Source organism: Cryptomeria japonica, chromosome 3, assembly GCF_030272615.1.
Source record: "Cryptomeria japonica chromosome 3, Sugi_1.0, whole genome shotgun sequence".
Classification (NCBI taxonomy): domain Eukaryota; kingdom Viridiplantae; phylum Streptophyta; class Pinopsida; order Cupressales; family Cupressaceae; genus Cryptomeria; species Cryptomeria japonica.
The window spans coordinates 745,066,641-745,138,729 of NC_081407.1; the positions used below are offsets into that span (position 1 = coordinate 745,066,641).

The 72,089-nt window shown below is 37.4% G+C and overlaps 1 protein-coding gene across 1 annotated transcript; it reads left to right on the top strand.

The window, feature by feature from the left end:
* Positions 1-9,987: 9,987 nt before the first annotated feature.
* LOC131042304 (uncharacterized) lies at positions 9,988-48,122 on the top strand. The gene is made up of 7 exons (XM_057975644.2): positions 9,988-11,685; positions 14,843-15,260; positions 17,069-17,213; positions 31,749-31,864; positions 31,964-32,042; positions 46,810-47,043; positions 47,133-48,122. The coding sequence occupies exons 1-7, from the start codon at positions 10,365-10,367 to the stop codon at positions 47,481-47,483; spliced, it is 2,664 nt and encodes an 887-aa protein (XP_057831627.2). The 5' UTR covers positions 9,988-10,364; the 3' UTR covers positions 47,484-48,122.
* The last annotated feature ends 23,967 nt before the right edge of the window (positions 48,123-72,089 follow it).

Consider the following 72,089-nt stretch of genomic DNA (forward strand, 5'->3'; position numbering starts at 1 on the left):
GAGATGGGGATAGGCGCACTAGCTCTAAGATAGATATTAGTGCGGGCGTTTTATCTAACTGTTCCATAAGGTTATACTGCTTTTGGAAGGAAGGTGTGCCTTGTGGAGATGCTTTAATGGTGATCTTGTCGCGATGTGTAATAACATTGCAGGTGGAGCTAGGATTTTTGATGGTAATAGTTGCAATTTATTCACTGGCATCATATAGGTGATTCACAATGTAATTATAGGCGGCTCACGTATAATCAGTAGTATCTGTGTTTTGCCCTGAAGTGGAAGGAACCCTTTGATCTTGTGATGGAAGTGGATTTTTAAACATAAGATGATCATTATTTGTTGTTTTCGGGTCGTGTCTTTCTATTTCAATCTCACCTTGGTCAATAAGATCCCGAATAAGATCTTTCAATCTATGACAATTGCTTGTTTTATGTCCTTTCCCTTGATGGAAATCACAATGTTCAGTATCCCTCCACCATGAAGGTTTGACCTGAGGCTCGTAATTTGATGTCTTTGGTAAGGTCACCAGATTTTGAGAAACCAACTGACATAACACCATTTCAATAGGTTCCCCTAAGGGAGTGTATGTTCGTTTTGGTTTAAAATTTTGTTGGCGCTGTCTGGGTTCCTCTCGAGGTACATTGCGTCCTTGATTTGGGGGAGCAACTGTATTATTCTTGAGTGGGGGATTTTGTCCCGCAAAGTGGACCACAGGTTGTGCACTTTCGATAGTCCTTGCATCCACAACCTCGTCATTGACGACATTTTTGTTTTTGTTCCAAAAATTAGGCTTATCACTATTGAAGCGCGAGTGAGGGCCATCCTTTGGCTTATTGTATATCTTGATAAGCCCTTTTTTGATGAGATCCTGCTCACATTTTAAACCTTTTGTGATCATGTCATCGAAGGATTTTGTGCCTTTCATGTCTAAGTGAAATTCCATTTCTTTGTTTAAGTTGGAAATAAATATTTCCACGAGTTCTTGTTCAGGTAACTGAAGAGAACGTATGCTAGACATTTGACGCCATCGTTGCAGGAAAACTAAAAATAGCTCTCCTGGTTTTTGCTTAGTGTTACATAGATCAGCCATGGTGATATCACGTTCAATGTTGTGTGAGTAATGTGCCAGAATTTTCTGGACTAGTTCTTTGAATGTCCTGATGCCACCTGGTAGTCAGGAAAACCATGATGTGGTTGTTCCTCCCAAACTTTGGGGAAAGAGTCGCATTAGGTATGTGTCCTCGTATGCTACTTCTAGGCAAGCTGAATGGAATTCTCTAACATGATCATGAGGGTCTCCTTTTCCTCGATACTTTTCAAACTTAGGTGTTTCAAACCCTCATGGAAAAGGTGGCATGTGTAGATTCCTATCAAAGGGATGGGGACAAATATCATTAAGTGAAAACTGGTTAGTTTTCATACCACTATGAAGTTGTTGGGCAAGATTCTCGACTTGTTGCCGCAACATGTCAATGTCATTTGGAGGAGAAGGAGGTGGGGGATTTCCTTGATGAAGGTTGTATCTATTGTGATCTTGATCTCTTTCATCCTCATTACGACTTTGGTGTTCTGATGTTTGCCTTAGTTGTGCAATGTCAAAATCAGAGGGTAGTTTGGCTCACTCTTGAGCAAGTCTTAAAAAGTGAGCATCAACATTGCTCCTGAGTATTTCGTCAAAAAGATGATTAAAGAGAGATTTGTGTTGTGCCCTTTCTATTTCTGTAGGAGTAGGAGTACTTGGATTTTCATCATTTGGGTTTCCTCCAAGGGTTTCTTGGAATTCATTGATATTTTCCTCCTCTTCTTCCTCAATTTCCATTTGTCTAGATCTTGATCTGGTTTGAGCCATTTTGTTTACAAGTTACTTTTGAAGTTTGGTGAAAATGATGATGAGTTGTTATGAAATGAGAGATTAATGTTTGGTGGAGTGTTTTGCATATGGATCTCTAGCACTAGAGGTAGATGTGACCAAATCCCTTTCTTGAATTGCTTGTTGTGTTTGATTGACAATGTTTGATGTGACAAGGTTTAGAGAGATCTGAGATGTGTTATAGACCCAACTACCTAGTAATGAGAGGATTCACTCATAGACTAGTTTTAACCTAAGTAGAAATGCCTCTTAGGATGAGTTTATCCTAGATGTAGAGACACTCTAAAAAGTGATGTGTTGTGTTTGATTCAAGCAATATCGAAAGAGAACTTAGGACAAAAACCTCTTAATGTTTTGAGAGTTGGAATGGATTGATGATATGTGAATGTGAGAATGGATGAAATGTTAACTTCAATAGAAACTTTGTGTTACAAAAGGAACAAACTCTTCCTCTTCTTGTTCAGGGGTTGGTGGTTCTTCCCTAGCTAAGTTATATGTGATGCAAATGTTTGGAAAGAAGGCATGATTGATTTTGCCTCCTTTGTTCTTATGATAACTCGAAGCTCTATATTGAGTAAAATCTTTGCGGTTTAATGACTCTTGATCAAACTCGTTTATTTTTGTTGGTGTAAATAATTATTCATCTTGGATATTATTACACCTTACTTAAGTTTACTTAGGTACATGCATTTCATAGTAGTTTGGGTATGAGACACTTGGGTGTTTGTGCCACATTGGGATAGTGTGTGTAGGAGAATTTCCACCTTTTATGGTGTGATCTTGTTGTTACACTCCACATTCAGTGGGTGATCCACCTCATGTGGAATATTATATTATTTCTCCTACCTACCCACCTACCCACACCTATTTCCTACCTACCTTTGTTTCCTATTGAGCCACATGTCATGTTTGTGTGCTCACATATCCATATAGCCTTGCCTATATAAGCAGGCTCATATTCATCGTATAAATAACATCGATTGATGATCCAGTTGATCAGTATTTTCATCTTGATAGAATACAGTTTATTTCTATCATCTATTTTGTTCTCTCTTATTTGTGCTTTCCATTACCTCTTGATCTTGGCAAAATCTCACAATTTTTCCTTGAAGATATAGACGCATGTGACGTAAGAAGGTTCCATGTGAGACAAAGATTTGTCTATTAAGATAGAAGAATTTCCTTATTTTGATGAAAGCCTTTGAGCTCAATGGTCTTTTCTTCAAATTGACATGTTGATGAAAATTCTTCTTTCTCAAAATGTGAAGAATGGTCATATAGTTTGATCCTTTGTTTTTTGCACTTTGTTTTTTATCTTTGTTGGTTTTTGAAAATGTTTGTGAAAATTTTGTGTTGGATGAATACTTGTTTTGGAATTGGATTTTTGATTTTTCTTTGATAAGAAAACAAAGCAAGCACACAAACATGAGAATATTGCCTTAAAAGGCACAAGTAAGTGTCGGTCTAGATCAACCCAATCTTTGGACTTTTATGACCCTTTCTTTCCAAATGTTTTTGAGTATGTTTCTCCAAAAATCCTGAAGTCGGCTTAGTTTATTACTGGTCTTGACACAAAACGAAGACACTTCAAATACACTTTATCCCCAAGGTCAAATGGCTAGTTACGATAATTTCAGCCCACATCTTGATATTTCTTCAACTTTGGTACTACATACCTTATGAATCCCACAGTGGCAGGTAAGGATGTGATATACTAAGTCTTGCATGAGCATAACAAATAGATGATCCCTATGATGGGGGAGTCACCACTTTTATCAGGCTACAAGTAACCTTTCAAAAAGCTATGTTTCTACTCAAGGAAATATGTATGGTGAGTATCTTGGGAGCAAAACCATCTATGCTCTTGCACTGAACTTCTCACAAATATCCTCAATCAATAGAACAAGTGGGCTTCTACATAAAGGTGTTTAGTAATTTTTTATGTTTTTGGACATAAGTTCATTCTGCAGTGACTCACTTAAGAGCCTCGTAACTTGTGGTGGGGCCCATTTGTCCTTTCAACAAGTTACACTGTAGGAACAACTGTACCCAAGGCTACAACTTTTGTTCACACCTGATTTCTATAGCGGCTTGAAAGATTTACTGCGCGAGGTCGTTCCCAAGAGTGATGTGTCTCTCGACAGACCTCTCTTAAAAATATAAACTTTGAATGCTACTAACTCTTTTCTCTTGCACCTAGGACCACGAAAGCCAATGGAGAGGATAGTGTGTGTTAGAAGTAGGACCACTCTACAAATTTTGCACAAGCGTGCCAAACACAAATGACACTTGTTCTTTTTAACCCATCATCGCAATGTGATCTATTTGCTACTTGGAGATGTTGCTCCAACAACCATGGTGTTCTTTTTAGCCAAGATAGCAAAATGAAGTGTTCGTTTTATCCAAGATTGCAAAATGATTGTTCTCTTTTAAACTCTAAAAATAACAAGTCGATCATTTTTTTTAGCCCATATTGCAAGATGTGAATGTTCGTTTTAGCCAAGATTTCAAGATGTGAATGTTCGTTTTAGACCAAGATAGCAAAGTGTGAATGTTCATTTTAGCCAAGATTGCAAGATGTGAATGTTCGTTTTAGACCAAGATAGCAAAATTTGTTTGTTCGTTTTAGTCCAAGATAGCAATGTGTATTTGTTCATTTTAACCAAGATAGCAAAGTGTGAATGACTATCCTAGGATTGATCAATTTTTCCAATTTAGAACATGTTAAGGAAAAATTTGCAAATTTGACACTTTCAACACCTGCAACAATATGTTAGAAAGACGCTCCTTATGTCCTGCACAAGATGTAAACCCAAAATTAAATTAATCATATTAACACAAATCACACTAACAAACAAATTAGATTCTAAATTAATAAAACCAATTTAAATATAATCGAAAAACTAAATTAAAAACTAATTTAAAATCTAAATTAGAACTAAATGAAAGACTAATTTAGAAAAATCTTGTCCAAGGGGTTGAGCTTAACTGGTTAAAACACTGGGTTCTCATTGTGGAGACCCAAGTTTAATTCCCAATAAGGACATCTGAAGTGGAATTCTAAGTTGTGACTCTTGGCCTTCCATAAGATGGGGAAGGTCTTGGGGTCAATCTAATCAAACATAATAATAATAATAATTCAAAGATATGTAATGGGGATGGGGGCCACTACTGTGTCCCCACTGGTTCATAGCTCCAGTCAAAAGCTATTCAGGCTTCGACCAATTACTGATCAATTTTTTTTTTTAGAAAAATCTTAATTTAAAGACTACTTAAAAATAATAATAATAAAAAAAAATCTAATTTTAAATAAAAACTATTTTAAGAAACGTCGGGTTCACCAAATGATGCTCTGCAAAAAAGATTAGAAAATCTGTTCGATGACATCACACACAAGAGCACAAGAAACAAAACGTTAGTGTTAGCAACAAAATATTATCCTAAACAGGCATATCAAAAGAGATATTAAGCATGAAATAGAAAACATATAAACATAGAATAGATAAACTATACTCCTCCAAATGCTAATCAAGATGCTCATAGTTGCTCCTCCCTTGTTCCTCTCCTCTCCAAGTTCCACATGAGTGTAGCTCTCAGATTTTAGCACTAGCCATGGATGCCATATGGAGATTCAAGATGGTTGAATATGATAAACAAATGCTATGCAAGTGTAGATAGTGATGCTATGAAAAAGCTCTATGCTAATACCAGTATAACAATGATACTCTAATGCTTCCTTCTTTGTTTGAGGAGAAGGGTTCTATTTATAGAAGAAATGGGGAATGAAGGGTTATGATTGAGCAATCTTAACAAGAGTTAGGATTGAAAGATATTCAATCCATGTGAGACTTTCAACCCAATCTCATGTTGACAAGTGTCACCACGAGGAGGCTTGAGAGGAGAGACAAGGAGCATTAAATACTTGAGGGGACATGATGGTTACCCTAGGGGGTCGGGTTAGGGTTAGGTTAGGTTAATGGATATTCCTTTTATCCAAAGGATAAATGAATGTGCAAGGGTTAAATGGTTACCTTAGTCAAAGAAATAAATGCTTTAAAGAGACCCATGAGTCAAAAGGATGGTTAAGTTAGACGAAAGTCTCTAACCAAAGGTAAAAGGTGAGTTAACCATAAATGGTTATGTAAGAGCCTTTAATGGTTTGGAAGACTTTAGAGGTTAACCATTTGAAGACATAAAGCCTTTAATGGTAATTGAAGACTTTGGAGGTTTTTGAGAAGTGACTTCCTTTTATTTAGGAATGTGACAATGATCAGGATAGGATTAGGTCAATTAGAAGGAGTTAGAAGAATCTAGAAGGGATTTAGGCATGCAAGTGAATTTTGTAGGAGAATGCAAGTGGGAGGAATTTTGGGATTTTCAATTAAAATAAAATCATTTATTTCAATTAAATGGTGTAATTTGCATTTGGATAGATATTTAAATAAATATTTATTTATTTAAATGTGAATGTGAATTTTGGATTTTATTTAAATAAATATTTATTTTTTTACATGAGAAATAGGAAGATAAAGCATTAAATGCTTGAAGACTTTGAGAGAAACCATTAAAGGTTTAAGAAGACTTTAGAAAGAAGCCATTAAGTTTGAAGACTTTAAGGGAAACCATTAAAGGCTTAAGAAGACTCTAGAAGGAAGCCATTAAGTTTGAAGACTTTAAGGGAAGCCATTAAAGGCTTGAGAAGACTTTAGAAGGAAGCCATTAAGTTTGAAGACTTTAAGGGAAACCATTAAAGATGTCAAGTGGGTGAGGATAAATAGGATTTTATAATAAATAGTTGTGCAACTTGCATTTGTAGGAAAATACAAGTGGGTGGAGGATAAAGGTGATACAAGCATCATGGCATAATTGAACCATAACGACCTGAGTATAACTTACATGGATTTTGATATTGCAAGACGACATAAGCTTCGAGGTATAATTGAACCAAGATGACTTGAGTGTTGCTTGCGTAAAACAAACAAGAGTTAACCTTTGTCTTATACAAATCCGAAATGTCTTCAATGATATGTTGCTTGTTCATGTTGTAAGATAAATTGGTATAGTGGAAGGTTCCACTCCCAAAGAATAGACAAACAAAACATCACATTCCTTCCTTGCTTCTCCAGTTGTAAGACATCATTGAGTCGCTTAGGAGATATGATAAGCAAAAAATGTGTGCTGGAAATGTGGGATCAACCTGCATTGCAAGGAAAACAACTCAAACACACACATGGAACATTGCATTAGAGGTAAGAAATCAACAAAACAAGTTGGTGAATCTAAACTCTTTAAAATCGTTCCATGCTCCTCTATCTCTAAAGATCCTCAAGATTCAAGGTGACCCTCACTTGGAAGAGCACTTGATCTCTTGGATGACAACCTAGAGAACAAGATTTAAATGATTCTAGGATAAAAATGGATGCAACTAAGATCCTAATGAATTCTAAGATGATGGATGAGATCTAGGATGCAAGATGCAAGACTAAATGCTCAAGATGATGAGGATAATGAAACTAGATTGATTCCAAATTAAAGATTAAATGATACTAGATGAGTTAATTAAGCTATGAAAAGATATGCATTTAAAGTAGACAATGTCCTAAAACATGATGCAAATGCTATAACGCTAATGCTAATGCTTGAAGATGACTCGAATGAGCTCCTTAACCTGCAAAATGACTATAATTTAGATGCACAAAGAGATTGAATTATTTTGAAGAAGGAATGGGCTCTATTTATAGGGAAAACAGAGAAATGGATGGTTGAGATTGAGTAATCTCAACAAGGGCTAGGATTGAAAGTTATCAATCCAAGTGTGGGATTCAATCCAATCCCAAGTTGACAAATGTCATCTTGAGAGGGCTTGAGAGGAGATGTAAGAGGCATTAAATGTCCGATGAGACGTGGTAGTTACCTTAGGAGGTAAGATTGTGGTTGGGTTAATGGATAACCAATGGATAAAGCCTTTACCCAAAGGGTAAACTCTTGTGCAAGGGTTAATAGGGTAACTAGGGTCAAAGCCATGAGTGCTTGATGAGACCCTTGAGTTAGATGAGGGTTAAGTTAGAGAGAAAGTCTCTAACCACGAGGGGAGGTTGAATTAACCATTAATGGTTAATAGGACTTTGGGGGATAAATTTGTAAGATTCCTTCCAAATTTGGGGAACTCAACAAGTTAATTTGTTGAAGAAATGAAGCCTTTAATGCATTTAGAAGACTTTCTTCCAAACTCGAGAAGTGACCTCCTCAAATTTAGGGAAAGGACATGATTAGAAGTTCAAACACGATTAGGATAGGATTTGGAGGTTTCTAGAAGGATAATTAGGTGGCAAGTGGGAGATGTAGGATTTTACAAGTGGGTGAAAAAAAGATTTAATTAAAATAAAATTGATTTATTTCAATTGTTAGTTGCAACTTGTATTTGATAGATTTAAATAAATATTGATTTATTTAAATGTGAATTTTGAATTTTGAATTTTGCAAGTGGGGGGGGGGGATTTATAAATAAATTTTGATTTATTTATTTGCAAAGGGGGTTTTAATTAAATGTGGATTTAATTAAAAGGGTAAAGAGGATAAATGGAGTTTTTTAATTAAATGTGAATTTAATTAAAATGACTAGAGGGGGATAGATGAAGAGAAATATTAAACAAATCTTTAATTTGATTAATAGGCTAATTAGAAGAATACAGATATCAAATAAATCTTAATTTAATTAACTGAAAGAATTAAGAATAATTAAATGAATAAAATTCAATTAAATCAAACAAATAAAAAACTCAATCCAAACACAATCCACACAAACAAAAAAATTAAGAATCATTTTCAAATTAAAATTGAAATTATTACAGAACATTAGATACCTATACACAAAAGATAAAATTCTAATACACCATATACAAATTGATAAATAAAAATAACATATCTTTTAACACATTAACTAAATTGTACTAACACATTTACTTAGACATATAATCATGACACCTGCTTCCCATAAGTGCTAACATATCAACGTTTATCCACAAATAAACAATACGGATGTAATAATTGAGTATAAAATAATCTCTAAAAAATGAGCCCTCCATCCGATGTATTGCACGCCGCTATAATTATTACCACATCTAACTCATCTCCCTTGAATTGATTAAAAAACTGTAAAGCTTATCGCTTCTCTTAGAAATAAAATTTAAATAAATAAAACAAAATCAGCAAGTGTGTGATCAAAGCATATCAGTAACAACGATACATTCTTTATATTATTTCATTATCTGCGTCTTATTATCTCCTTTTTTGCCCTTCAGGCGGTGAAATGTTTTCTGTTTGTGGGAGTTGAACCCTCGACAATGGATTTTACTCTGCAACGAGAGAATCATTGGCAGATATTGTTAAATTTGGCGGCACTGTAGCAAGCATTTGCTTTTTATGAGGCATGTATTTTTAGATTTTATTTGTTTTCAGTAGAATCGAAGAAAATTTGAAATTTCATGCCAAATTTGTGCTTAAAGATTTTGAAATTTGTACATTTTATTTAGCTTATCCATGCTGTAATCTCATAGGGGGATATTATAAAACAATCATTTTGATCTTCGTAGTGTTTTTCGTTTTTCCAATCCTTTTGAAATTTAATCTGTTTGTCAGCGTGATCAATCCTCTTTATTTTGTAGATTTCTAAGGATTTGAAGTCTGATTACAGTGTTTAGTTTATCCAGGCTGTATTCTCATTTTGATGTTCTCAGTGTTTTTCTTTTTCAAATGCCTTTTGAAATTTATCTGTTTGTCAGCGTGACCAGTCCTCTTTATTTTGTAAATTTATGAGGATGTGAAGTTTGATTACAGTGTTTCCTTGAAGTATGATTCAAAAATGAAATCGCATGAGAATAATCTCGAGAAACTGTTTATTTTATCAGTTTGATTTAAGTTACGCCGTAATATAGGACGTTCGTTATTGATTGTTTTTACACCGAATGTGCTTCTTGTTTTTAACTTTTGATTTTGTTAATGCGGTTAGCTGTTTCGATTCTCCTGGGCTCGTTTGGAAGGCTTGTTTATGTTAATATGAATTTTTTCATTAGGGTTGTGTAATAAGTTTTTTAATTTTTTTTTATTTGATGGGCAGAAGATCGCCAAGCACAGATGGGGTTGTTCAAGTGTTAGTCCTTCAGGATTTTGGGACTTGATGAAAGATGGGTGTTTTTGGACGATGCTTTTGGTTAGACATTGGTTGTTCGATTTGTGTCTAAGAGAGGAGATTTCCCGAAACAGGGGTTTCGTTAGACTTTGGTTCTGAGTAACTTGCATTTAATAAGGGAGATTTCCGTCACAGGCTGTGTTTGATTTTGGTTATTTGGAGCGATTTGTTTATTTAAGGGAAATTGTAGATGTTTGATTAAAGTTTAGTTCTAGGAGACTTTTGCTGAAGATTTCAGGAGGACACAAGACAAATTGTGGCTAAATTTAAATTGGAAACTTTGTCTGAGTACCGATTCTTGTTTCTGACATGGGATTGACACCAGCTTCGTCTCACCAGCAGAACCATTCGGGGTTGCAGTCAAGTATGGAATCATCAAATTCACCTTTAGAATCAATCATATCTTCAGCCTGTGCGGTTAGGGAGGCTTTTTCGCCAATGGCACTGGAATCCATGGTTCAAGGAGCAGCGAAAGATTTAGAGTCAGGCTTTCTTATGGTGAAGCAAAAGGCTCATCGCAAGAAGCAGAAAATGGAGATAACAGACGGTGTGCAGGCAAACAAGCAGAATTTGGATCCCTCAATGAACAATTTCTTGTTTTTAGAGGAGCCGAAGAAGGATTCCGCCATTAAATTTCCATTAAAGGCAGTTTGGGGCAACATCTTTCAGAATGCGAGCAATAAGTCTCGCAAAACAGAATCAACAAAGAAGAACTTGTCCCAAACAAATGTTGTAGCTTCCAAAATGCAGATCTCTAACGAAGAGACATTCTGTGGAAACTGTTTTCTTGTTGCTGTTACACGGACTTTTCTAGGGAGCTTCCTTCAAGCAATCCCAAACCATTTCAAAACTGTAAAGAAGTGCTTTGGAAAGCATACCGCTCATGCAACTGGTGAAATGAAAACTAAGGAAATAAATGTTGAATTTGTCGAAAAAACAGGGCCATTTTTATCCATTCAGTTATTGGCAAACAAATCTCTGCTCAAGAACACAGAGTTGCATCCGGATGGTAGTTTCTCAGTTAATGTGGAAAAATCTGACTCTGTTAAGGAGAAAGATCTCTCTTTTGAAGTATTTTTCAACTATCTTTTGGAGTATTGCCTTCAGACCGGCCTTAAATTGCAGCAAGACAAGAAACAGGAACAGAAGGAATGTATCAATGAGAAGAATGCTAGAAAAGAACCAGAAGTTTCTTCTATCATGGATATTGGTCGAAAGCCTTCTTTTCTACCAGATTTCAAAGGTATGGATATTTTTCATAGAATTTTGAAAGGAAATAAAGTGGACAAAGATGGATTGGTAGCTAAACTGAGGTTTGCAAGGATTGGAGGAGCATCAGAAATTTTAGTTGATTCCACTACCAAAGAAGAGATTGGAGGGCAGGCAAATCGAACAATTGACGCTGAAAGCAATCATATCAAAAAAGCTGAAGCAAATCCTGCCCAGAAGCTTACAACTGAGATTTTTAATGCATCTTTAACAAATGTTGAGAGGTTGAAGACCACTTTGTCTGCAATACCATTGGCAGAAGTGAAGGAACGTCTGCATCAAATTGGAAAATCACAGGACTATCCAGACCTGAAGCAGCTCTTTTCTTTCCAGCATGTCTTTGATTATGCGCAAACTGAAGGTTGTTGACCCAGAATTTGCTTATTTTGAAAATGTTTCTATCTTTCAGAAATGTTTTTATTTTCATTTTTTATTGAATAATGTTCAAGTATTATTCATTGCTGCAACTGAAATAACTCACAAGTAGAAGATGGATGATATTTGGTAATTTAATGTGGTCAACATTATAGGTGCCTAATAGTGTGCCATAATTCAGATTAAAGTGGAAAAGTATTAGCAAATTCAATCCTTTTCGAAAGTTAAAGGTAGTGCAAATCATAAGCTTAAGATGGATGACCCTTTAGTAATGTATTCCTGCCAATATTGTATGCAAATCACAAGCTTAAAATGGATTATCTTTGGTAATTAGTTCAGACTAAAAGGGAAGAAGTAAGCCACAAATCTAAGCCTTGCTCTAAATCTAAAGTGTGCTAACAATAATCTAGAAGCTTGGATGTGTGGTTGCACGTTCTAATTGTTTACTAAATTATTGACTTGTAAGCCATTATGTGCATAGTCATTATATCTGATATTTTATCAAACATTTCCTAATATGTTTAATAAAGCAATGGTTTTAATGTGAAAGACATCTACCTTTCCTGGAAGCCTTCAATAGCAGTGTTTGAATTTGTATCTCTATATTGTCTTTTAGGGATTATATGGGTTATTATAAATGTATAAGGTCACTGTAATGATTCAGTGACTGCTTCCAGTTTTATTTATTATTTGTGTGTCTCTGTAGTATCTCCATTTATTATTGTTAAGCTCTTGAATGTACATTTGGTCAACCCTCTTGAATTATGTGAAGGCTATAATTCCTAAGTGGCTTTGTCAGTCTCAAAATAAGAGATATGCCTTTGTTTACTTCTTTTGCCGAAAAAGTGATATTTGCAAGTTTTTATTTCAAAGAAGACAAAATACCAAAGTTTACTGAACTGTCAATGTAGCCACATAAACATGTCTAGTATTTAGCTGGTTAGCATATTTATAAAATGAGTCCTGGCGATCAGAATTGTAAGCATCCCAAATACCATGTTTAAAAAGGTTGAAAATAAAGATGAAAGGTTTTGCATTGAAAATAGGATCCAGAGTCATAGGCCAGGGTAAGATGTAAGATCTAGCTTGAATGCAGTATCTTAAACTTTCTTAGTGATGGTTTACCAGCCATACAGACAAGGTGCAATCTTGTAGTAAGGTCTCATGGGTCTTTCCTTCTGCAGATGAAGGCGCACTTCATCAACAATCTTGTATTGCATTGTTTTACAATTCCCCCAAGTGATATAGTAGTTCATCTTGCAAGTAGTTATCTGGGTTTGTCTTGCCATCTTTTACCATTTAATGGATTTCTCCAATGTCTTGATCTGTTTGATACGATTTTGGCCATGTTTGGTTCCATGTCCACATGTGCCAAGCATAGTGAGGACTCAGGTTTCCTTAGGAAGGAGACCCACTCAAATGATCTAGTTCTGGGCTGGCACTCCCTTTCTTATGCCTGATGTTATAGTGGAATTATTGAAGGTACTGGGAGTATTTGTTGTGACACTTTTACTCCAATTTGTTTCGAATCTGCAACTGCAATGGCTTATTGTTGGTATGAGTGATGGTTTCTTTTATTAAATTTGTACGGCTGCCAATGCTTACTTGCCTGGACAATGGCTTGCAGCTCTATCATATGTTGGATATGTTCTTATTGTAGCAGTGAAACATGATAGAATATTGGTTACCTGAATTAAAGATTGTTTTGAGTGCATTATTAGATGCATCACTCCATCTCAAATGGTTGCTGTGAGTTGGGCAATGCAAGTTACAGACGCGGCTGACCAGTTAAATAATGCCTGTGCACTACGTATGGTAATTTGAATGAAAGGCTAAGAGGTGTGAGAGAAACCAAGTACAATTCTCTTACAGAATTTTCAAACCCAAGAAACTGAAATTGTCTAAGGGTCTTTGGGATAGGTTAATCTTGGATCTCATGGATCTTGGTTGGCTCAAAATGTACTCCATGTTTGTCACTGATGCCCCAAGTATTGTATCTACTTCATGGCAAATGAACACATATCCAACTTGCATGCAACTCAGTTGGCTTGCTGAAGATTGTTTAGATGTTTTTTTCATGTCTTACTGAAGATATGTTATCCATGTAAATAACAAAAAATAATCTTGTGAAGCAGTCCGAGGGTATCACCCACCATCCTCATGAAATGTTGTTAGAGTGTTGGTTAATCCAAAGCATATTGTCAACCATTTAGAGAAGGCTTCTATGGTTTGTATTAGATTTTCTAGATGTAATAGTGTTGACAATGGCTTGATTTGAGATCTGTATTGTTAAAGATCTTAGGGAAGACATGAAGATGGTAAAACAATTGAAAAAATTGAATAGGTATTATGGTTGGAAGCTTGAAAGACTTTAAGTTGTAGAATTAGTCAAAACTTAAGTCAGACTTGGTGTTTAATTAATTGCTTAATTAATTAGTATTGATTAGCCTCCCAAGTATTTAAATAACCATAATTAACTAATCAATTGACCTATTATGTAATTAATCAGTCAGTCAATCAATTAATTAATTACTAAGTAAACTAATTATTTAACTAATCAATCCTTTTCCCCCCTTACCATCCCTTTTTTGTTTCCCCTTATCTCAGTAATGGTTCTAGCTGACATGCTACACTTCCTAGTGTTGCATAACCATTCACGAGAGATTCTGTCCATCGCCCTTAATTAAGCAAGCATTCTTGTCAATCTACTAGATAATGATGGCATTCTAATGGGACTTGAAACATTGGGTTTAGGTTTTTTGATGCTTGTTGATCCAGCATACTTACATACAATCCCGTGCATTTGTAAAACTCATCACGACTCCCAAGTACTCCCAAAGTGACCCTCGGCCTTCTACTCCCCCCAGTTTGTACAATGTGATGTATTGGGGTGCATTGTCTTGAGGTGGGATTCTTTGCACTTAAGTCATTTGAAATTTTTGTTCCATTCTCTTCTAATTATGTATTTTGATTTGATATTTTCATAAATGTTACAAACATTCTTCTCTAATATGAAATATAAATATATATGAATGTTATCTCTTTTGTTTGTATGCTGGGCTTCATTTATTTATGATTGAATGAGCAAGATGGTTTTAGTTATTATAGAATACTTCTATAAGTGATTTACTTTTTTGCCCCAGGTAGGAAGTTCTTTGAGGAGTTGGACAGAGATGGTGATGGTCGAGTAACGCTTGAGGATCTTGAAGTTGCAATGCGAAAGAGAAGGTTACCACGACATTATGCCCATGAGTTATTACGGCGGACTCGAACCCATATGTTTGCAAAGTCATTTGGGTGGGAACAGTTTCTGTCTTTGATGAAACAAAAGGAGCCAACGATTGTTTCAGCATATGTTTCCTTGAGTTTGAGCAAGTATGGTACTCTTAAGAAAAGTCAGGTATTAACAACACTGAAAAGTCAAGGTCTTCCAGCAACAGAAGAAAATGTTGTTGCAATGATGCGTATTTTAAATGCTGATACAGAAGGAGTTATTTCATATGGCCATTTCCACAACTTTATGCTGCTGCTTCCACCGGAGCATCTTCAAGATGATCCATGGTATTATTGCTCTACCCATATTTTTTTCTTTAAGTTAATAATGTAGAAATGCTGAAGATTTTTGTTGCATAAAATGATGCAGCCTATATCTTGATATAAGCTTTATGCCATTTCTTTATTCTTTTAGCTTTTACTTTTAGAATGGACCATGGTATTTTTTTTTGCTATAAGAAAACCTGGTTATAGGCTTCAGGAACCAAAAAGAGAACACGGCCATTGGCCACCCGTACATAAGAAATACAAAGAACCAAAGCCCAATCAACATGAGCACAACCATGGGATTTTGAATCATGCACTACGAGGTTTTTTTTGTGTGTGATTTTTGCAATCTGATGTTCCCACATTTTGCCTGCTGATATTCCTTTAAATTTCATCACATGTGGAAATCATTTGTCTGTCCTAGTTTTATTAATGAATGGGCACTATGAGTTGTCTTTAGAGATCCAGAGAAAATTTTTAATTGAATTGATAATCACAATTAATGTGTTAAGTTTCCAAATTCTAGGTTTTGAATTATGAGCTATCTTAAGCAGACTTGATGGCAGGGGATTGAATGAGATGACTGGTTTCTGTTAGAATTGGCACATTTCAAAAACTGAGGAACCTGTTGGATCTGCTATATTTGACTCAACTTTGGCAAAAACCTAATTCACTCTCTTCATGTCCATGTTTTTCAGCCGTGGATGGAAGCATCTCAAAGCCATGGTTTGCTGGTATTGTTGGGGATTTAGGCTTGTCGTAGTTATTTTGACCAAGTGAGGCATACGGTATAGGGCTTTGGTTCTTTTTGAGTCTTTTGATCAAATTTGACCTTGTATTGTTAAACTAATCTTTTGGCAATTGAACTTTGACTTTTATTAGGAGCATCCATCTTTGTGGTGGCTAACTAAAAAAGTATTAAAAGAGCTGATTTTGATTTAGTTGGAAATTTTTTAAACTTTCATTTATTATTGTTCTATTTGATGGCTAGTTGTTTGCCATGACATTATGTTTTGATGCTGGCTGGATTTAGACTATCGTTATGTTTTATGTAAAAGCCTTAGGTTGTTCAGATACTTTTGGACATTGAAATGTAACCTGTTATATAAAGATTCCATCAATATCATAGAATTTGTATGTAATCAACCTGTTCTGATAAATTGACAAAGGGATTAAAAATGAATGCTTTTAATTAGGAGAAATAGGTGTTGTTTGAATTCTCTTTTCTGTTGGATCAACATTCTCAACTTTAGCAGGCATCACATGTGCAGTATGATGCTAAATAATGAGTAGCTTGAATACTAGATGCTGTGGATCCATAGGATACATTTCCTCAGAGCTTTTAAGGTTCACAGGGATGCAATAAATCACTGTAGAATCCTGATTGTAAGACATCCATGGCATGCCATGTGTACCACGTTCCTTACCAAATTTTCTTCTGTATTGCTTTATGGTGTTGCTGTGATGGTTCCAGGATATAGTAGTTACTGTCACCGTTTCTGAGTCTCAATGATCAACTAGCAGTTGTTGCCCTTATGATTCTTATACACGAGAGGACCTAGGACGTATCAGTAGGAAATACATTGCCATTTCTTTATTTATTTGTTGTTTTGGATTCCAGTTCCTGCCTTGCAAATATTTCTTCTCTTATTTGTTTCGTGATCTGAAAATCTTCTAAATACCATTGGTACAAATCTTTATTTTTCTTGCACATCTGTATTATGATTTGCTAAAATCTACAAGCTAGATGGTACAAAGAAACATATGGTGATTTTTGTTAAGGGGGACGTGATAGTTTGTCTTAATTGAAATGTTTATTTTTGGTGTAGGAGCCTTTGGTTTAAGGCTGCAACTGTGGTAGCTGGTGCTCCACCTATTGTTATACCTGCAGGAAATGTTCTTAGGGCTGCACTGGTTGGAGGCTTGACCTGTGCAATGTCAACCTCTTTAATGCATCCCATTGACACGATAAAGGCAAGTTTTCTATTTGAATTTTTGCTAATATGTGGGATGGATTTTAATTTGTGTTCGACAACCATTTTTTTAAAAACTGTTTTGCTTGCCCTTTTTCGGAGTAGAGTGTTGTGGAATTCACCTATTTCAGCTTTCAAGAAATTATATTTATGGAGTGCCAAAACAGTTGATATATAGAACTCTGTTATTCACTGGTTTTTTGAATCTAAATAACAAGTTAGCTCATATGCATTCTCATGTGTTGGAATGCAGTGGATTGTATCTGATTTTAGATAATAATTTACCTGAGAGGAAAGAAAGAAATAAATTATATTAAAGTCTGCAAAAGACCAAAGTAGGTCAACTGGATTCAATATTAGGGCAAGTTACAATAACAAATGGTGATTGTTAAAGGACTCCAGCAGCCATAAACCATGAGTAGTGGTAACTCAAAATCCTAGACAAAAAAGATTATACTAACCCTTGTAATACAGCACAATTCTGCTAAGGTCATTTGCAGGTTGTCTCTATTTCCAACAAAAAGCTGCTTCATTTTCGTAATGATTTTCTATATTGTGAATTATATTGGTTATAGTATTTGTTTTGCTGTAGTGCTTATGGACTGTGATTTTTTTTGGGTAATTAATATGGACTATTATTTGCATTGTTGCAATGCATGTTGACTGCTTTGTTCTGTCTTAGAGCATGCATACAGACTTAACTTGCCAAATGCTATTTTTTTTTCTTTGGGTATATGCTATGTATGCTTATAGAATAGATATAGAACCAAAAGCCCTAAGTCCATAGGTGGATGTGCACAGCCCATTGGAACTTTGGGAATTGAGCACATTTTGGGAGTTCAAACTCTCTGTAATTTACTTGTAAAGCGCTTTATGGCTTGGTAGCTTATTTCAATGTGATACCATAAGAATATGACCTTTTTGCATACAATGTCTTTCTTGTTCACAAGCAGGGATTTGGAGTATTATGAATTGCATGTATTCTGGTGTTATTAACTATGGGATTGAATCATTGAATGTTTGGGTGTAGTTGAGCATTGAATAAGTGCATTCATTCTATTAAAATGTATTACTTTTTTAATTTTTTCTCTAATGGTGGCTTCTGTATCAAATAAGAATTTGTGCACATGACAAAGTCATATCAACTGAAGAAACCAGGCAGGTCAAGTGGAAGTATCCAAGATTCTGTTGCACATTTTCATCCTCTTTCATAACTTAGTTTTGTATGCTTTTTGTGTTGATGTTATAGCTAGGTCGGATTCCTTCTAGGACCGACCTAGCACTTTTGGGTGGCTAATTGGCCTGTCAGCCTTAGCCACAATATCTTGCAAAGTTCAATGTATAACTTGTTATTAGGTCTGGCCCTAAATGGGCGTCATCATTTGTGAAATGTAATTATAACATGTAACTTGTATTAGGTCCGGCCCTATACAAGTAACTTGTAAATTGTAATTGGGCTAACTCAATGTGTGGGCTCCAAAATGAGATTCAATTATTAATTGAAATGCAAGGCTGACCTAAGGAGAAGAGACATAAAGTCTCACATATATGCAAGATCTTTCTTGCATCAATAACACATGCATTCAGCAATCAATCTCATTCACACATCAGCAAACTACCTCTGCTATTGATCAGCGAATTACTTCAGCGAATCAGTTGTCTTGTGCAACGAATTCATCCTAGATATTATCTAGGGCTGGCGAACTTCCATCTAGGGCTGGCAAACTTCCTTTAGGACTGGCGAACTCATCCACAAGGACAGCGAACTCCTCCTAGGGCTGTCAACTTCATCTACAAGGTCAGCGGACTTGTTCTAAGGGCTGCAAGATCAAGCGAATGGTCTACAATCAGATTATTGAATCATCTACAGCAAGCATACCTCAGATAAGGCTGCCCTAGTTTGTGCTCTAACTTGATTATCATCTGCTGATTATATTATGCTTCAAGTGTTGAAGCAAAAGTTGTAAGACTTCTACTGATTTTGAGTTAATATAATCTGAGATCTTTGTTGCTGGATTTTTCACCTCCAAGAGGGAGGTTTTCCCAGGTTTCTGTTGTGTTATGTGTGTTTATTGTTTCATTTCTGCATGTTTTTATCAGTCTGATCTATAAAAGTAACATGGTATCAGAGCGGGTTTGAAGCAATTGTGATCAGACTGTCTGATAGCAGCGACGCACTCTTCACCTTCATCAAGCAATTTCCAGCATTGAAGATGGTGACCGGTTTAAAGGTTGAAGATAGACTTGATGGAGCTTTGAACTTCACCTCGTGGAAGGTTAGAGTTCTTATTGCACTTGAAGAGAATGATTTACTTCAGTTTGTAGAAGGAAAAGATCAGCCTGAGTTTGAAGATCGAGAAGAGAAACTCCAATTCAAGAAGAATGCTGTCAAAGCAAAGAAGATCCTGATTGACTTCGTAAGGATCACCTTGTGCCTATCATTTCCAAGATGTCTTCAGCCAGTAGAGCACTTGCATTGAGGCAGCAACTTCATCAAGTCAAGATGGCAAAGGGAGAATCAATCATATACTTCTTCATGAAGATTGCAGAATTGAGAGATCAGCTTAGCGCCATTGGAGATGAAGTTGTGGACAAGGATCTTGGCATGCTAGTGTTGAATGGCCTTCCTCACTCTTGGGAGCCATTTATCTAAGGCATAAGTGGGAGATCCAAATTTCCCAAATTTGATTGCCTTCATGCTGATTGTATTCAAGAAGAGTCAAGGTTGATATCAAGAGGAATTGAGCATAATCATTATGATGTGGAAAATCAAGTCCTTGCTACACACACTTCTATGGAAAGAGGCAAAAGAAGAAAGAGGGATAGAGACTGAGATCCACATCCTATTCCGAAAAAGGACTTATCTCACATTCAATGTTTTAGGTGTGACAAGTATGGCCACATCGGTCGAGAGTGCAAATTTAGATCTACTCCTCTAGTTTCTTCTACGGAAGTTGACAAAGGACACCTTTGGAGGAGCCAAGGAAATATCATTTCAGCTTTAGAGGGAGCTTGACATTTCAGCTTCAGAGGGAGCTACATTGTCTTGAAGATTTTGTTATTGCATTCTTCTCTGTGAGAGAAGTTTGAGGTGCAAGCCCTTGTTAATGCATTCTTCTCTGCGAGAGAAGTTTGAGGTGCAAGCCCTTGTTAGTGCATTCTTCTTTGCGAGAGAAGTTTGAGGTGAAAGCCCTTATTCCACCCTCTACGAGTAGGTATGGTGGATCCACCATTTGCGAGTAGGTATGGTGGATGTCATGTGAGAGACTCCATGACTTGGCACTTGTGTTTATTCACCCTCTGGGAGTAGCCATGGTGAACGTCATGATGAGATGACGACATCACGTTGAGGCTTTCGTGATGGGCACTTGTGTTCATTTTTTTTTTTTCCATCCATGGGAGTAGCCATGATGGACCCATCCTCTGGGAGTAGCCATGGTGGATGTCACCATGTGACTCATATGTTGAGAAGGACTCCTCCCTATCTAAGAGGGAGTGTTGATGTTATAGCTAGGTCGGATTCCTTCTAGGGTCGACCTAGCAATTTTGGGTGGCTAATTGGCCTATCGGCTTTAGCCACAATATCTTGCAAAGTTCAATGTATAACTTGTTATTAGGTTTGGTCCTAAATGGGTGTCATCATTTGTGAAATGTAATTATAACATGCAACTTGTATTAGGTCCGGCCCTATACAAGTAACTTGTAAATTGTAATTGGGCTAACCCTATGTGTGGGCGCCAAAATGAGATTCAATTATCAATTTAAATGCAAGGCCAACCTAAGGAGAAGAGACATAAAGTTTCACATATATGCAAGATCTTTCTTGCATCAATAACACATTCATTCAGCAATCAATCTCATTCACACATCAGCAAACTACCTCTGCTATTGATCAGTGAATTACTTCAGCGAATCAGTTGTCTTGTGCAATGAAGTCATCCTAGATATTATCTAGGGCTGGCGAACTTCCATCTAGGGCTGGCGAACTTCCTTTAGGACTGGCGAATTCATCCACAAGGGCAGCAAACTCCTCCTAGGGCTGTCAACTTCATCTACAAGGTCAGCGAACTTGTTCTAAGGGCTGCAAGATCAAGCGAATGGTCTACAATCAGATTATTGAATCATCTACAGCAAGCATACCTCAGATAAGTCTGCCCTAGTGTGTGCCCCAACTTGATTATCATCTGCAGATTATACTATGCTTCAAGTGTTGAAGCAAAAGTTGTAAGACTTCTACTGATTTTGAGTTAATATAATCTGAGATCTTTGTTGCTGGGTTTTTCACCTCCAAGAGGGAGGGTTTCCCAGGGTACTGTTGTGTTATGTGTGTTTATTGTTTCATTTCTGCATGTTGTTATTAGTCTGATCTATAAAACTAACATTTTGTTTTGTGCATTGCATATCTTTTGATTGTTCAGTTTTATGAGCATCATTATTCATAATCCTCTATTTTATGATTTCCAGATGAAATTGGATACATAAATTGAGTATTTGCAAGAAAGTCTGTAGTGCTTTTTTCAATGTAATAATCACAAATATATTCAAATGTGGACTTTGACATCTTTCCAAGTGAAGAGAATTATACATGTGGGATATATGTTGCGACATGTGCACCTTCTGGATAAGGTATCTTAAGCACATCAACTACCATCTATTTGCCTCTTGTCCTAAAGTGTCTCCTAGTAAATGAGATTGGTGGATAATCTGATTTCAGATTTGCATATTTCCTCTTTGGACCTCAATTTTTTCAGTAGAAGATGACATGGATTCTTATCCATCTATGGCTAAGGGTGGAGGTATGATACATCATATAATTTGCCACATCAGCAAGCTTAGTGAAAGGTGCCAAAAAATGTATTTTTACCGGTATGACCAAATCTTGTGCAATGAAGCACCTAGTAGTTGAACCAAAAAATGCCATTTGTTGATAAACAAAAATAATATTCTTATTTAAAAATTAACTTATACACAACATAAATGAGTACAATACTTTTTGATAAGTCTAATTGTTTTTATACCTAACCTTAAATGTTATTATACCAAAGCCTAAATCCTGAGTAGGAAACCCTAAATGCTGTCATACACTGCCCCAATATTCCAGCTATAAAAGCTACGTTGTAGCAAGATTTTAGCAATATTTTCACTTAGACAAAGGCATAGAATATGCTTTCATCTGGTTTGAGTGTGGGATCCATCTACTTAAGTAGGTCAAAAAATTTAAAAGATTAAAAGTTTGAGATTGTGGTAATGATGAGTTAGCAGAAATGATGGTTAAATAATTTCCCTGAATAGGTGTTTTTGCTGGCAAAATGCCCAATAGGAGCATCATCCTACCAGATGTGAATGTCATGGAGTGGCCAAGGCCATGGAAGTGCTTTTGGCCTTTGAGCTGCTAGGTGTTGATCGTGTTTTCATGCACTATGCAACGCAGAATAAAATACCAATGGCACTCTATCCTCTCTTGAATAAAGACTCAAATGCTGAAGATTTGCAAAGGGTCACTTGAGACGACTTCAAGGTTCTCGATGTTAGGTCTTAACATGTTGGATAACTTCAATGGTATGATGTGATTTTCTGTACCTGCGACGGGACTTTCCTACTTTCTTGCTTCAATCTCAATGGTTATAACATACTTCAAATGATGTTGCAATATTGCTCTCTTCTACTTTTACTGATAGTTGATAAAAAAAATGAAAAAGGATATGGTTAAGGAATGCTATTCTAAAATAAGAGTGTAAGACAATGGACAATCTCAAGTGAGCTCAACTAAGCTTTGCTTTGACATCCCATGATCATCTCCACAATGCTATTGCAATCTTATAAGGGGTAGCTCAATTATTTTCAAATTACCAACTCAAACATAGACCCCTTCAAAATGAAGCATATCAATGATGAAGTAGCAATTGAAGTTAAGCTTTGGCTGATTAATTCCAGTTGACTACGCAAGGCAAGTTTGCAATTAACAAACTGCTAGTAGTATGGATAATGGAGCTTCACTTTCAATCATGCATATATATCTTTCACTCATCTAAAACTTAAAAGCAAATTCTATTCCATTTTTTTTTTCTTTTTGAATATAAGCTCTCACAAAAGGTATGAAGAAACAAGCAATGTTCCAAAACTCAATAAGTCACCAACACTTGAATGATTTTATTAATTTTTGAAACATCAAGCAACAATTCTTCAAAGTCTTTTGATTGATCTCCTTCTCTGATTTCTAATCTCTCATATCTAATCTCTCATCTTCCATTTCTTCATCAGATGACCCCTCATTTCCCATCTTTTAAAATGTTGCCTGAATGCCTCGATCACTCAATATATGAGGTTGTGCCTCCGCCCATCGTTTTGTGTTTGCAATGATAGGCTCCATCAACTCTTTCAAATCTGTAATCTCAATATCATTCCAATTGACCTTCACTTGCTTATCCTTTTCCTTCTCATACATCAGTAGGAAATATTTGCCATTGTCTTGTGTCTGATCAGGGACTCGGATTACCTTAGTTGCTCTGATAATATCAATAGGTAGCATGGAACACATCTTCTTTCTTATTCCCAAATCATCTGATACATTCATGAAGTGATCCTCTAGGTGTAGCTCATGCTGGTAAAAAGTTCGCAGGGAAGTCGCTGATCACACTGATCACCGAAGATATCAAATCAGATTGGTCTCCCCTCAAGTCTAATAATCAAATCGAAAGTTGTGAAGAAATTCGCTGTCCCAAATCAGATGTAATTCGCAGCATCTCAAATTGAATCGCTGTGAGTTGCTATTGATCAAAATATAATTACTTTGCTGTGACAAGAAATGAATTCGCTGCCCCACAAAGATTGAAAGTCGCTGTCCTACTAGTTTGCTGGTAATCAGTAGATTAAATTGCAGACATGAAGCAATCTCAATCTTAATTTGATCAAATAAAATGATCAAATTTGAGCTTATAATTGTTCAAGGCAGCTGGTACCTCATCACAGGTATTGGTGATTCACATTAAATGTGTTTTGATTGGGATAATAGAATTCAACCACCTTCATTCAATATTGATTGCAATCTTGATGCTTCAAATTGTGGTGCCTTGGAAATTCAAACTCTCTCATTCATAATCAATTTTTAATAGCCAAGATAACATCGATTAAACACGTTGCATTATAATCCCAAACTTTGCCTTCTGAATTTTAATCGCCTTCCAATCATTATATAATGGTAAACGCCTGTCATTGAATGCAATTCAATGATGTTTGATAAAATGCATTGAGTCTTGCAACTCAAGGCACCTAGTGCAAATAGTCTTGCATTGTTAAACGCCATCCTTTATACTTACCGAATTTACAAACACATTATCGCTGAGCTTGCGACATCCATTAAATGCTTGATCAATCTTGTAAAGCAACATTGAATTTCGCACTCAAGTCACATAACTTAGAAATTTTAATATATTGATTTTTGATAGTGATTGAGCTGGCCACCTTGAGTAAATGATTAGTGTCAAACTGTATCATGATGAGGCATCGATTTGAATTACTTGCATTTGTGCAACCATCTTTAATAAATGTCTTTCATTGGTCTCTTGAACTCTTCATTGCACTTACAACTCGCAATGAATGAGTTGCATTGTGTTGATCAAAGTATAGCCATCTTGAACTTATTCATTTGAACTTGAGCTTGTTCATGAGAATCGATTAGTAATAGCATCAAAGTCAAAGGATGGGCCTCTTGGTCAAAGGACAAAGCTCTTGTTCAAAGGATGAAGCTCTTGTTCAAGGGACGAGGGTCATGTTTGAAGGATGAGGCTCCCGTTCAAAGTACGAGGGTCTTGGCTAGAACGCCTCAACCTTTTCCATGCCATAGCCAAAAATTTGATTTTTGAATTTTTGAATTTTGAATTTTTTTTTAATTTTTTTAATTTTTTAATTTTTTGATTTAAAAAGACTCTCACTTACTCTACGCTAAGCTACTGCAAAGACTATGACACCTTAATCTACAACTACAAAAGCAAAAGAGAGGGGTCCCCATTTATGATGGGGCGATGTGTGATTTGGTCACAACACTAGGTATCTCAATTCATTCTTCTTAATAAAAGAATTTTAGAGAAACACAGGACACCATTGTGGATTAACTCCCCTTGTTCTGACTTCTTCTCCTGCAATCTGAGCTGAATCATCTTTGTGTAGTTGATTATACATGCAATTGTGGCCACCGAGGACATCAAAATTCTGCTCAACACTCAAATATTGGACAACAAGACTGCTCAATACCATCATTTGCACAACTCTTAAAAGCAAGACTAAGAGGCTCAGCAGATTGGCCCTTCATCTGAGCATCCCTGCAAACATGATCCCTTTGAATGGGCATTTTGGATATCCATTCTTGAGTCCTGTAATTACATGCAGCAATATGCCCCTCTTTTGCCTCCACAAACCCAATATTTGAAAACTTATGAAGAACAAAATCGCTACATCTAATTATGGGGCCAAGATTGAATGCCAACCATTGAAAAGAGTCCTCAATAGCTGTGAATCCAACATTTCTCATTTATGGATACAAAACCCAAATGAATTTAATTTTTTACCAATGTACAAAACAGGACCAATAAAAAATCAGTACCGATAAAAACTACAAACGCTGCATGGAAGATCAATTGTACAATTACAGAAGAGAAAAATCTAATCACAGTCCTAAAACAGAAGCCCATGCAGGTCAAATTGCAAACCCATTGACAGGACGTGTCCATACTTGTTGAATTTTTTTAAAAGAAAACAATATAACACATAACAGATAGCCAAGGAACTTTGCCTCCATTAATTTATGAATATTAATGCTCTTAGTATTGTTTAAAATGTATACCTGAATCTGGCACTAAATTAATAAAGATATTTCACAAGGGCGTTGGTGCTAAGTTCACATTGTGTTGCATTGAAGGAAGGAGCGCATGGATTGCATCAGAATTTACAACCATTTCTCTCAGAAGTATTTATGTGCTGATAATGGAAATGTTTAAATATATTATTGATTTTGAAAAAAAAAATGCTGATAGCGGTGTCCTATCTTATGTGGAATAAAAGTATGTGATTGTGACATGATAGTTTATAAAAAATGTACATTTCTTTACATACTTACACCATGTTAAATAACATCTATTTTGGTCATGTCAAAATGTTGACCACTTTTTTTTTGGATATAAATTTTTCATTGAAGTATTGATAAGATACTAATGGAATAATTTCTTATAGGAATTGGGGTCATATACTCTCAAGCCCAACTATTGGCTCCTCTCCTAATGATCTCAAACATTTCAATTATAAGTATTTAGTTAACACATTATATTGCCAAAAGGCGTACCTATCTCTTTATGTTCTTATTCATAGATTTTCAAGGATAAAATATTGTGTTCTGCATAAGCACGAGCCTCATATTTCAGCTTTGCATATGCTTCATTATTTGAGTAACTAGAATCTATGCATCAGACCGTTTATTACAACACGTAATTGGTAAAAAAATGATTGATATTATTTATAGAAGCTGAAGATTATAAAGAATCAAAGAATTACAAAAAGAGGAAGTTTCTAAAAAGAAACTGCTGAAAGATCGGAAACACTATCTTACCTAATTATTTACATAAAATACATTATTGACCATTAATAAATTACGTACTAAAGTATTAGTCTAATACCTTCCTTAATGGTCAATCTGTCAACTACACCAAGCTGTCCCTTGAATTTAGCAAACTTATTTGGGCTGAGAGACTTGGTGAGAATGTCTGCAGTCTGATTTGCAGTTGGAACATACCGCAACTGAACTGAACCGTCTTCAACAAGCTTTCGAATAAAATGACAATGAGTTTCCACATGCTTGATTCTTTCATGAAAGATGAGATTCTTGGCAAGTTTGAGCACTCCCTGATTATCACAGAACAAGGGAGTCGGACTTGCTTGAGATATTTGCATATCCGCAAGCATCCGATGAAGCCAAACTGCCTCACAAGCTCCCTTATCTGCTCCTCGATACTTTGCTTCTGTCGAGGAGAGAGCTCTTGCTTGTTGCTTTTTACTAGTCCATGTGACCACCAGATCCCGAATTGAACACACATCCAGATGTTGATTTCTTGTCATCGACCGAACCTGCCCAATTTGAATTTGTGAAACCACTAAGTCTAGGATCATGACTCCGAGCGTAAAGAAGTCCATAATCAGAAGTGTCCTTCACATAACGCAGCACACGCTTCGCTGCTACCCAATGATCAGTCTTGGGGGCTATCATGAAGCGTGAAATGTAGGTCACTGCAAAACTGGGATCAAGTCTAGTGGAAGTGAGATAGAGGAGACTGCCCACTAGTTGCTTGAATGTTGTTGCATATACAAGAGGAGAATCAGACTTGGCTGACAACTTCAATCCTATCTCCATAGGCGTGGAAGCAGGTTTACAATCTTGCATTCAAAACCTGTCAAGCAAGTTCCTGGCATACTTAGATTGAGTAATAAAAATGCTACCATCAGTTTGCCAAACCTCAACACCTAAACAATAATGGAGAAGCCCCAAATCTATCATATCAAATGCCTTGCACAAATCTTGTTTGATTTCTGCAATCAAATGTGCTGAACTGCCAGTAATGATCAAGTCATCCACATAGACAACAAGAAAGAGAACACCATCACTAGAGTGTTTCATATGCTGATTACTGTTAGAAGGGCTACGTTGAAAACCATGAGCAACCAAGTATTGATCAAACTTGATGTACCACACTTGAGGAGCTTCTGTTTGAGTCCATAGAGTGCTTTCTTGAGTCTACACACTTGATGGTCTTTGCCGGCAACCTTGAAACCAAGAGGTTGCGTCATGTAGACTTCTTCCTGCAACTCACCGTTGAGGAAGCCACTCTTAACATCCATCTGATGGACTTTCCATCCAAGCTGAGCTGCAATAGTGAGAAGAAGACGAATGGTACTCATCTTGGAAGTAGGAGCAAAAGTCTCCTCATAATCAATGCCCTCTCGCTTTGTGAATCCTCGAGCAACTAATCTAGCCTTGTATTTATCTAAGGTACCATCTGCATGATACTTGACCTTATACACCCATTTGCAGCTAATGGGCTTCTTCTTGGGAGGAAGATCAGAGAGAACCTAGGTGTTGTTTTTCAGAATGCTCTTGTATTCTGCGTCCATTCCCTGTTCCCACTCTAGAATCCTTTTTGCCTCTGTATAGGTTTGAGGCTCATAAATACTATGAATGTTGGCCATGAGAGCAAAGTTAATTGTATTTTGTTGCTTGCCCTTATTTCTGGAAGATCTACCCTCAATGAGCTCATCAGGATAAAGATCACTGATGGTCTTAGCCCACCATTTAGGCTGGAGAGTAGAAGTGCCAACATTAGATTCAAGAGGAATAACTGGAACTAGAGGTGGAACAGGAACATGTAGAAGATTAGCATCATCCGGAGGAAATTTAGGTAGTGCATCGTCAAATTCAGAATCTACATCATCCCTCCCATCAAGTGAACCAAATGGAAGACGAACACCCAAATCATAAGCTTTCAAGGCTGATCCTCAGAATTCTGCTTAGACGAGAAAAGCTGAAATGGTCCTTCTTCTTCATCCAAGACAACATCATGATTGAAGATAAGACGATCAATGTCTACATCAATCAGCCGGTAAGCCTTGTGGTTGTCACTGTATCTTGTAAACATAAGCTTATGACTCTTGGAATCCAACTTGGAGCATATGGCATTTGGAATCCATACATATGCTAAAGAGCCAAAAACTTTTAGATGATTGATCCTGGGTTTGGGACTAGTCCAGGCTTCCTGAGGAGTCTTCCCCTTAATAGCATGAGTGGGAGACCTATTAAGGAGATAGACAATAGTAAATACTGCTTCTGCCCAATACTTCTTAGGAACATTTCTATGTTCCAACATTGACCTAGCCATTTCTGTAATGGTGCGGTTGCGACGTTCTACAATGCCGTTTTGTTAAGGGGTGAATGGTGTGGTTAACTGACGTTTTATGCCATGTGTATCACATAAAGTGGAGAAAGCAGCAGAACAAAACTCCCCTCCATTATCAGACCTAAGAGTAATAATAGAACAACCAGACTCTTTTTCTACTAAGGCCTTAAATTTCTAAAATACAAGAAAAACATCTGATTTCTGTTTGAAAAAATACACCCACATCTTACGACTGAAATCATAAAAAAAAAGCAAGAAATACCTGCACCCAGTAACAGAAGGTGTATTCTTTGGACCACATACATCAGTGTGGACCTAAGTCACAGAATACGGCGATTTTCATGGATGAGGTTCGAATTTAATCGAATTTCAAACATTTATAAAAAAATCGTTCAAATTTGACCATTAATTTGTACGGACAAGAACATCTTTTTTTTTTACTGAAGGAAAAATCTGAAAAAGCATTTTTTTAGGGTTTCTGAGTCTACGGTGGGTCTATGGCAGCGATTTTTGAGTCTATGGCGGGTTCTCTGTGTTTGCGGCGGGTTATCTCTGTGTTTGCTGGCACTGTCGTGCATACCTCCTCCATCGTTGCCAACAGTCGTGTTCAGGAAGGCTTCTTCAATTATTAATGTTTTGGTTTGCCCGGTATTCATATAATCCGTATTCAATATTCATATAATGTTTTGGTTTGCCCCAATTTTTAATGTTTAATGTTTTGTTTAATGTTTTGGTATTCATATAAATCGTATTCAGTATTCATATAATCCGTATTCAGTATTGCTCGACAATATAATGACTTCAAATCTATAATGTTAAGCAATGTTAAGAAATTACATAATGAGAATATAATGTTTTGTTTAATGTATTTATAATGTTAAGCAATTATATAATGACAATATAATGTTTTGTTTAATGATTTCACATGTTTTTTATGGTTTATATTTTATAAATGTGCCATCTTTTTATAATGACTTCAAATCTATTTAGCAATGTTAAGCTATTTTGATAGTTTATAAGAAGTATACTTATATTTAAAAATAAACAATATTATATAAGGCGAATTTTATTCGATTTTTTTTTTCCAATTTTTCCCTTGTCGAATTTCATCCGAATTTCATGGCTGTCGAATTCGAATTCAAATTCGAACTTTGTGACTTAGGTGTGGACTAACTGTAGTACCTTAGATGCTCGCCATGAGTCACCATCCTTGAACGGTGTCCTGTGTTGCTTCCCATCTTGACAAGCTTCACAAACTCGCCGATTTTGAGTTTGAATTTCAGGTAGGCCATGTACTTAACCTTCCCGAACAAGCTGAGCAAGGTAGTGAATGTTCAGGTGACCATATCGCTGATGCCATAAACGGGTGATAGAGGATGATTTAGCTGCAAAAGCATGCTCAAGAGAATCACCTGTATCCACAAGTTGGTAAAGACCATGATCCGCAATGCCAACAGCTACAGTAGTGCGAGATGCACGATCAACAATCGAAACACTTGTGAGCACTGAATATCAAAGAATCAAAGAATTACAAAAAAGAGCAAGTTTCTAAAAAGAAACTGCTAAAAGATTGGAAACACGATCTTACCTAATTATTTACATAAAATACATTATTGACCATTAATAAATTATGTACTAAAGTATTATTCTAATACCATTGACATGGATAAGATCAGTGTTCACAGCTCAAAAATATGAACTGTTCAATACTTGTTCAAATCACATAGCTTTTACCATTGGATGCATGGATTGCTTGTCAGGATCATTGCCTTATTCCTTTGAAGTTTTACTTCTTGAAGTTGTAACATAGAACCTGTACCTGTGCAATGTGTACATAGAGTTTGTAAGTCTTAGCATAATGTACAACTAACATTTGTGGGGAAACATTATGTGATTAACCCTGTATAATTGGAATAGCATGTTGAGAATACTAGAACACTAGTTCTGGAGCAGGATGCTTATGATTTTGAATTTCCATGGAGAGGAGATTTTTATGTATACCTATAGTTGCACATGACATTCAGAGTTATCACTAGCAAGTGGCTGGTTCAGAGTTGCAGAAAAATTTAGGGTCCAATCATGATCTTTCTTATCCATAATTTCTTACATGTCATCATTAAAGCTTGAACTTAACTGGGTATCTTGGTTGTACTTTGTTAGAAAGCACTTGCCTTACCCACATGTGTGAAAAGCTGAAGCAGAGAAAATTGCAGTTATGTATCAGTACTTTCCTTGTTTTCGATTTGACATGTAAGGTTTGCCATTTATTATGCTTTTTTTCATTTGTGAAAAAATCTATAATTGTTGTCTTGGTCTAAAAGGTGGAATCATCATATTTGTATTTGCACCTATCAAATTTTATTTCGTGAAACTCAGGCTGGGATGAATACTACAAAATGCATGGGAGTGGAAACCTTTTTTTGATTTTCTGAAGAGCCTTTTTTTGATTTACTTTTCCATTTTAGCATTCTTTTTGTAAAGCAAAAAGTGTAGATTTTTCAGACCTTCATAAGAATGGGGTGCCATTTTGAAGTTTTTTCATATTTTGCACTGATTGAGAAAATTGATGTTGAGTATTTATTTAAACTTTAATGTTATATCAGACACGTGTACAAGCATCAACACTTTCATTTCTTGAGGTTGCATCAAAGGTTCCTCAGATTGGCACAAGGGCATTGTACAGAGGCTCAATTCCAGCAATTTGGGGACAATTTACAAGGTATGTTTTACAGTTTGAACATGATGTTGTTTGTTCCATTCAGAAGCAAAATGTGCCCTTTAGACAACTATTTATATTGTTTATGTTGTCTAATGATAGCCATGGACTGCGCACTGGGATTTTTGAGACAAGCAAATTTTTGCTGACAAATGTTGCTCCTACACTAACTGAAATTCAGGTATTGGTTACTGTCTCTGTATTTAACCATTTGTTTGAATTGTCTCATTGTTTATGTTCCGATGTTTTAATTTGTGCCATGTGCTTCCTATGATGTATCTAATTATAGTCTTCTCGTCACTGTATTTTACTTTTTGTTTGAATTTTCTCATTTTTCATGTTCTGATGTTTTAATTTATGGTATGTGTGCTTCGTATGGTGAATCCAATTAGTTTTGCTAACAAATGTTGCTCCTATGCTAACTGAAATTCAGGTATGGGTTATTGTTGTGGAAATTTACGTTTTGTTTGAATTTTCTCTTTGTTCATGTTCTGATGTTTTTATTTATGGTATGTGCTTCTTATGGTGTGTCCAGATTGTAACCATAGACTTCTAGCTTTCACTGTATGTTTCATTGCCTTTATCTTCTGTTGTTGAGCAAAAGAAAAATTTCCAACTTGACACTTGCTACTTGGGCTTGCCTACTGATGATTTTTTTGGGTATGATCATTATTGCATAAAGCACTGATTATGTGATCATGTTGTACAGTGCAATTATATTGTCATTTTCTCTATTAAGAATGTGATACAGGCAAGGATATGGAGTCAAATTAATGATAGCCCGCCCTTGCAACCATATTCCTTGTACCTTCTGCGCACCCCAATCAACGCATAATACATTCATTAAATTCAGATTTCTTTATTAACTACAACATAGCTGAAAACATTATTGTTGAACAGAACACTACAGGCTGATGTGTTATTGTTGGAAAACAATCACTACAGGCAGCTTTTAACAGAATACCACAGGCCGCTACAGAAAGCCGCAAAACCATTACAAGCAACTACAAGTCACACTATAACAGCTATACAACTTGCTACAAGCAGCTCAAAATATTTCTCAGGCAGCTACAGGCAAATTGCTTCTCTCCTATGTTAAAACAACCTCCAAATGTTATTCTAAAAAGTGCCATAAAGATTGTGTTGGGTATGTTGATTCTTTGCCTTCCATGTTAACCCTTTGTGTCTTTGAAAGATACCCTTCAGATTTTTTTACCTAATCTTGCAATAAGTTTCCAGAAATTTAACAAGCAAATTGCATTGACCAATCATTCCAATGTGCATTCTTTATTTGCAGTTTAGGCAGTAAAGATTGCCAAAAACATCAAACCAAGATAGGAGAATTATACATATACATATAGTACTTGAAAAACTAGTTTTGAAAAGATGTATGACAGTATAACAGTATAACAGTATAAGAATTACATTTCAAATGAAACTATAGGAAATTTGAAATGCTAAATCTAAATACCAAGGTTTCTTCAATGCTAATTGCTAATTGCTAAATAAAATTTGACAAATGAAATTGTCAAATTGGAGATTTCTATTATATTGAAAAAAGAAAATATGAATATTTGATGCCATTGCAAAGTCTATAATAATAAAGATGATTACATGATTCATCATTACAATGAGTAGCCAAATACAAATATTAATAGCAATAGCATTACAAAAGAGACTAGAGTCAAAGACAAAATGACAAAACTCACTTTTAAAATTTTTTTAATTTTAAACATTGCATATACGTGGGGGTGACGGGAGACGTCTGGGCGTCTCCCAAGGAGACGTGGCTCCCCATCTCTGGCGGCACTTGGGTGGCGATGGCAGGACGGTAGGGGACGTCGCGTTCCCGTCCCTCCGTCTCGGAGACGTCCCTGTCCCTCCGTCCTGGAGACGTCCCAGTCTTCGAGATGCGGCCAAAAAGGGGGAGGACGTGTCCCCATGGAACACTGAAAATTGGGGACATTACAGTCTTGATGACTTCTTGCCTTTTTTCATTTCTGGTTTTCTAACTGCTGCAAAACTCTACTGTCAAGCGATGATGAACAGTCAGAATGATGTTTTGTTTTTGAATGAGATTATAATAATAAAATAAAATAACAAAAAATAAATTAAATTTTAATTTAATCAAATATCAAGGAGCATGTGAAGAATCACAACCATTGAAGGAAAAAGATATATAAGAGACACCAAACTAGGAGAAATAAGCATCATTGGAAGAATACATTTTATATTTATTTATCACTCCTTGTTAAGTATGAATTAATATTCTAACAGCCTGAGGACAAAACCATCTAGGACTGATATTGAAGGATGAAAATCCTTAATTTCTCTTGTCAAGTTAGTGGACAGAAACCCCTAATTGTTCATAAATTGGAAGGATAAGTTTTATATTTTAAGAGATACATTATAATCTTTAAATCCAACTTTATATAATCAAAGTTATAATTTTTAGGATAAATTTATATTTATAATCTAAGCCACTAGGTTCGAATTCGAATTCGAATTGGACAGCCATGAAATTCGGATGAAATTCGACAAGGGAAAAATTCGAAAAAAAAAAATTCGGATTATATTCGCTTTATATAATTTTGTTTATTTTTAAGTATATGTAATATTTCTAATAAATTATCAAAATAGTTTAACATTGCTAAATAGATTTGAAGTCATCATAAAAAGATGGCACATTTATAAAATATAAACCATAAGAAACATGTGAAATCACGATTGCGAATGTTTACTTTTCAAAAAGGTACAATAAAAAGTCAAGACTATAGAACTTCAAAAAAGCTCTAAGTCATCAAGAGCACTTGGCTCAGATTCCTCATCAAAGTCAGGCTCATCTGCAACTGGCACTTCTATGTCTTTTGGAATGCGTTGTTGTGAAGAAGATGTGGAGTCGCCTGCTGATTTGTTCATGAACAATTTCAAATTGTTGCGAATGTAGACAAGATCTCCCAACTTCCCTGACAACAATTTGTTCCTCTTCTTGGAATGGATGTGGTCAAAGCAACTCCAATTCCTCTCACAAGCTGATGAACTTGCTCCCTGACTCAGTATTCTAATGGCAAAGCGCTGCAGTTCAGGAGTTTGTGCTCCATAGCTCATCCACCATCTATAACCAGGTACTGCATCTTGTGTCATATCATATTTGGCTTGTGCTATTCCAAACAACCCTTATGCTCTCTTGTATACCCAACCTTGGTCTTTGATTAGAGATGCAATTGTTGGATCTGGTTCAAATTTGCTAATGGCTTCATGAAACCTTGCCATAATTTCAAAATCAGCTTGTCTATCAATATGAAATAGCTTAGGCTCCAAATAACAAGCTGCTGCATGTAAAAGTGTGTGCATCATTTTCTATCTAGAATCAACTGCCGCCCATATCTCCATGTACTCTGCAGCTACATTATTTAGTGCTCTCTGAATAGCTTCCTTACAACAATCCATGTTTTCATAAAGCATGCCAAGGCAAGGTTTGTCATCATCAACCATACGAAGCACATCAACAATTGGCTCACAGATACGTAGAACTTTTGTTCCACTTTCCAAAACGATGCTATTTAAAACAATTTGCTCTATGTTCTTGCCCTTGGCACTTTTATAGAAAATGCTGAATTTTCCCACTCATTGGAACAAACAACAGATCTCAAAGCTGCTTTCTCTTCAACAACTCTTTTCAAAGTGATATAAAATGAAGCAAACCTTGTGTCACAAGGCCTCAACAACTCCCTAGATGCATACTGCCTATAAAGACTCAATGTGAGACGATGATTTCTTATGAAGTTTGCAATTGCTCTCCCTCTATGAATTGCTTCATGTATCCATGGAAACTTAGCCAAATCATAAAGCAACAAATCCGAACAATGTGCTGCACATGGACTCCAATATATTTGTGGGTATTTCTCAACAATTAGTTTTCTAGCTTCCACACAATTCGCTACACTATCAATTACCACTTGAACCACATTTTCCACCCCTACTTCAAGAATGGCTTCCTCTAATATTTGAAATATGTATTCAGAAGTTTTTCTTGTGGTTCATGGTGTCAATCACTTTCATGAATACAACACCTTTAGGGCAAGCCACCAAAACATTGATCAATGGCCTTTGACATATATCTGACCATCCATCACTCAATATGGTGCAACTTGTTGCCTTCCAAGAGGCTTTGACCTCAGCTAGTTTCTCAGTCACTCTATTTTTTGACCTCTACAAAAGAGTTGTCCTGAAAGCCTCAGAAGTGGGAGGTGTGTACCCTTTGCCAAACTCTGCAACTTTTTGAATTGCATTGCGAAAATGCGGATTTCTAGCTATATTGAATGGAATAGCACTTGTGTAAAACAAATCTGCTAGTGCATCATCCACCTGTTGTTTCTCTACTGGTTTCCAAAGACTCTTCAAAGTTCCACTCTCTTTGGATGCCCCTGTGGCCTTGGGTAGACTCGAAGAGGAAGACATAACAGATGTGAATCTAGACACATCCTCTTCAATTCTCTGTTTCTTTTGTGTCGCCTGCATCTTTCCTGCAATCGAAGAGGCTTGCTGTTTCTCTAAAATAGCTCTAATTTCTTTGGTCATTTTTGGACATGCAGTAACACCTCCACCTTTACCCTCTGTAATACCAAGCAAGTGGTCTTTTACCCTTGTTAAAGTTCCGGTAAAAACTTTCGGGCACAAGTTACAATGAAGATTAGCACCATTGCGGGTCACATGTTTCCATGCCTCTAAAGTTGATTTGTTGGGAGCCATTACAATCTGTACAATTTAGAAGAAAAATAATTTTTAACATTTAAAAAATGGTCTAAATTTTATTTAAAAAAATTAAAACAAAAAATAGATAATATGCTAATTTTTTAACTCTAAAAAACAAAATAATTCAATAAGTTTTAAACTTTATTTAAATATAATATTTGTTATATTTAACTCTAAAAAACAAAATATATAATAAAAGCATTGTAATAAAGCTATTGATGATGTTCGCACTTGTAAATAGAATACTGGAATAAAATACAGTAATATAGTAAAAATATACAATAAAAAAAATCATACAATAAATAAAGTAAAATAGAATACAGTAAATAAAATATACAGTAATATATCTAGTAATAATAAAATATACGAAAGCACAAAAAAAATCACTGTAATAGAATATAAATAAGTCACAGTGATATATGATAAAATCATTCAAATAAATATATAACACAAAAAAATGTATCTTAAATTTTTTTTATTACACTACAAAATAAATTATGAAGGCAAACTGAATAAAACTGAAATCGCGCGCCTACCTGAACAAGCAACGATGCAACGACATCGATGGCAAGTCCAGTCTATGATGGCAACGATGACGACGCTTGTGAAGGCCTTTGCAGCAACTCCAGTATATTATAAATTCGACGACCCTTGCACGATTTCCAGCCTTTGCAGCCATGGGAGTGAATACCCGATAGTTGATACCCTTGACCCAAGAGACACAAGATCACCTCCTCACGCACTCCAACTTCAAAATCTGCCGAAAATCTACAAGATCACCTCTTCATGGGAGTCATGTGTTTATAGAGGCGGAGAGTAGGTTTTATAAAAAAAAATCTGTCGAAAATCTAAGAAAAAACCTTGACGCTTTTCAAAAACCCTAAAAAAAATGCTTTTTAAATTTTAGCTTTAATGAAAAAATAATGATGTTGTGGCCGTACGAATTTATGGCCGAATTTGAACGTATTTTGGAAAAAAGTTTGAAATTCGAAAAAATTCGAACTTCATCCTTGAAGTTCACCATATTCTGTGACTTAGTTTATAATTAATTATGTAATCATTATAGTGAGTTAGGCTTATTTATTTTAGGAAAAATAAGGAGTTTTACAAATGGTATCAGAGCGTGATCTTGCTAGCTTGCAGAGTAAAGCTAACATGTTGGATGCATTTCAGTCAGAGATTTGAAAGTCTAAAAATCTTGAAATGTTATATATAGACTTGAAAGGTTCTATAGAGCCCCAATATAATATTTTTCAGCCAAGGTTCTTGCAAAAAGAAGAGGACAGATTTTTTGCAAGAGTTTTTAATGAAAACACAAAAGGACAAAGAAAGGTACAAACTTAAGGCCCCCAAAATTTTCGACCAATATCAAAGGTTGCCAAATGATTTCAAAGCTAGCGTCCCCTTTGATGAGGATTTGGAGCCACTCGGGACCCTTATCTTGACAAAAGAGGCCTATATGAATACATAAGGAAAATGGCTAAGGAGGAACTCAAGGAACAAGAACCAAAAGAATCAATTTTGCTAAAATAAACAAATTTGTATCAGAATCAGAATCCCAAGAAGCTGGTAAACTCAAGGAAGAAGGGCCAAAACTAGAGCTACAAGAAATGAATAGACCAATGATTAAGAATAAGAGGAACCTTAAAAGCAAGATAACGAGTCTTTGGTAGGAGAATATGTTTTAGTGGTTTATAACAAAGTTCCCAGACTCGGACTTGGCTCGGACTTGGCAAGGCCGACTCGACTCGTGACTCGGCTATGACTTGGCAAAATAAAAAACCCTTGAAATTTAGAGTTTTTTAACGATTTAAAACTTGTTTCATGCACCCATTGTTGAATAAAGCTTAAAGACACTATAACATCATCAAATAGAAGCTCTAGCTCATCCTCAGCCTCAGCCTCAGCCTTAGAGTAGTCTGCCTCCTACAAAGGCGTCTAAGGTAGGTCCTGGATGACTGAGTAGCCATAGTCTTCGCTTGTGAGGTGCCACAATGATCAAGTTCAGTTGTGCCTATGCCAGATTGTGCTCTATCCTCCTTTGCCATATCCACAACCTCAGCCTCTCTGTCTGCCATGTCTGACATGCCGCGACGCGAGTCTTGGAGCTCGGACTCGACGAGTTTTACCATAACTCGCTTGAGTTGCCCGAGTCAAGCGAGTTATGAGCAAAACTTGCCGAGTTCGAGTCACGAGTTGTCAAAACTCGCCAAGCTTGGCTCGACTCGCCAACTCGACAAACTCACCTAACTCGCGGCGAGTTGCCCGAGTCAGGTGAGTTATGAGCAAAACTCACCGAGTCCGAGTCACGAGTTGTCAAAACTCGCCGAGCTTGGCTTGACTCGCCAACTCGACAAACTCGACAAACTCGCCTGACTCGCGGCGAGTTTGGGAACTCTGGTTTATAATGATAGCATATTCACCAAAATGCTACTGAAGGGAAGACAAAAAGGATTCCACTTGTTGGCGGGAAGAGTTCAAGTTAAAGGAAGATGTTCTAAATCATGCACTATCTTTCAAACTTCCACATGGTGAGTCATTGATTGAGTTTCAAAATAGCATTGAGGATGAATATGAATTTGATGACATTTAACCCAAATTTAAAAGTTTTGGGTGAGAAAAATGGTGTGAGGACATCTCGACAAACTCCTTTTCGGCAAATGAAGAAGTAAACACTTTAGGGCCACAAGCTTAAGAATAGATTTCAGTTGTTACTATTTGTAGCATCGTAAATTGTACACCCTTAATTGGGTGGTACAATTTCACGCTTAGGTTAGCACCCGCCTTAGTGTGTTTGCATTTTGCATTTCAAATTCCCTTTAAGCATTTAATTAATTAATTAAATAAAATCTAAAGTCTTCTTTTATCCCTCGACACATCATAAAATTGGGCCCTTTACCCTAAGTGTGCCCCTTTTTATTTTATTCTTCCAATTAATCATTTCATCAAATACCCTGATTGTGTCCTATTTCGACCTTCAAGGCTCGATTTCACATGTCTAGACATCTCAAGTTCCCACTTACTCTTGGAATTTGCTCTAAAATCACAATATCTTGCTTCCCCGAAAATTTGGCAAAAAGTTGTTCGGACCTTGTGTTCGAACCTTGTGTTCGGACCAAGTAGGTACTTGGTCCTGACTTTTTCTCCCTGAATTTTGGGAGCATGTTTTGGCGGTATTTTAATATTCAAATCCAAGAGATTGGCGGAAAATATTATTTCTAGGTCGGCTTATGACTCAAAACAAAGTTAGGGTCTCCTACATAAAGCCTTCCTTTCCTCATTTGAAGGATCTAAGATCTAGCAATTGAAGGAGCCTCTTGTGAAGTGAAAGTGCAGGTTATATGAAGTCTACAACAGCAAATCAAGCATTCACCAAGTCTACATCAAGCATTTTCAACATCTCTTAAGAGCTTTGAAGACATTGAAGAATAGTAGGAGATCACCAATTGATGATTGGCTTGTAGCTCTCCCTCAGGGTTTGGTATGGTTTCATGTTAGTTTCATGTCTTTGTATGAGCTTCATTTTCAGATTTACATTCATGCTTTAGATCTCTTAGTTCATTTGTGATTTGAAGCATTTGTATTCACATTTACAAGCATTTAGGGTTTGCTCTCCAAAGCATAGGGTAGAACTCTAGATTCTTTATTACTCTCATTTAGGATCTTGCATACACACAAAATTCTTGCACACACATTTTCAGTACATTATCGGCTATTTGTGGAGGTGGAAATCACCAAAACAAGGGGTTTGACTTAGGCAAAACCCTATATAGCCACCTAGACACCCTTTTTCATGTTGTAGGTGTAGGTACAGAAATTTGGCAGATGCATGATTTTCGGGACCGATGAAAGACAGATACAGTTTGAGTGCCAGAATTTGATCTCAGTTTATAGAGACTAGGGCATGGCGCCTTGGTCCCCAGGGTTTTGCAACGTTCTGTGCCAGATCTGCATCAGACCCTCGGGACCTCAGATGTAGAGTTTCAGCGTCTTGTCAGCACAGGGACCTGTTGTGACCTTTTTCACACATCGCCCCATTGCAAATGGGGACCCTCTCTTTTCCTGCTTTCTAGGGTTTTGTTAGTGTCCTATGACCTTTTGCTGCAGTTTCACCAAGCCTTGTCGCCTTGACGATTGAAAGTTAGTTTTTGCAAGTTATGTGATTCCGAAATGTGAACACCACCAGAGTGCTTAGAGAGGCCAAAGGATGAAGATCGCAATTGATTTGGACGAATTTGGACAACTTTCTATTTTTAGAAAGTTTGCTTTTTTGTTTTTTCCTATTTTTTAGGAAGTTTCGTTTTTGGCATTTTCAGCCTGATCCCCAGTATGGCTATTTTTAGAAAGTTTTTCCTATTTTTTAGGGATGTCTGCTTTTTGCTTTTTCGGGATGCAAACCTAGGGTTTACACTTGCACCACTGACCAGCTTCGACCGGAACTCTAAAATTCCAAGTTTTGACCTAAAAAGCTAGATCCCTAGATTTTAGGCTTTTTGCTTTTTCAGGATGCAAACCTAGGGTTTACAATTGCACCGTTGACCAGCTTTGACCAGAACTCAAAAATTCCAAGTTTTGACCTAAAAAGCCAAATCTCTAGATTTTAGGGGGCGTGATGCTTCAGATGATCCACCTAGGCATGGATTTCAAATTTCAAGTTAATTCGGTTAAATTTGATTAAGCTGTGAAATTTTGAATTTTTTCTAAGAAATTTGGCTAATTGTGGAATGTCATCCTGATCCTGAAATTTGACTAAGTCTGGAAAATTGGAGAATCCTCCAAAAACTAGATTTTGCATTATAAGTCCTAGAGACCTAAAACCACTCTCAAACGTCCTGACAAAATATATGAAATATAACTTAAAGTAAAGTATAAGTGAAATACCATTTATACTTAAATGTTATATTTCATATATAGTCCACCCTCTTGAGAGCCTCCAAAAGTCCGCCTTGAAGAGCAAAGGTCTAAAAGTCCGCCCATGTTGGAGATGTCTAAAAGTCCGCCATGTTGGGAGGTATACCAAAGTCCGCCCAAGATGGGTCATGTAGGAGCTATGCTTAAAGTCTGCCCAAGGCTAGAGAGGCCATGTGGGAGCACTCACCAATGTCCGCCAAGACTAGAGAGGTCATGGGGGAGCTAACACCAAAGTCCGCCCAAGGTGGAGAGCCCTCCAAAGTCCGCCCAAGGGGAGGTTGCTTGAAGTCCGCTTAGGGGATGGGTTTCAAGTCCGCCAAGGTTGGGAGGCTAAGGAGGAGGAGTGATAGAAGTCCGCCCAAGTTGGGGACACCACCATAGTCCGCCCACGATGGAAGCCGCACCCAAAGTCGGCCCAAGATGGAGGTCATGTAGGAGCCCTCTCCCAAGTCCGCCAAAGTAAGAGAGCAAGGTAGCAGGTGCCAAGTTTAAAGTCCGCCAAGGGTAAAGAGAGATATGAGGAGGAACCTTCAAAGTCCGCCCCATGCCTTAGCCAAAATTTCGCCTTGATGGAAAGCCATGAGGAGAGACCTTCAAAGTCCGCCCCATGCCTTAGCCAAAATTTCACCATGTAGGAGCAAAGGCTAAAGTCCGCCCCATGCCTTAGCCAAAAATTTCGCCTTGAAGAGAGCCAAGAGGAAAGGTCTCCAAAGTCCGCCATACCTTGGAGAAGATGGAGATAAATTTCAAAAGTCCACCTACGCATTGAAAAGTCAAACAAAATCAACAAGATGCCAGTGATGTCACAAAATCCACTGAGATTTCAAAATTAAATCCAAAATGAAGAAAATATCTAAGGATTATTAAAAATCCTCGAAATAAATCCAAAATAGAAAGTTTTCAAAAGGAGAATATTGGAAGATTGATAAGGATTTCGAACTCAAATCCAAAATGGAAAGTTTTTTTAAAGAGAATATTGGAAGATTAATAAATATCTCGAATTTATAGCCAAATTGGAAACTTTTGGAAGATATTTTCTTCGAATTTGGAAACATGACAACACTTTCCAAAAGAATGAAGTTAAAATTGGAAACATGATTTGGAAGATTTTAAGGGTTTCTGATTGAGGATTTAACTTTATTTACAAATACTTCGTTGTAAACTTCATTTCTACACCAAGAAGTTCGAAAATATTAAGGAGAGCATAGTAAAATACTTTCAGTTTGGAGTTCATCTGGAGAAAGTTTTGGATATTGTTGGAAGTTGGATAAACTTTTTTGACAAAAGTTTCGCAGACTTTTGGAGAAAGACAACCAGTATAAGGACGAATTATTGAATCTCTCCTGAATTTTTGAGTATTTTTGAAGGTGAAATTAAATTCATGATGCGGATTTATGTATTTTCTGAGTTTTTCTAGAGTTTGAGAAATGATTTTTAGTGAATTTGTTCGAATTTCTAAGGGAGGAAAATTATTTTTTTTGGCTAAGTATAAGAAATTTTCGGAGTTACAACACTTGGTGTTGGATTGTGATTACAGTGATCTTGAAGGTTGGAGAATTTACATGTGAGAATCCCATTCTCATGGCTAAGTATGAAAATGAAGTGAAATTTTCCAAACACTTAGCCGTTCGCAGCCTCGATTTTCTTTAATCCAAGATAGATTTCTAACTTATTTTCCTTTGGTTTTACAGGTCGCAGGAGGAAATAGAAGCGGGATCATCATAGAGATCGTAGTTGGAGTTTCAAGCCAAACGAAAGATTGAGGACAAGTTCACAGGCAAGGTTCATCGGGGCGTGAAGATAGCCAAAATTTGGCAAAGTATGGGAAATGTTTCACAAAGAAAATTCCAATTTCCTCAATCATGATGAAGGCATGTCAGGGTATCGAGAAGAAGGACATGATCACAGCGAATGCCTGAATAACTTGATCCCATCCTTTCATATTTGCAAGGGGTTATCTAGAGCTTTTACCCTCCTCCCACGCAACAGAAATTGGCAACTGAAGGCAGGATCATCACAGAAAACACAAATGGAGTATTGAGCCAAATTCAGAATTGAAGACAGGACCACGAGCAAGGTTCGTCCGAGTATAGAGAGGGCCAAAATTTGGCTAAGTATGAGAAAAACTTCACGAGGGGATTTGTTCTCCAAATTCGAGGCACTTGAAAGAATCTGAAGGCATCAAGAAAGAAAAGTTCTCAGACTTGGTGAAAATATGGAAAAGTTAGATAAACTTCCAACTTCTTGAAGAATTTCATCTCCTAAAGGAATTAAAAAAAAAAGACAAGCTCCCAAGCAGAATCAAATGGCGACAAGAAGGATTCAAATTTCCATACTTAGACGATTTCTTGACACAAATTGGAGAATTCAAGAAAGACATCCAACACGTTGAGGTGGCGCCTCGTCATTTTCCAACCAATCAGATTGCTCCAAGTCAGCATGTCCAGGTTCGATGAACTTGACTTATCCGTAAGCTTCTAGAAGGGCGCACTTCACAATGCAACAACCTTCTATTTTCATTGATGATTCATATTTAGCAAGAAGGACAAGTGTCCCAAATGTAATTGGTTGAGGGTAGTTAGTTTTAGGAAACCCTAATTAGGGTTTATAGCTTTCAATCTGGGCCCTTGATCACTGTTTGATCTCGGCCGTTCATTTATTCTTGAAAACTATATAAGGCTACCTCCTCTCATTTGGAGGGTGTGAGGTTTTTGATGTATTGTTGCTTAAGGTCATTTCCAGATAATATATTGCATGTGCGCTACCTTGTAATCTCTATTATTTGAATGATTTGCATGGTTTCAATTGCCTCAACACTTAGTTAAAATTAATCTAGATTTGCTTTCATTGTTGTTAATTTGAATGAAGGATTTGATAAGTATCAATTGATGGTGTGTCTCCGCTCATACTTTTGGTAAATGGATGATTTCCATTCTATCGGGCAAAGTTAGTCTGAGCCTATTCCCTGTGCGTCCCAACATCTCGATCATAAGCACAACCCATTGAAGATTGCATCGGCCTTGTGTAGTTGTCCCTAGTGTGGCGAAGCAAGGCTTGGTTTCTCGAGAGCACCCAGTTGATACCGTCTCCGAAATTCGTAGGATTAGATTAGCCTTCCTAAACCCTGTCTCTTCTTCCCTTTCTTTTGAAAGTCTAAATCCCAAAAAATTCCCCCCCCCCAAAAAAAGAAGAGCCTAAAATTGCTAAATCTATTTAAGTCCAGCAGTTCAAGATACTTGTCAAACGTAAGTCCCCCATGAAATTTCAGCATACACTACCCAAGAAGCTATTCCACTAAAGTCGCTTGTTCGCACATATAGACCTTGGAATCGGTATTGATTTTTCAGGAGAGGATAGAATACCTTCGGGCATCCTATCTTAATGTTTGGTAGATGATAAAACATACACCAACAGGACCAAGGTGCCCAACGTCCTGGTCCTGCCCAATCTGCATCAGTTTTCAGCAGCAGGTGCACCTCTAAGTCCATATTTCAGTCCTCCTTTCAGTATCTCAGTTTCAGTTTAGACAGAATCTGTATTATCAGCTTAGACAAAATCTGCATTTTCAGTTTATGTGTGTTTCATTTCTCATCTCCTAGCATAGTTGATTGTGGTATCATATTTTGCATATCTACTCATTTACAACAAAGGAATAGAAACCCTAAGAGATATTCCTTGACCCTCCCCTACAAGAAGTAGTCAAAGTGAGTTATCTCCCTAGGCTCTTTCGTATTCCACTATTTGTACATGAGAGTGGGATTAGGTTTTAGTTACTTGATTCCATTTTTATGCTTCACAGTTTTGAATGTATGCTCCGTGCCTACTTATATCTATGTGTATGCTTCATGTTTTCAAGTGTATGCTCCGTGTCTTCATGCATTCTAGTGTATACTTTGTGTATGCTCTGTGTTTGATCTAGAGTATAAGAATAGAAAAGAGATGTGAATTTTGTCCATCTTTTGGGAAAGGGTATGAGGTGTAATGGGAGGAGGTGCCAAGGGACTCGTAAGAGGTCATAAGGACCGAGTCAAGGGATCCCACACTCACAAGATGTTGCTTGTAGTAATATAAGGAAGTACAAGAAGGGAGAACGGTGATGAGGTCCTCCTCTAGGTAACCCACCTTATGGTAGTTGACCGATGGTCCCATGAGGCCAAGGGGGTGTAAGACGGAGTCCACCGCTCTTGGACTTAGAGGGGAAGGACATTCAGGACACCCTATTGTATCTTTCCAAACTCTATCATAATTTGATTATTAACAAGGGGATAAGGATGGAAGTGATGAAGGGGGTGATAGGATATGTCACTAGGTAGCCCACCTCATGGTAATTTGACCGATGGTCCCATGAGGCCAAGAGGGCTCTGGCTTTCACTCCACTCTTGGGCCTAGGGTAGAGGGTATCTTGGAAACCTCATCATTCCTCTTACTCCCACTTTCTTATGGTTAAGTTCCTATAGGGAGTTGGACAAGACTATGGTTAAGTTAATGTTCCTACAAAGAATCTATGCTTAATCATCTCTCTTAGAAGTTTTATATTATTGCAGGATCTCAATCAGGTGTTTATCCTGTTCTATTATTTCAATGGTTTCCCAACCTATTGCAGGATCACATTTGTCAAGAGTGAGGCCAGCCATGGCATCCATTTCAAGTGGAAGGTAGGCAATGAACACTCCCAACAGAAATAAATGTTCAAAGAGGTAACTACAAGTGGTCTTAGAATTGCAAACCTTGCAAATTCTCAATGCCTTGGGTAACACGGTATTACAGTTCTGCATTTTGCTTCTGTGTGTAACACGGTATTACAGTTCTGCATCTTGCCTATTTTCTGGATGTTATTATCTGTTTCTGAATTCTTGTTTAATATTTTTGCTTCTTAATGTAACACGTCAGTCTAGAAATTCAAATTGTGTCCTTTGGATATTCCCTGGGACCTGAATCAATATTTGCAATGGTAGTTGATGCACTGTTGCAGTTTAAATGCTTAATTAATCTAATTTTTGTTTTGTCCAGTAAGAGTTGATAGATCCTTAACAAACTCAAAATAGGCTAAGAACATTTTAAGGTTCCTGCTTCCCTACGAAGCCATTTTGTGTTGCAAAAGATAGTTACGTATTCCCTCTTTATATTCACATTGGTATAAGTATCTATTATTTTTGCTGTTGAAGCAATTTGTGTTATATGTCATCTGAACTTTCTGTTTGGAGATTGATGAATTGAAATATCTTATCAAAGTTTGTGACATGCACATAATGTTTGTAAATGATTCCTCCATGGCTTAATAGGTGCAATCTCTCTCTTCTTTCACTGGAACTGTTCTTGGAACTGCTGTAAGGACACCCTGTGAAGTGTTGAAGCAAAGACTACAGGTTGGTATGTTTGATAATGTTGGAGCTGCAATTATTGGTACATGGAAGCAAGATGGGCTAAAAGGTTTTTTCCGTGGAGCTGGGGCAATGCTTTTTCGTGAAGTTCCATTTTATGTTGCTGGCATGGGACTATATGCTGAATCCACAAAGGTAAATTGCAAACCTATATTTAATATTTAATCACACATGTTTAATGTTTTTGTCACTTTATAGTTTAATTTATTTTTGGAATTCTGTAGGTTGCTCAGCGGCTTGCAAATCGTGAATTGGCACCATGGGAGATCATTGCTGTTGGAGCTCTCTCTGGGGGATTGGCAGCAGTTCTTACAACTCCTTTTGATGTTATGAAGACTAGGATGATGACAAGCCCCCCTGGTGAACCTACAACAATAGTTGCCATTACCTTTACAATTTTGAAACAAGACGGTCCATTTGGCCTTTTCAAGGGAGCTGTGCCTCGCTTTTTTTGGATTGCACCTCTTGGTGCAATGAATTTTGCAGGTTATGAGTTGGCAAGAAAGGCAATGGATAAGGCAGATGATAATGCTGATGAAGTTGCCCAGGAGAAAAAGCTTGTAAAAGCTGGATAGAGCAAACAATCATGGGTCAGGACATTTTGTTGTAACAATCAAGTGAATCAAGTCGTAGTTTGAGGACTCTAGCTCTTCCTAACATAAAGTTTTGCACTGTAGCGGATAAAAAACATACACCATTAGTTCTTGCCTACTAATGGTGTTCGATTTAGAATTTATTGGAGAACAAGACTGCTGCTCATTGGAATTTGTGGCCGCAGTCTTTAATTTTTGTTCTGATGGAAATTGCTTGGTATGGGTGCATTAAAATATGCATTCTAAATGTGGCCAATCTAAGATGATGGTGAATTTATTCTGATTCATCAGTTACCTTTTGTTATTTTGGTAATGAGAATGCGTTCGTGTAATACTTTCAAAGGCTCTATTGGCCCAGCACATGGGAATTAAGAGTAACGTTATCATATGATATGCACCCACTACCTTGGGCCGTGGCACTGCTGTAAGTTTGCAAGAGTAGATTCCTCATAGCTATTTTCCAGCAATTTTACCGGAATATTTTATGTACATAAGCCTGTTTGAATTTCATTGAAGAAGAGACATTGGAGTTCCTCGATTTTGTTTTGTTTTCTTAATGTAAATATATTTGTGAACATACCTATAGTAAGAGCTATATGCATTGCACTATTCAGTTGGACATTTCTGAGTTGTTTTGTTCATGTAAATGTATGGATGTTAAAGTTGGTTATAATTGTAATTCATTTCCTCACATGCAATGAATTTGGATGATTTATTTAGTTTTAAACAAATTTGTTTTGATAAATTTAACTCTATTAGGCGTTAAGCTTATATAGGACACAGATATATGTTATGACCTAAACATGTCTCAGTTTCTTGGAGGATATTTGTTTTATTGGGAACTGGATGCACAGTTCCTTCTAATTCAAATATTCACATTCATGTCGGAAATATTTAGCTACATCTATTGGGCCAATTCCTATTTGTGTAGGTTCTGCATTCTTTCAGGCATGCATAAACATGGTCATTATTCCATGCAGGTGTGGGAATTTGGAGAATTGCCTAGGCAATAGGCACATACAAGAACATACTTATTCGGCCCCAATGCAAATTTTTATACCCCACAAAGTGTGACAGAACTTGGGTGCTCCTCACGCGTGGTCTTCGTGTTTATCTGTATTCTTTCCTCTAATATTTTCTTTCATCAGTCACCAAAATCATATGGAATATGCAAAAAGTAAAGAAATCTTGCCCATTGCTTATATTTATTTGTTGGGGTCTTCATATTTTATCATATTTTTGTTTATATTAACATGTAAAATTGTTTAAGAAGAACAAAACGCCAAAAACTCTTTATCTTCTAACGAGAACTTTTATTATTTATTGTGTGCATGGTATATCTGTAGTGGTACTATCCTACATTTAGGTAAAGCTTACATGCTTAACATGTAAGCACATAATTTGAAACGTTCAGATACTTTTTAAACTTATGCAAAATTCAAACTAGACGCTATCTAGATAACAACAATGAAAACCTTGAGTTCTGCAACATTCGCTCGTGCTAATCACTCCAGTTTTGTGATCTATACATTATTTGTCATTGTAGATGAAGTTTTAATTGCCGATTTTTCTATTGACATACACAACCCTCTTTTGGTGCCAAATACTTTAGTTAATGCTTATGGATTCTGTTGACTCACGCAACACAAAATAAAATACTAAGTATTATATTCTCTCTTGAACAAAATTTCTTTTTATGTTAAGCTTCGTGATCATAGGAGGTGACTCCAAGGTTCTCGATGTCAGGCCTTGATGTAATCTTGGATAGACTAAGTCGTTTGATGTGATATTGCTGGAATCACAAGGTGGATATTTATGTTGAATCTTTGAATACTTAAATGTCATTGGAATGTGGGATTTTATTTAACTTTAAAAAAAAAAGAAGGGCAAGGGTTGAGAAAGCTAATCTAAGCCTAAAATGCAAGAGCAATGGACAATTTTTGGTGAAACTCAACTAAGCTTTGCTTTGACATGCAACATCTCACAAGGTTAGTGTGATCTTAATCACCTCCACAAGCATAAACACCAAGACCATGCATATCAATGAGGAAGTAACAATTGGAGTTAAGCTTGGCTAAGATGGATCTAGTTGACTATGTAAGACACTTTATAATCAGTAAGGTGTTAGTAATATGGATGTACAAATTTCATCATTGATCATGCACAAAATTCTTCCATTCATCTAAATAACATGAAAATTAAATGAGAAGTAGAGATCATGCAAATTGTTCAATCAACATAGAGTTCATTATATCTTCAATGAAATTAATACGCTACTTACAACAAAGTCTTGGTAACAATCTTTGCCTTCTCTTCCTCTTTTACTCTAACTATTTGCTTGCTATCTAACTCTTGACTATTGTTTGCTATTGAACTATTCACTATTCGCTATTAACCTTTACAAGTGAAGAAGAGGAGCCTTATATAGTGCATTCATTACAATGAGTGGCTCAAACTGATTCACAATCGATGGCCAAGATTAAAGGATAGGAACCCTAATTAAGTTTTGTTACATCCATTACAAAGCATTTATTGCTTGACCAATGATAAAATTACATTTTACGAGACACATTTTCTTCCTTGAATAATTGACCAATACATGACTACGGTAGGTGCGTCAGACTATATGCACACATGTGGTAGTTATCCTCTTTGATGGATGAGTCAGGTGCCAAGATTAAAGGATAGGAACCCTAATTAAGGTTTGTTACATCCATTACAAAGCATTTATTGCTCGACCAATGATAAAATTATATTTTACGAGACACATGTTCTTCCTTGAATAATTGACCAATACATGACTACGGTAGGTGCGTCGGACTATATGTACACATGTGGTAGTTATCCTCTTTGATGGATGAGTCAGGTGCATTGAATCTGGACACTTTATCTTAGAATGATATATTTGGATAAGAGATGATTGGACGCCACCTTAGCTTGCTCATTGTAACTCATCACAAAGGTAGATGATGGAGGCATATCTCTTGATACTCAACATTTCCAAGTTCAATCATGAATAAGATGAAGGTAAGAGATGTTCCTAATTGCCTCATCTTCTAACTTTGATTTAAAACTCTTCTAAAACTATCCCCTGGCTTGGTCATCTTCGCCTTGGAGCTTCCATCTAGCTATACTGGCAATCATTCTTGGATTTTCAGAGGAAATTCAAGATATTTGTAAAATTCCTTCCTTTAGCACCTTCACTCTCATGCTTGCTCTTTCATTGATCTTTACTTTGTGATGATGAGTCCTTACTCTTCCCTTTGCAATGTTGATGAATGTTGGGAGTGTTCCTCATATGGAGCAATCAAGTTCCCTTTCTTAGCTTGATATCTTCCTTTGTAGAATCCTCTCTCTTGCATTGTTGTCTTTGTGTTTGATTCCTCGAGTTTGTTTCTTGCATTAGACTTTGATTGTACTTGCAATCAACTCTTTCATCTGATCATCTGCAACAACAAACAAGATAGTATAAAACATGACCGATATATACTAATTTTACCTATTTTTCAAACTCTTAAATTGAAATGCCTTCCCAATGGGGTGAAATAATGTTCTAACATCTGATCTCATGTCTAATTTTTTATTGATTTCACGTGTGATTTGGAGCTTTCAGTCTGAGGTGATTTTCATATCAGCAAGTTTGATTATTCACCTGTATTGCCATGGATTTTGATGTGAAGTGGAAGACTTCTTCATGCTGGCTGAGATTTTTGATGGTAACTGGAAGTTGAGTCATAATAGGCCAAGGATTTGGGCATGAAGTGGAAGGAAGTGGAAGTACTAAGGTGAATGTCATGCCTTGGCAAGGGTATTGGAAGTGATTCATCACTAGTTGATTGGCTTGGTACTCCATTTGTTCCCTTCGCTTGCCATGGATTAGGCTTTTGATAACTTCTTAACAACGTTCTAGCAAGGTCGTGATCATCTTCAAGCAAAGGAAATGTGAGGTGAAAGTTCGTTGATTTGAGACCCCACAAGAAGTTTGCACATTTGAGGCTCCATTGAAAGTTTGCACATTTGGGAGGCAACTGGAAGTTCATACATTTTGGAGGCAACAAGAAGTTCACACATTTGGGAGGCAAATGGAAGTTCACACATTTGGGAGGCAATTGGAAGTTCATTGATTTTGGAGGCAACTGGACGTTCACACATTTGAGAGGCAACTTGAAGTGACCTCAAGATGACAATTTTTCTTACTCAATCTGTTTGTCTTGAGCCCCTTCATGATTACTCGAACTCTGGCCTATCCTTGCCCCCAAGTTTTTACTACTCAAACAATCTGCCTTAACGAAATTTCAGCACTTCATCTATGATTCAACAAGTTAATGATGATCAAATGGATTGACATCATGAAATCATCCATTTCCTAACACTTGAAATCTAATTGACGTCACTTCATCCTAAAGAGAGAGACTTGACTTGATTACCTCCTAGCCACCTAAGATACTGCATTTGTTCCAAGTGAAAGGCCAATAGCTAAAGGCTTCACAACTAACTTAGAAAGCAAAAAAGTGGGGGCTCCCCATTTGCAATGGGGTGATATGTGAAAAAGTCACAACAAATTCCTTGGATGTTTTATCAAACAACAATAGCTTTAGCTTGCCTATGCAATTGCAAGATTGAACTTGACACAAAATATGGATGGTAAATTGTAGGACTAAACTGACAAAAAGTTGAATGCTAGAAATCGAATCTTGTGATCCTTTGGTGTCTAAAATCATTGAGCAACAAATGGTGTTCACAACAACTTTGGAGGGATATGTTGAAACATGAGATTTGTGTTCTTTGCAACCTCTTAGAGGACCAATTAAATGATTTTGAAATAGGGATAAAAGACAACAAACAATTATGCAATAGCTCTAAGATGATGTTTGTTGATGTAATTCTTTGATCATGTTGCTATGACACTCCCATAAATGTTCCATGCTAATTCTTTGGACAACTAGAATTTCTTGGTAACTCCTAGATAACTTCTAATAGAATAAATGAATGCCTTTAAACAACACAAAGAACAAAAATTTAACACAAATATGTGCTAGGTCAGTTGACAATGGTTATTAAAGAGGAAGTTGGTGATATTTAAGTTGGTTTTGAGTTCTAAAATTTTAGGGTTTATATCAATGAATATGGAAATGAGATTGAGGTCAAGTTTGCACCTTCAAATTTGATCAGTGTTGATAAATAGTGGATCTAGGGAAAATGATAAAATCTGTGGATAATTGATAATGAGATTGAGATATATTGATATCATAAACCAAATTCACACAAGAATATGCTACTTATAGGCTAGTCATTGCATCAAGGAAACTCTACTAAAAACAAATTCCATAATAGAAAAGGCAACAACTATTCAATTCTCACCATTACATGTCGCACTCACTTTGATGTGTATGCCTACTATTAGAAATTAAATATTTTCAAATACTCAAAATTTTACTTTTTTGCTCAAAGTATTTATATCACTCTTGAATTCTCCTTTCAATGAGCGCTCCATTAGAAACTTGCAAAATAGAAAGAATATGCAATTCACACATTTAAAATGGGGGATACAAACTTGTTTGAAAGAACACTATTATTTAGAACAATAAAAGTAAAAGGGGGAGGGTAAGAGCTTCTACTTGATATAGAAAGTAGTAAAGCTTTAACTAGGCAAAATTGTAAAAGAACTCAAGTGGATAAGGTTGGTGAAGCTCCCTTGGACATAGAAAACTATGAGTTTGTCATTGAAAAATATATGTTCAATAAAATTGGCTACATTTGAAGCAGTTGGAGGGGAGGAGAAATAATTTCAGTCACAAATAAGTTAGTAAGGATATTAGATTTGATTGTGAAGGCATGAATATTAAGGGAAAGACAAAGCTACTCAATTTTGCCTTGAATGGTAAACACAAAAATAGTGATAACCATAATGTAGTCATATGAGCATGACAAATATCATAACATGCAATCATAGGATATAAGCACAATATAAATCTTAAATATGTAATGATAAGATAAAAACATGATAATGATCATATTTAGATGTAACATGTAAGTATCACTAGATATAAAAATGGAAGACATATAGCACAATAAAATTTACAAGTAAAAGATAATCATGATAATCGTGACATATCATTATAATCATGGAATATAGAGTGGAATGCATAAGCATATAACCTAGGAGCTAAAAGAAACACATAACAACCATATGAAAGATGTTCCCAAGTGGAGAAAGCTAATTATAAACCATAAGTGAAAGAGAATGGGAGAAACACAACACACATAACATGAACAAAAGGTTGAAGTGTCAAAAAACAATTAAGAAATGATAAAAGTATAGAAATAGATTTCTTTATAAGTGACTACAAAGATTTTTTTTTTTTCATTTATTGAACAAATATTATTATTTTTGATTCTCATAAAGATGTTGCACCTTTTGGATGAAATGTGAATTTTTGAAACATGTTAACTTTTATTATTTCTCACTTTCTTAGTACATGAGTAATTTGTTCTTCATTAGGACTAGTGGAACACATGCATATATTAATATTTTTATACTTAGATATCCTAGGATATATAAGGTGAGGTTCTTTGGCTTCTTATCTTAAAAGTTGTAGAATGAGGACATGTATAAGTAGCTTTTTAAATTTTCCTCATATTTGCTCTTTGTTTCTCCTGAGTGAAACTTGTACAAATGATCTACATCATCTTTATGCTCATATGGCAACTCTAAATCCTTAGGCATCCTCATAAACATGTTTAATGTAAAAATAAAAAATTTAATATTGGTTTATAATGAGTTCTATCAAGCTTGACTATTTTGACTTCATATACAAACTTAACATGCTGATATAACAAAGAAGGAACTAATTTACATTGCCCTACCTATGGTTTACAAAGTAATACACTGAATCAATCTAAAGATGGAATCACATGAAATGACGCTAGTAGTTCTTTAGGAATAAATGTAAAATGTAAAATGATGCAACCCAAGGTTTCAATCAAAATTCTATTAGGCATCTTTAGTGATGATTCATAATGTGCATAATCTTGGTGCTTAAAATCTCTTTAATACATATGTTAAGGCAACATGCAAGATCAATGCGAAGCTAAGTACTTGAAGTGTATCTTAGACAAGTGATATATAATGGACCATAGAAGTTATTTTGTGGGACCTTCTCATAAAAAATATAATCCATAGAGTGGCATGAAAAGGAAATGTATCTTGAGACTGTATCATATCCACACAAATATATGCATGTGATTGTGCATAAGAATCAATTAACAATCATCCCTATAATCTTTGTCAACATATGTATGTGAGATAGTAAAAGGATCATGTTCATAAGATATAAATATATTACTAACATGATTGGGAAATGGATTAGCATAAATATTTAATTTTTGATTAAGGGGAGTAGCCAAATGTTTGTACCCAAAATTGCATCCTATATGAATCATATTTTTGGTAACCAAAGTTTTCACCTTATGTTTCAAAGCTATGCGACCTTAAGTATGATGCCCATTAGATTTATGAAAGTTACAAAATGCATTCTCATTATAGTTCCTAGGTAGCCTTCTAACTGCATATAAAGGAGACATAGGTGGAAGAGCATTATATTAGAGCTTAATATATTTCAAAGAACAATGCCCAAGGCATCTTGTAACTTACAAAATTTCTTAAAATTAAGAGGCTTAAAAGATGACACATTGGAAGCATTAGCAACATAATGCACATTGTTCTTTTTCTCTTTTGAACCATTACCCTTTGAAAAACTAATAAGCTTTTAGAAATTCAATGGCAAGTGTAGAAGAGCCATTAGAATGTGATCCGTACTTAAAATACATTGGATACAAGAAATTTCAATTCAATATTCTTTATATGAACATGCATGTCCATAGAAAGATAGAAAGACAAAAAGTTATTCAAGTACATGCTACCTTGAATGAAATGAATGACCTCCTCAAGAAAGGGATTATAACTTATTGTCATCTAGGTGATGCTTCAATTACCACATACCTATTGAAAAATGAATGGTATATTTATTTATAGGCTCATTATGTCATTGGGAACATTAAATCAAGTTAGATAATTGTTTCAAATCCATATTGAAGCAAAAATGTCATAAGAAAGTTGTGGCTAGTTTATCAAAATAATTAATAGAACTAAAAGCTAAAGAGTAAAATTGTTGAATGATGTAATTTTTAATAAAAGAAGATTTTGAAAGGATTTAAATCTTTGTACAATGAAGTAGCCAACATACAAACAAAATGAGCACCATGAGACATGAGACAAACAAGATAAACAATACTAGATGAAACCCTATTCAATCTCACTACCTTCACTCTAGTATGAGATTGGGAGAGAAATTTAGGAAGATTTTTATTTTCTCTTTGTAAATTGTCCAAGATATATTTGTTTCTAAATTCTTAGACATGGGGGAATTAGGGGAAATCCCCCACAAAGGTCCCATCCATGATCACAATGAAATAGAGGTATGTTGAGTCAGAGAATCCAAATGTTGAACAATTTTCTCAGGATCTAATTAAAGCTAAGTTGAAGTGAAAGGAATAACAATATAAGCAACCACATTAGAAGGTTGGTAGGACTAACCAATATAGGCTGATGGAGTAGGAAAGGGATTTGTTTAAGTCACACCAATCACATGAAAAACCCTCATAAGATCCATAGCGGGAAAGGGAAGAGAAGATCTAACATCCTATGAAGACTTGTCACTAATAAGTCCTATAATTGTCATCATTTCCTTGTTTTTAACTTTATATTTCTCAAGACATGCTTGATACTTTAAAGACATTATCCAAACTTTTCTAGCTATATTAAGAATTATATATATATATATATATTATAGTGATAAATGAATGTGTGATTTTTTGAAAGTTTATGAAACATGATGGAGTTTTATATTAATTGTGATGATTAATGTTGATGAGATGCTTTCGAAGAAAACTAGCCTACAATAGAGGATGACTGTCAACTCATAGCTGGAGGATGATAAGCCGGCCATAATGGATTCAAACTTTCTCAACTGATGGAGGCAATGGTTGAGTGTGGGAATGGTTTATTTATGAATCTTTCCAGATTTTCTGATGCTCTCATTAGGAATAAATACAATCACAGGAATAAGGAGAATTTTTTAAAATGATAGAACATGACTCATAAATTATTGTGCCCCAATTTTGCACATTTTTAGTTATAATTACTTCTCGTTGACTCTTAATTTTACCTTAAACGCTAACAACCTTATGGGAAATTCAGTGATGGGGGACCTTTTGCGCAAAACTCACTGAATGACTTCAGGTTTAAGAAGCTGACTCTTCATATAATTGGGGGAGAAAAGGGGAAGAAGAAAACTTAAAACAAATGATCTATACTACTTAGGCGATACACCGAAATATTTTGGAAAAGCATTAACAACATATAAAACCCATAGACATGCGGCTTTAAAGCTCATTCAACAATCTACATGCTCACAATCATTCGAGAGAGTAACTCAACAAAACTCATTCAACATAAAATGACATTAACCATTCATCCAATAGATAACAAGTCTCAGAACATAGTTTAATCTGTGGAGTCTCACATCAAATATCATAGAAGTTATTGAACTTGAAAACAACACAGAAGTCAATATATTAAGCTTCAAATAAAACAATCACTAAGGCCATAGGCACAATCTGACATGTCTATCATTCACCAAATTAAATCAACATAAAGGCCTCTTTAATGAGCCAAAGTCTAAAATCTCTCTAAAAGTCTGAACCCCTCAAAGCAAGGAAAAGAAAGCATAAATAGAGCCCTCAACTCCTAACTAACAGCTCGTAGCATCAACAACATCCTAGCAACCACTTCTGAAAAGAGAACCTGGTGTGGCACACTGCGAGATACTACCCAACAAAACAACCTTCAAAGTTGTTATCTCAATTGCGTGATGGTGATCCCTGCACCTGCCTAACAAAAAAAACCGCGATGCAAACTGAATCCTGGTTCACAAACTACCATGGATGACACGCGACGACTTGGGGGATATCCAAAGTTGAGTGTAGAAAGAGAAACAGACCGTGCAACGCAGGGACACCAAGTGTCTTCAACTTTACACGATGGATGGTGGTCGAGAAGCATACACCAATATAAAAACCTGAGCCACGCGACAACTCCATGTTCTCTCAAACTTGAGCAAGAAAAGCGAGCGACTTGAGGCAATGCCAAGACACCACTTGGCGCACATGCTGACGAATGGGAAAATGACCGAAAATCAAAAGAAATCAAGCTGCCACTTGATCAAAACCCCGCCTACGAGCAATCTCGAAATAATATTAACATTTCTTAGAGACTAAATGGGGAATTCTGCCTGCGGAATGCTAGAACCCAAAATTGTTGGTTCAGAGACCAAACTTCATGCTAGAACGGGGCGAAGTAGATTGAAGACCTGCTGCAACGGAAACCATTCATCTTCGGAGGTTTAACACCTTCTCTTCTAGACTCTAGTAGTGTTGATGTAAAAAAATTACTTCATCGAATGGCAAGATCGCTGGTTCATCATGGACCGGTTTCAAGAGCGCGTGGAGTTGGGCCAGGGGATGCAGGAGACGCTCAACCTCCTTTGCTGAAATAGGATTGTTCAGGTGCTGTAAGAAGGTCCTATCTTGCTGTAATTGCTCTATCTGGTTCAACACTTGTTCAATCCCAACACAAAACCATCTGCGGGAAAAGGAGAAGGCAGACCCAGGGAAACACACCTCTCTATGCGCTGCTTGATATCTGGAACTGAAATCTGTAAAGGCTCAAGTGTTGCTGATAGATGCATAATAACCCTGTGCTGGTTAACGAAGACATTAGTCTTCCTGATTAATTGCTTGCAGTTTGTAATTCCTTTTTCTCTCAACTTTTCATCTTGAGCAGCACACAACATCTGAATTAAGCTCTGGGCTATCGAGAGATTAATACCAATAAAAAACATAGAGCTGTTAATGAGAGCGCCTGCTTCAGCACTGAGGGACTGCACTTCTCCTAGAAATCTCAACACGGGTTGCAGCGAAGGACAATACTGCTTAATCTTTTCCCAATGGGAAACATACAATTCTACCAAAATTAGAGAAAAATATTGAGGAACCTCCAAGTGGGGGGAAGATTTGACAACCGCGACACTTCCTCATCTTTTGCTCTTACCTCATATTGCAGCTCCCTGCACTTGTTTTGTTCATGGACCACCTGACTTTCTAAAGCAAGGATTTTGGCATTTCCATCTTGTACAACTTGTTGAAGTTGCGAGATGTGATCTTGCTCTTGTTGCAACAAACCTTCCATATCCAGGAATTTCTTGTTAGCTTGCTCCATGCTACTCCTTTTTTCATGCACATCTATCTCAAACCTTGCTCTTTCCTCTGAAAGCGTGACCTGTGCATCACTCAGCTATCGAGCATATTCTTCTTTTAAGAGGATCTCCTCACAGAACTGTGTATAAACTTGGGTAGCATCTCTAGAAGCTGCTTTTAGCTACTGTATTTCTTTCTCCTTCTCCTACAATTCTTTCAAGGCCACATTCCTTTTTGCCTCTTGTTATTTCAATTGAGAACTCACATTGTTCAGGGCGGACTGCAACTTTCCTTTTTCAGAGTTAGCCTGTGTCAACAATCCCTGCAAGCGGTTGATTTCAGCATTCCTAGCTTTGTCTTCGTTTCTCTATTGGTCCAAAGATTCTCGAAGACTCACATTCTCTGCTTGCATTTTCTCTAGGTGATGACTCTTTTTGATGAAATCTGAAGACACATTCCTATGGGAAACATACAAATCTACCAAAATTGGAGAAAAATCTTGAGGAAACTCCAAGGGGGGAGGAAGGTTTGACAACCGCGAGACTTCCTCATCTTTTGCTCTTACCTCATATTGCAGCTCCCTGCACTTGTTTTGTTCATGGACCACTTGACTTTCTAGAGCGAGGATTTTGGCGTTTCCATCCTGTATAACTTGTTGAAGTTGCGACATGTGATCTCACTCTTGCTGCAACAAACCTTCCATATCTAGGAATTTCTTCTCAGCTTGCTCCATGCTACTCCTTTTTTCACGCACATCTGTCTCAAACCTTTCTCTTTCCTTCGAAAGCATGACCTGTGCATCACTCAGCTGCCGAGTGTATTCTTCTTTTAAGCGGATCTCCTCACACAACTATGTATAAACTTGGGTAGCATCTCTAGAAGCTACTTTTAGCTGCTGTATTTCTTGCTCCTCCTGCAATTATTTCAAGGCCACATTCCTTGTTGCCTCTTGTCCTTTCAATTGAGAACTCACATTGTTCCGAGTGGACTGCAACTTTCCTTTTTCAGAGTTAGCCTATGTCAACAATGCCCGCAAGCGGTTGATTTCAGCATTCCTAACTTTGTCTTCCTTTCTCTGTTGGTCCAAAGATTCTCAAAGACTTGCATTCTCTGCTTGCATTTTCTCCTGTAATTCTTTCAAGGCCATATTCCTTGTTGCCTCTTGTCCTTTCAATTGAGAACTCACATTGTTCAGGGCGGACTGCAACTTTCCTTTTTCAGAGTTATCCCGTGTCAACAATCCTTGCAAGCAGTTGATATTAGCATTCCTAGCTTTGTCTTCGTTTCTCTGTTGGTCCAAAGATTCTTGAAGACTTGCATTCTCTGCTTGCATTTTCTCCAGGTGACGACTCTTTTTGATGAAATTTGAAGACACATTCCTATGGGAAACATACAGTTCTACCAAAATTGGAGAAAAATCTTGAGGAAACTCCAAGGGGGGAGGAAGGTTTGACAATCGCGAGACTTCCTCATCTTTTGCTCTTACCTCATATTGTAGCTCCCTGCACTTGTTTTGTTCATGGATCACCTGACTTTCTAGAGTGAGGATTTTGGCATTTCCATCCTGTACAACTTGTTGAAGTTACGACATGTGATCTCACTCTTGCTGCAACAAACCTTCCATATCTAGGAATTTCTTCTCAGTTTGCTTCATGCTACTCCTTTTTTCATGCACATCTGTCTCAAACCTTGCTCTTTCCTTCGAAAGCGTGACCTATGCATCACTCAGCTGCCGAGCGTATTCTTCTTTTAAGCGGATCTCCTCACACAACTGTGTATAAACTTGGGTAGCATCTCTAGAAGCTGCTTTTAGTTGTTGTATTTCTTGCTCCTCCTACAATTATTTCAAGGCCACATTCCTTGTTGCCTCTTCTCCTTTCAATTGAGAACTCACATTGTTCCAGGTGGACTGCAACTTTCCTTTTTCAGAGTTAGCCTGTGTCAACAATCCCTGCAAGCGGTTGATTTCAACATTCCTAACTTTATCTTCCTTTCTCTGTTGGTCCAAAGATTCTCGAAGACTCACATTCTTTGCTTGCATTTTATCCTGTATTTCTTTCAAGGCCACATTCCTTGTTGCCTCTTGTCCTTTCAATTGAGAACTCACATTGTTCAGGGTGGACTACAAATTTCCTTTTTCAGAGTTAGCCTATGTCAACAATCCGTACAAGCGGTTGATTTCAGCATTCCTAGCTTTATCTTCCTTTCTCTGTTGGTCCAAAGATTCTTGAAGACTCGCATTCTCTGCTTGCATTTTCTCCAAGTGACGACTCTTTTTGATGAAATCTGAAGACACATCCTTCGAAGTTTCTTCCATCATTTCAACTTTGTCAGATGTCGTAGCATTCAGGAGATTGACCTCGACAACATGCAAGGTATAATCATTGGGTCTTATTTGGGCCTCTGACTTTTCAACCTTGGGGAACATGGTCGCAAATAAAAGGCTATCCTTTTCTTGACTGAAATGTGTCTATATGTGCGGACAGGCTGGCCTGGCACCATCTTTCTCTTTTCTCTTATCGGTCCTGCCAATACGTGCAGTCTTGGAATAGGTAACCTGTTGTTGATAAGCATCCAGGTTTGCAATAGCTTGGCCTACAAACGCTGGACCAGGAGGGATTGCAAAGGGGAATTGGGAAATAGGGCCACCAAAAGAGGTCTGAATGGGGTGTGCAAGTGTGTTTGGAGAAAACATCGGGACAAAAGGAGAGGCCCCTGAAGAAAATGGATTAGTGGATGTTGTCCCAACATTTGGGGAGGGAGTGGACTCTCCAAAACCAAGCCTACGCAAGACAATGACTGTATTAGGCATCTGTAGGGAAAACACTGCAGGGATAAAATCAGGGACAGGGAGCAAAATGGAAACCTACGTTGACGCAACTTGAGGGTTGACCGAAGCCTCGATGGGCGCTAGTGTGAGAGCAGTGGGGATTTGAGTAGGCATAGATGTGAGATGGGGAGCTACAAAAGATACATATTGAGCAGGGAGAAAGTGAAAAGAAGGGTGTACCTGAATCGTAGAATTCATCGACAACTGAGAGACTGAGGGAACCTCTGGGATCTGAGAAGATGAACCTTTCTTTGCATAAATCAGATGTTTCTTTTTACTGGAAGGGAAATCAGGCGTCTGCTTCTCAGCCGATCTCTTGGCAGTTTAGGAATGGGGTCTTCGAATTGAACCGGCGAGAGGAAGAGGAATATTAGCCTCGGTCTCTTGCTCTTCTATACTTATAACTTCTACCTCCTGTTGTTTGGCTGCCTCGGGGGATGAGTCACCACGTGGGGACTCATCGCCTGTCTCTTTATCTGACTTGTTGTGCTTTCGCCATTCAATCTAAAAACGCTCGTGAAAAGGAGCGTTCTCGATGTTAGCTTTGCGCTGATTCACTTCCTGACGGTAGATCCAAAAATCCTCGCTCTTTTTCTTAGGCCATGAATCCAACCTCATGGCTTCTAGCATACTCCAAGGAATGGGCTTCGCTGGATTGTACTTTTGCACGATAGAGTAAAAATTCAACCACGAGGGTCGCTTTAAAATGGGAAAATCATTGAGACCCACATAGAGGCTTGGGTCATTCACTTACAGGTTAGTGTGTCCTTTCCAGGAATTGTGGTTCATGCTTAACTGCATTTTTCCTCTTAGACAAGCACACATCTGGGTCGTAACTCCACATATCATCAATTACTATTAAGCCAAGTTGCACCAGCTTGAATGTCAGGACATTTTCAGCAATGCTTCTCCAAACGAGAGTAATGGGGCCAATAGCTTTGTGGTCCTCTGTTATGGATGTATCATATTTTCCTGCCCCTATAGCTCTATGAATCTTCACCAACTACCGTGAAATTTCAAGGGTGAGGGTTCTTTCTGTGACATAGGTAGGTAGGCAGGTAGAAAGGCTCTTCAAAGAATGCACCCAGATAAGGGAAAAGTCACTACCTAGAGACCAGTCACAAGGGGGGCGCTCATTATACATCCAATTCATTTGTATCTGAGAAAAGAGGGCAAGAGGCTCCTCGGGGATCAAACTGAGATCTTGAAGGACGGGAGTTAGGAAACAGTCCGAGAGCTGGTAGGCGTCATAAGAAGCTAGCAAGATGGGTGTCTAGGCTGACACATACATTTTGTTTCTTGACTCATCATGGGTAGCTAGTCACATGAATTGGCTGAAAAAAGCCTCATTCTGGTCCAAGAAAAGGTGAACTAGGATTGAGGCAAACTTAAATAACCAAAAATGCTAGAATTTAGCTCGTTGCTTTACCATCTCTCTGGCTATAAAAATAGAGAAGTCAAAATGAAATGGCCCTTTTTGCCTCCGACACTTGAACATGAAGCCCATCATAGGAGTAGTGATCTCTCAGTCATTGTCGCAACCACATAGCCATGCAAGAGTCGAGGAAATATCCTTGAGGTCATCATGACTCAAGTCACTATAGGACAAAGGGAGTCTTGTAGGTCTAGCTGATGGACTTCGATTCAATGCGTCGTGACAAAAAGAGACAATATCTCTTCTAGTGCTCCAATATTCCTCCATGGAACTTTAAGTGAACACCTTAGTTCTGTCAAAAATGGGACAACACATCATATCTCTCACAGCCTCTGGGGTTATAACTACTTTTAGAAAAGAGCCCTGAATTGAAAAAGAAACGAGGTCAAACTTGCTAGAGCATGTAGCTACAAACTCTGGATAGTGCGGGACCATGGGGACCACGAACTGAGCAACACCACTATTCCAGAAATTGACTGCTATAGATTGCGGCTCATTTATGTGATTTATCATTCTGCTGCAAGCGGCCTCTCTGAGGTTCTTAGGGTGCTTGTGAAGTTCAGGCTCAATAACATTCTCCAGAGAATCTATCACTGCCATTGGGTTGCTGGTGATTGTCTTTGATTTAGCTTTAGTTCTTTGATATTTTGGCTTTGGGGGCATAGCGTGAGAGGAATATGAGAGCTCCCCAAATACATCTACCCACAATCTTCCTGAGGGGGTTGCTTCCATCTCCATCTTCTGCAAGAGGGATTTTCTTTCTGACACTTCTAAAGCTTTTCGGTGCTTGTAGTGTAGAATGAGAAATATGTTGGGCACTTTGGAGACCTTCCTCCTTAAATGCATCGCATGCCTAGATCTTCATGAAAGAAGGCGTTTAGTAATGAGCCCTTGTACACATGTATGCTAGTTCATTTTCTTGTTGCAATTAATTCTAAAAAAGGATGAGCGCCGCCATCTGCGATTCCCAAGAAAATGCCTATTCAGTCCACCGTTACTTAGAGCCACTTGAGACAATCTGCTTGTCCGAAAAAATATCCCCATTAAGAAGAGTATCAACAACCAGTGGAGATCACATGAGTTATAATAGACCTGTGGGTGTTATGGCTTAAACATGATGTACCTATATATACATGTGGCGTTTGAGGACATCGCTTCTCCTTTTGAGGTACAGGGTAGGATGCACGCAACCATCAAACCATACTCTATCTACTTGTGTGAGTTGATGAGGGAAGATAGTTGTGTCAAAAAATGGGAGCACTGGTTTTTACTTTATTTATCATCTAGAGTAGAAAATCCACTATAAATATGTCTTTTCAGACATTCTTTTTCACAGTATTCAGCTCAATGACGAAGTTTCTTGAAGAAATGGATACTCCCGTCAGGCTCACCAACAGTAAGGCTCAGGTTGCTTTCTTAGTAATATCTCAGACCAGAGGCTACAGGGTATGACACGACACAAAAATCCTCTGATTATTGCTGCCATCAAATGGGTGCTTGGGGAGGATTTCATCGATGACATGGACAAATACCGTGTAAACATGAATATCTGGTCATGTTTGGTAGCTTCGTTACTGGATACCAGGATGATTGATTATCTAACCTCGAAGCTAGCTAAAGCACTCTTCTCCCTGGAGTATCTAGGTGGCCTAGAAGACATGGTGGCGTATTACGTCCCTTTTAGAGGTTTACCTCTAGCGTCAGATTTGCAGTGTTTCATCACCTTTGGTGAGGAAGTGACTTGGCATCCACTTATAGGCGGTCTAAAAACCATGTCGCTGTCATCTCATCGGTTTCAAGCGGAGCTTGCTGCGGGGTTCCTCCTCTAGGTCCATCTGATAGTGCCTGTTCCGTCTGGTACTAAATGGCATACTGAGTTCAAAGATTACATATCCCACGGATCTTAACGTCGCATCTCCAACCCAACCTGGTGCTTGTGTTAATAACTCAAGAGCCTGGCGATGACTCTGGCCACGAGTGGTCAGAGGGAGATGATGTCAAAGATGAAGATGATGACTCTGACTTCCAGATGGATAAGGATGAAGATTAAGAAGATCCTTGAGATAATGCCACCCTGTCTTCAGAAAGCTTTGTCTTTTTTTATTCTCAAAACTAGGCTACAAGCCTCATGTATATATTGTAACAAGATACCTATAATATAATGATTTTGTTTTTGTTTGATCAAGGTGTATCTTGTGATTCATTTTTCACTTTGGGAATGCATGAAGAAACATAGCTAGATAAATAAGGCACATAAAAAAACACTATTTACATTATTGTACATTAGGAAAAAAGCTGCTAGTGAAAAGGTTTAAGATGGAACTCGTTGACCAGGATTTCGAGAGAATCTCCCTGCATATCCTCAAGATCAAAAGAATTGAAACATTTGCAATTTATAATGCGGAAGGGTCCCTCCCAAAAAACATCAAATTTAGCATGCTAACCAGGCTTGGCTGCCCTCATTGTATTTCAAAACAAGGTTGCCTTGCTTGAATCCTGGGTCAGGACTTTTCTTATTATCAAACCACCTCTTGACGGTTTGTTGGGACGAAAAATGCTGCTTCCCTTGCTTCCTCTAGTTCCATAATTTTTTCCAATGTCACCTCCATGGGATCGTTTTCTACAACCTCGATAGATTTGATTAATTGTAAGGTGGGGATCTCCAAAGACATGGGGAATAATGCATCCCTGTCGTAGAACAACTTTTATGGAGATTTATTTAGAATCTGTTTGGGCATTATTTGGTCTGCCCACAATGCGCTTCTCAAGTGGTGGTGCCAGTCCCTTTTGTGCTAACAACCCATCCTTTTAATGAGTCTTATGAGATTCTTGTTAGTACACTCAGCTAGGCCATTTCCCTGTGGATGGTAGTTTGAGGAGGTCTTTAGGTAGATACCTCTATTGAGAGCAAACTGGGTGACTCATGAGCCTATGAATGCTCGCGCATTGTCTGATATTATGGTCTTTGGCAGATCATATGGGTACACTAAATCTTCTAGAAATGCTAGTATTTCGGCCTCTGATAAATTCCTCAGGGGGGCAACCTCAAACCATCTGGTGAAGTGGTTAGTAGTAGTTAAGATCCACTTGTGTCCAACTGAGCTTGGGGGGTTGATCATCCCTATGAAATTGAGACCCCACTGAGAAAAGGGTTCTTCCACCATTATGGGCTTGAGTGGTATTTCTGCCTTTCTGCCCCTACCACTGTAGTACTGGCATTATTTGCAATCCCTTACCAAAGTGTTCACATCTTTAAACATAGAGGGCCAGAAGTACCCAATGTGGGTGATCTTAATGATGGTGGTTTGCGCTGAAAAGTGCCCTCCTGATAAACCATAATGAAATTCATGTAGAATCTTACTATCTTGGCCATGGTCCACGCAGCGGAGCAAGATTCTGTCAAAATTTCTCTTAAAAAGCACTCCTTCCACCAGGCGGAAACCGTTGTTCTGCATCCTGTATAATCTCCTTTTTTTGGGAGGGAGGCTTTCAGGAAAAATCCTAGTCTTCATAAAATGTTTTCAAGTTTCCATCCAACACACTTTTGTTGGTTCGGAGGTGACCATTACTATAGAAACCTCAGCTTCTTGGGATTCAAACTCTTGGGCTATGCACTCACACAAACCTTTGCCATGGATCACCTTGGTGGGTCTGACATCAATGTCATATTCCAAGATTTTGGTAATCTAGTCTGCTCTCTTCTCTGTAATGTCACCTTCCATTATATATTCCTTGACTGAAGGGTGGGTGACATACATAGTAGTCTTATTACAGGTGATAAAATGCCTAAACTTTTTTAGGCCTTCAACGATGGCCAAAACTTTCTTTTCAGCAAAATTGTATTTAGCCTCATATTCCTTCAGAGTTTTGGAATGGAAAGCTATGGGGTGTTCACCTCTTTTATCTGCATCTTTCTGGGTTAGAACCACAACAATGCTATAATGGCTAGAGAAAACATACATTATAAAATCTTTAGACATATCGGGGTTGGAAAGCACAGGGGCTGAAGAGATGTCATCTTTGATCTTCTTGAAAGCCTATTTAGCTTCATGAGTCCATTTAAAATGTGTTTCCTTTTTAAGCATTAGAGTGATAGGCCTCACCATCCCAACAAAGTCTGAGATAAAGCGGCTAACAAAGTTAACCTTACCTAGGAAGGACTAAATGCCCTTTTTGTTAACAGGAAGAGGGAGCTCCTTTATTGTCTTCACTCAATCTGGATAGATGGAGACTCCTTATTTTGACACTACGTGCCCTAGTAATTTTCCTTGCGGGACCCCAAAGATGCATTTCTTTGGGTTTAAGGAGTTGCCAAACTCCAGACACTTTTGGAACACTAGCTCAAGATGATCGAAGTGATCTTCTTTGTGGTTTGAAATCATGATCAAGTCATCCAAATATATGAGGATGATTTTTTTAATGAGATCATTGAAAGCTAGATCCATAGCTCTTTGAAAAGTTGTGCCGGTGTTTGACAACCCAAACAACATTTTATGATAAGCAAATGTTCCCCATTTGGTTGTAAAGGTTGTCTTATGTTGATCCTCCGGCTTTACCAATATCTGGTTATAACTTGAGAAAGCATCCAACATTGAGAACACCTTTGACCCCGCTATTGTGGTTAACAACTGTTCCATTGGTGGCAAAGGATAAAGGTCTTTTAGAGATGCTTGGTTCAAGTCCCAAAAATCTAGACAAAGCCGGATATCTCCATTCTTTTTTCTGACTGGCACCAAATTGGATACCCATGTACTATGCTTGATGGGATAGACGATCTTTGATTCTATCAACTTCTTCAATTCCTAAGCCATAAGTAACTCAATCTTTGGATTGACAGGTCTCTGCTTCTGTCGGACCGACTTGGCCCCATCAGCGAGCTCAATTGTGTGCTGAATGATGCTAGAATTGTATCCTTTCAAATCTTCATATGACCATGCTAGCATGCCCACATATTCATCATAATGTCAAGCCAGTCTCTCTTGGTCTTCTGAGGGAACTTCCTTTCCGACCTTGAGTATTCTCCCATTCCCTACTGAAATTTTGGCGTAGTCACCCTTATCAGCCGTAAGTTTTCGTCTGTCATTTTTGGCATCATCATGGTCAAACAAATTTTCTAGGGTGATCAATCCATTTTGGATCTTGTTGGATTTTAGTTGAATGACCTGATCCCCATAAGCTTTACCTTAGGCTGCAATTGATCAACAAAATCTCTCAAGCTTTGAATGAACAAAGCGATTTGCACGTCGATTTCGAAAACTTGCCAGTTAGTGTCATTGTCAGGAATAGTTGGTCGAACGATTACACAGACCGCCCGGGGATTGGCAAGTAGGTCCACAACAGGATCAAATTGTGATCCAATAGTAGCCATCTGATTAGTGGATGCATTTATCTTTGGAGGAATCCTCTGGATGTTGAAAGCATCAAAGCTTTCGATTAGATCCCATGTCATATGGTGGTAGGATCTCATACGAACATGTTTGGCACTAGAGATTCCTTAGAGCTAGTGTACGATCAATTCAAAATTGCCCAAAACTTTCAACTACTTTATACCCATCCTTTCTGCGAAGCTTAAGCCTTGGATCAACCCTTCATATTCTACTTCATTGTTGGAGAAAGCAAACTGCAAGCAAAAAGACTTCAGAATCTGTTCACCCGAAGGTGAAGTAAGGCAAATCCCAGCCCCTGAACCTACTTTGCATCTTGCGCCATCAAAGTGTAAGGTGCAGAGCGTAGAAGAAAACTCTTCTTTGGTTAATGGATCTTTAGTTAGTTTTGGGATGACTTGATCTTCATAAAAAATGTAGTAAGTACCAAGACCTGTTGGCGTGATAGTTGGAGTATGGATCGAAATTTATGAATTCATTAAGAAAAACCTCTTGCTTTGGTGGGATATCCCCAGTCACCTCTTCATCTTCAAGAGGCTCTACCATTTTTGTCTCTTCATTAGAGATGAAGGTATGAGTTGGCTCAAAGTTGAGCATAGCCTGATCCGCTACGTGCTCGGTGTGAAGGGGTTTTGAAAGAATTTTGAGTTTAGCTCCATGCTGGGTTTGAAGGATAAGGAGGGACCAGTCTAGGGATAGGTAACCTCCTATTTTGGCGATGAAATCTTGAGAAAGGCAGAGGCCAAAAACAGGCGAAATGTTGATAACTACTACTTCTTGAGGCACGTTGACACTAGGCCATGCAAACAACATCAATGGAAGGCTTTTGATAAGACTCATTGTCTGGACCTTATTCCCGTCTAGTTGCATAACACCCCTATTTAAAGGCTCATATTTGATATTCAAAACCTCAGCAATTTGCTTAGGCATGATGGTGGTACTGGCACCAGAATCTATCATAGAATTGTGTAAAATCTTATCTCCTACTATGAGGGTCAAATAGAAAGGATTTGGTTTAGGCTTACCTTCCACTTGGGATTTAGGAGGTATGGCCTCATTTGTCAACACAGTCGGTGAGCGCGATCTTTCTGCGTGGGGTTGAAATATTTATTCATTGACCCATGAAGGATTAGCATCATTTCCGCCTATAGTTTTCCCCACCTCCAACATAGCTTCTTTCAACAAATTCTTCTTCTCTGGGATACTAAGGAGATCCCATAAGGAGACGTTGGCCAGGGATTTCTTTAGCTACTTCACCACGTCCAACACTGACGACATCGACGACTTTGCCTCTCTCAGCTTATAGGGGATAAATTCCTTTCTCGGGTATGTGGAAGCGACTCCAGGTTGTTTAGGAGCTTTATTTGCGGTAAATTTCCCTTGCGTTCCTACATTCTCTCCCCTGAAGCACCTTTTTGACCGGAGGTTGTAATCTGATTGCACTTGAGGAGCACCCAAGCTTGGTGTGGCTGTGCCATTTGTGAGCACGACATCTTCATCCTCCATCCAAGAGAATAGTGCATGGTCCAGAGCTATCTCCGTTTCCTTCTCCATTGACATACCTTGCATCTGTGCAATGAGAGATGCATTGTCCATGCCAGGAGATGCGTAAACCAAATCATTTGAAGCCACGCCTAGGTTCCATTGATCAATAATTTTTTGTTGTAAATTGCCTCTTGGACAATTTATTGAGGTGTGGGAATTGTTACATGGAAAACACCAAGAATTGGTATAATCCACTAGATTATTCTATCCCATGATCAACTCTTTACTGGTGTTAGGATAGAGAGTTTGAGAAGGATTGGGTACCGAAACTATCTAGTCGTTCGATTGACTTGGGGAAGTTCAGTTGTTTGCATATTGGTTTTGCTGATATGTGGGTCTATTCCCTTGGAAATTTTGTTGGAAAGGGGGTCTAGTAGATGGGAATTGGGACGTTTTCAGATTAATGTTTTCATTCAAGAAAGATCTCAACAAATTTTTTATATCGCTGACCTACGCAACCAAAGATGAGGGTGGAGGCGGATTTTCTTGTTGGGGTATGAGGTACACGTACATAGATTGGAGAGAGGATGTGCTTGGCATGACTGGTTCAGGGACCTGATTTGATAGCTCGGGAAAGACTGGCATGAGCAGTCATGGAGCAAGCCTCCCTACATCGATTAGATTATTTTCTGCTTGAACTGCCAAATTAAATGCATTTGGGAGGGTATTGCCTTCGAGAGATTGAATCATCATGGATATATCAGAGTTGAAGGCTTTTAGATAAAAAATGAATGCCATATCCTCAGGTGGATGGGCGGACAACGATATTCTTTACCAGGTCCTCTGAAACCTCAAATTGAATTCTGTCACCTCTTCTTGAGGGGCTCTCTTTATGGTAATCAATTGATGCATTAGGGATGACCTATCAACCTTGTCGGAGAATCTCTAAAAGAAGCGGTCACCCAGCTGATCCCAATCGGCTATAGAATTTGGACCCAGGGATCTGTACCAATCTAGAGCTTTCCCTTTGAATGAAGCCACAAGCAATCTCAAAGCTATATTTTTCTTAGTGATGTTATGGACGGTGCAGACATTGGCCACATCTTGTAGGTGCTCCCCAGGGGTCTTGGGTTATTCTCCGGTGAATTTAGGGACAACTTTTAGCACGACAGAGGGAATCGGTCCCCATACTGCAGGTGGAACATGAGGAATGAGAGGGCTTCCATTGTTCCACGTCATGACATTTCTAGGGGGAATCTGAGCCATTATTATGGGAACAACCGTAGGGAAGATATGTGGGTTACGAGAAGAAGTGGCTGCGGGCGAATGGACACTTACTAGGGGTGGAAGGAGAAAACTGGGATTCAAAGCTATTTGGCTTCTGGTAACAGGTTTGTGGCTCATAAACCAGCTTAGGTTTGTTCAAAATTATGGTCCCACCGGGCGTACCAGAAAAAGAACTGTTGACTCTTAATTTTACCTTAAATGCTAACAACCTTATGGGAAATCCAGTGATGGGGGACCATTCGCACAAATCTCACCGAATGATCTTCGGGTTTAAGAAGCCAACTTTTGATATAATTGGGGGATAAAAGGGGAAGAAGAGAACTTAAACCAAATGATCTATACTACTTAGGCGATACACCGAAATATTTTGGAAAAGCATTAACAACATATAAAACCTAGAGACATGTGACTTTAAAGATCATTCAACAATCTACATGCTTAGAATCATTCGAGAGAGTAACTCAACAAAACTCATTCAACATAAAATGACATTAACCATTCATCCAACAGATAACAAGTCTCTGAACATAGTTTAATCTGTGGAGTCTCACAACAAATATCATAGAAGTTATTAAAGTTGAAAACAACACAGAAGTCAATATATTAAGCTTCAAATAAAACAATCACAAAGGCCATAGGCACAATCTGACATGTCTATCCTTCACCAAATTAAATCAACATAAAAGGCCTCTTTAATGAGCCAAAGTCTAAAATCTCTTTAAAAGTTTGAACCCCTCAAAGCAAGGAAAAGAAAGCATAAATAGAGCCCTTGGCTCCTAACTAACAGCTCGTAGCATCAATAACATCCTAGAAACCGCTTCTGATAAGAGAACCTGACGTGGCACACCGCG

Excerpts from the sequence above, each read along its gene's own strand:
- LOC131042304 (XM_057975644.2), top strand. The coding sequence starts at position 10,365 with ATGGGATTGACACCAGCTTCGTCTCACCAGCAGAACCATTCGGGGTTG. Across the intron at positions 15,261-17,068 it reads CATCTTCAAGATGATCCATG|GAGCCTTTGGTTTAAGGCTG; the intron begins GTATTATTGCTC and ends TTTTTGGTGTAG. Across the intron at positions 31,865-31,963 it reads ATTTGGGGACAATTTACAAG|CCATGGACTGCGCACTGGGA; the intron begins GTATGTTTTACA and ends GTCTAATGATAG.